The sequence below is a fragment of the Sardina pilchardus genome, chromosome 8 (assembly GCF_963854185.1).
Source record: "Sardina pilchardus chromosome 8, fSarPil1.1, whole genome shotgun sequence".
NCBI classification, from domain to species: domain Eukaryota; kingdom Metazoa; phylum Chordata; class Actinopteri; order Clupeiformes; family Clupeidae; genus Sardina; species Sardina pilchardus.
In genome coordinates this window covers 714784-778166 of record NC_085001.1, presented here as the reverse complement: position 1 = coordinate 778166, position 63383 = coordinate 714784, and the positions used below count along the sequence as shown (strand labels likewise).

Genomic DNA, 63383 nt, shown 5'->3' with positions numbered 1-63383 from the left:
CTGAGATCATGATAATGTTGATATATTCCCACTACACTACCCTGAGATCATGATAATGTTGATATATTCCCACTACACTACCCTGAGATCATGATAATGTTGTTATATTCCCACTAAGCTACCCTGATATCATGATAATGTTGTTATATTCCCGCTACGCTACCCTGAGATCATGATAATGTTGTTATATTCCCACTACACTACCCTGATATCATGATAATGTTGTTATATTCCCGCTACGCTACCCTGAGATCATGATAATGTTGTTATATTCCCGCTACGCTACCCTGAGATCATGATAATGTTGTTATATTCCCGCTACACTACCCTGAGATCATGATAATGTTGTTATATTCCCACTACACTACCCTGAGATCATACTTGTCAGATGTTATATAAAGAGAGCACTATATTACTGCAGTAGTCCTTTGGTGTGCTAGCCATTAGCACGAGGCTAGCATGAGGAAGCATAGTGAGTGCTGATAGGCTGATCAGGTGCCCGCTCCCTGCTAGTGATATGAAGATATTTATGTTTGCATGCGATCTGCACATCTCCCGCCACAGAGGAGAGCTGATCTCTGCTGCTCTATTTAATCCATTTGTATTTATCAAGCGTCAGGTTCAGATCTAAACACTTGTGTACAGAACATCCCACTGTATTTATCAAGCGTCAGGTTCAGATCTAAACACTTGTGTACAGAACAGCCACTGTATTTATCAAGCGTCAGGTTCAGATCTAAACACTTGTGTACAGAACAGCCACTGTATTTATCAAGCGTCAGGTTCAGATCTAAACACTTGTGTACAGAACAGCCACTGTATCAAGCGTCAGCTTCAGATCTAAACACTTGTGTACAGAACAGCACTGTATTTATCAAGCGTCAGGTTCAGATCTAAACACTTGTGTACAGAACAGCACTGTGAGCTGGCCTGCTACTGCGTACCTTTCCTGACTTTTCTCCAGGACCAACTGCCACTCCCAGGAGGAGTGAGCACCCCCTAGTGACAATTTTGTGTCATTACCTCCCAGTCAGGGACCATAGAGATTGATAGTATGTACTGTACATAATCTATAGAATATGTAAAATGGTTGTAAATATAATTGGAAAGATGTGTTTCACTTCCTAAAATGCTGAGCAGTCACTTTACCTGTGTATAAGTTTATGTAACACTTCTGTCAGATGATAAATACTTGATCTATATATGATGTAAGCTGTTTGCGGATACTAAAGACTTTGTATCTTCTTCTTGTCTCCTAAATAAATGATTTAAATATCAAGTCTGTTAAGTCACGTGGTTATGTTATTTTGGATTTGCCACAGCAGATCGTTGGTTTCAATAAAGACTGCAGGACAGGGAAAAATGGGAAACATATCTTTCCATTCCATTTAAATTGTTATTCAATTAAAAGCTAAATATTTTACTGCAATATCATTTTAACAAAGTGTTTTGACTAAAATGAAAAAAAAAATACAAAACAGTTCACTCTTGCATAGTATGTGAACATTTCACTGGTACATTTTATTCTGTTGAGTAAAAGCAAACAACGTATTTCCTGTCTCACACTCCAAACACACACAGCGTGAGTGTGTATTTGTTCTGCATCAGTGAGAAGTCATTTGTCAGTCACAAACACAACTGAGCAAACTTACTGGAACTTTTCAACCTGCAATACCCCTAGTGACCAGCAGATGGCAGAGGTGAGCACAACAGCTGCAGAGGAGCAGAGAGGGAGCCGTGAGGTCACAATGGGTTGCTAAACAACACGACTTCCAGGAAATGTACCCTGATGTGCATTCAAATTTGGAAAACAGTGGCGAACGTTCGTGGTGAACAAGTTTTCTTTGATCAGTTACATTTGAATGATTTGGTGTTCACATTCTATTCTAACTGTAATTGCATCGTTGTCTGTTTGTTGTCTGTTTGCCAAAACTCAAGACTGACGGGAAACTGTTTGTAAACGTTGGCCTGTGTTTGCCCATTTGCATGCACCTCTGGACTGATAAACAGCCAGGGGGTTCCCCAGCCCTGCCCTGAATCTGGCGCCTGGCCCTGGGCTCCCCCTGCAGCCAGAGGCCCTGCTCACACACACACACACACACACACACACACACACACACACACACACACACACACACACACACACACACACACACACATACACACATACACACACACACACACACATACACACACACACACACACACACACACACACACACACATACACACACACATACACACACACACACACACACACACACACACACACACACACACACACATACACACACACACACACACACACACACCCTACACTCACACACACACACACACACACACACACACCGTAAGTGTATCTACATAGTCTGGGTTGAGTAACAACAGACAGTCAGAAGTGGCCCCATCTTCCTGGCTCCCAGGCTGCTGATTGGCCAGTTGGTCATGTGATGCGCTGGCTCCCAGGCTGCTGATTGGCCAGTTGGTCATGTGATGCGCTGTTTGTTGGTTGAGTTGGGCAACAGCGTAGTTCCCAGCATGCACTCTGACCCCAGACAGCGCTGGCCAATGGGACGGCTGCAGGCCCTCGGGGGGAGTGGCCAGATCAATGATTAAGCCAAAGCAAGCAAAGCAGAGAGACTGGACCAGGAGTCCAGCAGAACTTCAGCCTGCATTTGTGGATTCGGCCGTTGCCCCGTATGTGTGTGAGAGTTTTGGTGACAGTCCTGTGAGTGAGAGTGTGTGTGTGTGTGTGGCTACAGACGGAGATGGCTTCTCTGCTCCTCCTGTGTGTGTGTGTTCTCTCCGTGGGCCACGATGTTGTCGCTCAGGACAGAACGTGAGTATGGACATGAAGCTTCTGATTTATGCTCACACACATCCTTGCCTGTTACTGAAGTGGGTATAAAGAGATGGTGATGCTTTTGAGGGAGGTATGCTGAGATGGTGATGCTTTTGAGGTAGCTATGCGGCGTACCATGTAGACTACATCACTGCGACATGAAGCTTCTGATTTATGCTCAGAACAGTTCTGGGATGCTCGGGGAGGGAGGCATCACAGGTTTTGTTTACAATTGTGTAAACACTCAAGGACTCAAGGGGCAACATTTCACATTTCACACATCTGCCCAGATTTGCACAACTAGAGGCACACTATCAGCATCACACGTTTTGCAAAACAAATAAACTCATTCCATTGCTGTAGACACAGATAATGTCTCCTCTGTGCAATTCCAATATACACACCCACGAACCAATTGTTAAAACATAACTATCCGGTGTGAAGGCAATGAAATGTTTCACCGTAAACTCAACGATCGCTCCTAAACACTGCAAGAGAGTCCTCGTCAGCAACAGACATTGAATGAAAGAGGAATGGGTTAATGGTATGGGTTAATGGGTTAATGTTATGGGTTATGAGTTAATGAGAATTAGTGTTGGTATGGGTTATGGGTTGATGAGAATTGTGTATGTGCATATGTGTGTGTGTGTGTATGTGTCTGCATGTGTGTGTGTGTGTGCAGGTATCTGATCACGTCTCCTCGGCTGGTGCGGCTGGATGCCGTGGTGACGGTGGTGGTGCAGGTGTTTGACGAGCAGGACACCAGCGTGCAGCTGCACCTCAAGAAGTCCCTCGCCGCAGGGGACACACAGTACGCCACCGAGACCGTCCAGCTCAACGCAGCCAACAGCTACCAAGCCGCCGCCAACATGCGGGTGAGCTCAACACACACACACACACACACACACACACACACACACACAGCAAGATATTTTGTAGACACCAGCCACAGAAGAGGATCCAGAAGATAAGAAAAGTTCTTACCATTATCATTAAGACTGATTGATCTATTATCATTCTAATTAGCTACATAATAAATACACATTCCACATATTAGTCTTATTAGTGCACTTCAATAGTCGTCAATACCATTTACATTACCAATCACAAAACTTGTGTTGTTGTTGTTTGTTGTATTTGGCTATAGCCTACATGACAAATGCCCATTTGGACAGTTGCCCTTTTGTTTTCAGTTATTACCTCCGCCAAGGAGGTTATGTTCTCATACATACCGGCGTCTGTTTGCCTGTTTGTTTGTTTGTTTGTCTGTCTGTTTGTTAGCAAGATAACTCAAAAATTTTCAGCGAATGTCAGGCATGACCCAAGGAAGAAACGATTCAATTTTGGGAGTGATACGTAATTCCGTCGGGATTCCGGAGCCATTTATGTGTTTCGCTTAGTGGTGTAATGGCATGGTATGGCCACGTGGTGGCGATCTGAATAGTTTAGGTTCAAATGTATGACAACCTAGGAAGAACAATACAGGCGGAGGTCTGCGCTCTCTGAGTGCTTTTCTAGTTATTGTAATGCATTCACTTTAAAACTCATCAAGATCCTTTACAAGTACCACCTGCAGAATAACAAACCTAGAGATCAACATTATCATCTCTAAGATTAGCATGCTAATCGTTTACATACAAAACTAGTGAGCTTCCTAATCCTCACCACATTTAGTGTGCTGATAATTTACATACAAAGCTAGAGAGCAATATTATCATCTCTAAGATTAGCGTGCTAATCGTTTACATACAGATCTAGAGAGCTACATTATCATCTATAAGATAAGCATTCTAACCGTTATCATCATTATCAACTCTAAGATTAGCATGCTAATCGTTTACACACAGAGCTAGAGAGCAAAATCTCTAAGATTAGCATTAGCATGCTAATCAGAATGCTGGTGTCAGAGGAAGCTTTTAGAGGCTATTATTACATACAATTCAATAACAATAGTACATTCTAGTCATAAAAACAGAGGAAGCTTTTAGAGGCTATTATTACATACAATTCAATAACAATAGTACATTCTAGTCATAAAAAAACAGTTCAGTTTGAACAATACAAGTGACCAACAAAATACTTTGAGGTTTATCATCACAATCCAAGATCTCTGCCAAAATGTAATGAAGATATCAAAGCTTTTTTGTCATTTGGGCCTTTTAGGCCTTTCAGACATCTTGTCTGCTACACCTTGACATCTATTCAGTAGGTCACATTCCGAAATTTGCACAAAGTCATAAAAGCATAAAAGCATAATAGAAGAGCATTGTTGGCGAAGTCTCAGGCCAGGGTCCTGAAGTGCTTTGCGAAATCTTACCAGGCAGGAGTCGGGCAGGATTGCTCCCTGCACCCCTTTATTCTTTAGGCTACCTATGGAAGACGGGAGGCGTAAGGGGAGGTGGGGAGGTGGTGGGTTACAAGTGGAGTAACGCCGATGCTGAAACTTCAGCAGGTAGACTGAAAATAAGTGACCTGACTGATTGGAGAAGGAGGCGTGGCAAATTCTAAAAACTAGAAGATTCAAAGTTTCTAATGGTGTCACATACAGTATATATTTCTAGTACAAAAACTCATAGAGATTCAAATGTGTGTTTGGAACAGTTTTTCAAATGCCCAGGAGGGATGTTAGATTCCAGGGTGTTAACCGTGTGTGCTGTTTCCCTCAGATCTTCTCCGGGGTGTTAACCGTGTGTGCTGTTTCCCTCAGATCTTCTCCAGGGTGTTAACCGTGTGTGCTGTTTCCCTCAGATCTTCTCCAGGGTGTTAACCGTGTGTGCTCTCCCTCAGGTCCTCTCCGGGGATCTCCCGGCGGATGCCACCCACGTGTACCTCCACGTTGTGGGCAGCGGCATCAACCAACACGAGAGGATCCCCGTCTCCCGCGACAACGGATTCCTCTTCATCCAGACGGACAAGCCTCTATACACACCTGAGCAATCGGGTATGCACACACACACACACACACACACACACACACATGCTGCATACACACAAAGCCAACTATTTGATTTAAAATGAAAATAGCAAACAAAATATACCATATTATTTAGCATTTAATCCTATTGAGCATAGATGAATACATCTCATGGTAAATACTTGAAAATACTTGATTTTTTTAATAATCATTAATTAATTAATCATTTGTCAATTAATTAATTAATCACATGTCAACTTTCTCTGTGTGTGTGTGTGTGTGTGTGTGTGTGTGTGTGTGTGTGTGTGTGTGCAGTGAAAGTGAGGGTCTTCTCCCTGAGTGAAGAGTTGAAACCAGCCAGGAGAAATGTCACTCTCACATTTCGGGCAAGTAACGCATCATACCCAGTGGATGTGCTGTCTGTATACGGTACAGTGTGGTGTCTAGTCTATATATCTCTATACCTCCTCAACACTACGGTACAGTGTGGTGTCTAGTCTATATATCTATATCTAGACCTCCTCAACACTACGGTACAGTGTGGTGTCTAGTCTATATATATCTATACCTCCTCAGCACTACGGTACAGTGTGGTGTCTAGTCTATATATATCTATACCTCCTCAGCATTACGGTACAGTGTGGTGTCTAGTCTATATATATCTATACCTCCTCAGCACTACGGTACAGTGTGGTGTCTAGTCTATATATATCTATACCTCCGCTTCGCGTCGGGCCGTATCACCGTCTAGAACGTGCATTAACTTTGAATAACCGCACGGCGTGTCGTCCATTATCCCTTACATATCTATACCTCCTCAGCACTACGGTACAGTGTGGTGTAAGTCTGAGGGTTTGGGGTTCTCTTGTTCCTTTAGGACCCTGAGTCTGGGGTTCTCTTGTTCCTTTAGGACCCTGAGTCTGAGGGTTTGGGGTTCTCTTGTTCCTTTAGGACCCTGAGTCTGAGGGTTTGGGGTTCTCTTGTTCCTTTAGGACCCTGAGTCTGAGGGTTTGGGGTTCTCTTGTTCCTTTAGGACCCTGAGTCGGTGAAGGTGGACATTGTGGACCTGGAGGATGTGAGTGGGATCATATCGATGCAGCGCCCTTTCAAAATACCCCTCAAACCAAAGTGAGGACACACACACACACACACACACACACACACTGTTGAAAAAAAAACAGCCTGACCAGCTTGAGGTGGTTTGTTGGTTGACCAGCTTGTTGACCAGCTTGTTAACCAGCTTGTTTGACCACCCTATGATGGTTGACCAGCTAGACCAGCAAAACTCTCGCGAAAACATACCTTCAGCTGGTTTACCCAGCTTACGATGGTAATTCAGCTGGTTTTGATTGTCAAACTGGTCATTTTAGTTGATGTTGATGGTCTACATTGCTGGTTTTTACTGGCCATGCCAGCTTATGTTGGTCATTCTAGCAAACCAGCATGACCATCTTAAGCCGCATTCACATGTATACGTCGCTACTCGCCCATCGCTACTCGCTTCTCGCCGAAATTCTACTCGCTGGTAGAAAAAAAATATCTGCTGCCTGCTAGTTTACTTCCCACTGCAAACATGTCTGTTAACTGTCAATCATCTCTATTCTACATTCTGATTTGGTACTCGCTTCACTCGCATCGCTGAAAGTTAAAATTATTTTATCTCCGTACCCGCCCACATCGCATCGCCTGTCCTGGCCACATTTGGCTACAACACATTCACATTCCATTGACAGTTCTCGCTCAGAGATGGGCGAGTAGCGACGTATGTGAATGCGCCTTTATACCAGCTGAATCCCACACGACAGGCTGGTCACACCAGCTTGACCAGCTCCCTCAGATGTTCACGCCAGCATGTCCACCTGGTGGCCTAACCAGCTACACCAGCAAAGACCAGCAATAGCTGGAAGAAAACCAGCAAAGACCAGCTAAAACCAGCTAAAACCAGCTACCAGCATGAGCTGGTTTCTTGCTGTTTTTTTCAGCAGGGAGGTTAGGTGTGTGGAAGATTCAGTCCTGTGTTCTCTTGCGTAACTGTGTGTCTTCATAGGTTAGGTGTGTGGAAGATTGAGGCATCCTACACAGATGACTTCAGCACACTTGCCAACACTCAGTTTGAAATCAAGGAGTATGGTAAGGCCTAACAAAAGACACACACACACACACACAGAGTCGTGCACAACTGCACAGTGTACACATACTGTATAGGTACACGCACACACACACACACACACACACACGCACACACGCGCACACACGCACACACGCACACACACATGCACACACACACAGCTAAATTGTCTGTTTCTTTCTGTCTCTCAGTTTTACCCAGCATCATAGTCACTATGCAACCAGAGCAGCGCTACATCAGCAGAGCCAACATGGACTCCTTCAAGCTGAGCGTCACAGCCAGGTGAGGCTACTTTAACAGCTCTTAATTAGCGTCTTAATTAGCGTCACAGCCAGGTGAGGCTACTTTAACAGCTCTTAATTAGCGTCTTAATTAGCGTCACAGCCAGGTGAGGCTGGTTTAGCAGCTCTTAATTAGCGTCACAGCCAGGTGAGGCTAGTTTAGCAGCTCTTAATTAGCGTCACAGCCAGGTGAGGCTAGTTTAACAGCTCTTAATTAGCGTCACAGCCAGGTGAGGCTAGTTTAACAGCTCTTAATTAGCGTCTTAATTAGCGCCACAGCCAGGTGAGGCTAGTTTACCAGCTCTTAATTAGCGTCACAGCCAGGTACGGCTAGTTTACTGTAACAGCTCTTAATTAGCATCACAGCCAGGTGAGGCTAGTTTAACAGCTCTTAATTAGCGTCACAGCCAGGTGAGGCTAGTTTAACAGCTCTTAATTAAGTGTCACAGCCAGATGAGGCTATTTTAACAGCTCTTAATTAGTGTCACAGCCAGATGAGGCTAGTTTAACAGCTCTTAATTAGCGTCTTAATTAGCATCACAGTCAGGTGAGGCTAGTTTAACAGCTCTTAATTATTATATCTCTTAAATATTACTAAAAAATAGCTTTTTTTTCCATAGTTGGACTTGTACAGTATATATGGGGACAGCCATGGCCTACTGGTTAGGGCTTGGGGCTTGTAACCAGAGGGTTGCCGTTTCAATCCCCGACCAGTCCACGGCTGAAGTGCCCTTGAGCAAGGCACTTAACCCCTCACTGCTCAGTGTGTTCACTAATTTGGTTAAATTGGGTTAAATGCAGAGAATGAATTTCCCTCACGGGATCAATAAAGGATATATACTATATGTCTGATCGCACAACTAATGGAAACTCTTTTTTGTATTGTTAATGTAAAACTAAGACAAGTTATTTTGATATGGAACTCTTTATTGTTGGAAAATTGAACGGATGATTTTGCTGGCAAAGGGTTATATAGGTGTCTAAGAAGATGCCTGTATAATTTAAATGAAATTAGTAGCAAACGTCAAGTGGTGCAAGAAATGGTTGAAAAATATGTTGTACAGTATTTATTCACATTTAAATATTAATACGAAAGCACAAACTTAAAAATAATAGTGTGTTTAAGTATGAGCTTTTAAAGAAACATTTGGTTGCCTCAACTGATATTTTTTGGGTGGTGAAATTGCAAATACAGTCTAGAAATGTATTGAAACCCCTGTGGACGTTGTGCAGCCTTTAAAGCTGCTGTTGGTAAGATGTGTTTGATCCTATTCACTGATAGTATTCTTCGACAGAACAGCATAGAGCCGCTGGTTTTAGAGAAAACCCTGCGCTTCTACCGCCACCTAGAGGCTGTTATGTTTTTTGCAAAAAGTCCATCGCGCCTGGTTATTCCAATAAGCGCGGGACTGTATGATTATTGGCAGATCTGACTGTCAATCACAGTCACTAACAAGCACAAACTGGATGGGAGGATGTTCTGTGGTAGTGGGGGAGGGGCATGAGAGATGTACACATTCAAAATGTTGACTAAGTTCCCTCAATCTGTCAGAGTTGCCAACTGCAGCCATACAACTTGTTTAGACAACTACAGAACATGCATTTTGTCCATTTCTAAAGATTGTGCATAAAGGCCTTATTTGTCAATTACCTGTGTGCGTGTGCATGTGCGCATGTGTATGCGTGTGTGTGTGTGTGTGCGCATGTGTGTGTGTGTGCCCCCAGGTATGCTCATGGAGCCCCAGTACAGCAGGCCTATGTGATGAGCAGGTTTGGCTACATCTCAGGGGAGGGCGCGGTCATCCTGCCCAAAACCAGCAGGACTGTGGAGGTAGACCATAGTCACTGCGCCCCCCCCCCCCCCCTCTCTCTCTCACACACACACACACACACACACGTGCGTGCACACACACACATACTGAATTGGACTGAATTGAATATAATGTGCCTTATTCACCTGGCAGCCATTGTGTTAGCCAAAAGGAGGCCATGGGGCACCCTGATTATCATTACAGTAATGTGTGTTGGCCACCTACTGGCCAACGCATGGAACAGCAGTGCTCTGGGTTGTGTACCTGTAGCCTCATTTTGGTGCACAACGGCCACCGCGGGAGTGAATGAGGTGAATTGGGATTGAGCTGATTGAATTGTTTGATGGTTTCTTCGCTATTGCCTATGAAGTCAGTTTCATGTGTGTGTGTGTGTGTGTGTGTGCGTGCGTGTGTGCGTGTGTGTGTGTGTGTGTGTGTGCGTGCCTGCGTGTGTGCGTGCGTGCGTGCGTGCGTGCGGGCGTGTCTCTCAGCTGACTGATGGCCAGGTGGAGCTCTATCTGAACATCCGCAAGGCCCTAGACGATGCGTCAGATGGACCCAGAGACCTGCAGCAGCTAGAGGGCACACACCTGTATGTGATGATCACGGTGGAGGAGACCACAGGTAAGATACTGTACACCTGTATGTGACGATCACAGGTAAGACACACCTGTGTTACGTCCACAAAGGGAAATAACATGGATGAGGCACGGAGTAGTTTTGAACAAGCGCTTTAAAGTTTATTGCGACCAATGTTGCAGACAAAAACAGACAAAGCACAGGTGTAAGGTAGCGACTGAGTATAAGTTCTTCAGGAGGCAAACAACTCAGGTGTTCAAAAGGCCCAAAGCCTCGTGCTTGCTACCCCGTGCCTCCCGACAGAATGGAAGCAGGCAGCCTATAAAGGGGTCAGGTGACCTGTGCACCGGTACACCATCTCCACTAATCAGCAATCAGCAACTCAATTAATCAGCATACCAATCAGCACACCTGTGAACAGACAGACACAAAACAAGAACACAGAGCAGGGAGGAAGCCACGCCCTTGGGGCGTCACACCTGTATGTGATGATCATAGGTAAGATACACCTGTATGTGATGATCACAGGTAAGATACACCTGTATGTGATGATCACAGGTAAGATACACCTGTATGTGATGATCACAGGTAAGATACACCTGTATGTGATGATCACAGGTAAGATACACCTGTGTGTGATGATCACAGGTAAGACACACCTGTATGTGATGATCACCGTGGAGGAGACCACAGGTAAAATACTGTACACCTGTATGTGATGATCACAGGTAAGATACACCTGTGTGTGATGATCACGGTGGAGGAGACCACAGGTAAAATACTGTACACCTGTATGTGATGATCACAGGTAAGACACACCTGTATGTGATGATCACGGTGGAGGAGACCACAGGTAAGATACACCTGTGTGTGATGATCACAGGTAAGATAAACCTGTATGTGATGATCACAGGTAAGCTACACCTGTTTGTGATGATCATGGTGGAGTGTATGGACAAGTGGACAGGTGAGATACACCTGTATGTTGTCGTGGTGACTCTTGAGCAGAGGTGGACATACCGCCTTATGTTATTTCTACCTGTACACTTAAAGCAACACTAAAGCACTTTTCCTCTGTCACACACACGCTATTTGTTTATCCAGCAAATAATAGACAAGGTAGAATATGTTGTATGATCTTATGAAAATATGATGTATTGCGACACCGAAGCAAGTCAAATTTGTAGTTTCTGATGTCTCATTTCATCGAACTACAGATACACTACCCCACCTCGTAAAGTTGCATAGCACGGTTAGCGGTTATAGCCGATAGAGGGCCGCGAAGTGAAAGCAGAAGTGCCGTTCACTCTGTTACGAGTTGATGAACCGCTGAAATGATTTTGGGAACATTATTTTAAGGCACGAAAAACTCTTTAGTGTTGCTTTAACACAGGTGATGTCACTAATTATCTGATCAGGGCTTTTACTTTCTGACCCGAGATGACCACCGCAGTACAGACGAAATATGCCTCTATGACATCATGAGCGCAGAGTAGGACAAGTGAGATGCACCTGTATGGGGTAGAGGACAGGTGAGATGAGTATTCATGGGTTTCATCAGGTCCCTTTGCACAGGTGTATTAATCAAGCACCATGCTGTCTGCATTGATAATCAAGGTGCTTGATTGTATACACCTGTGGAAAGGGACCTGATGAAATCCATGAATAGAGGACAGGTGATATATGTGTCCTCTATGATCAACAGTGTTGGTGAAGGGTAGCACTGTCTATTCAGCCCTCTGTGATGTGTCCTCTATGATCAACAGTGTTGGTGAGGGGTAGCACTGTCTATTCAGCCCTCTGTGATCAACAGTGTTGGTGAAGGGTAGCACTGTCTATTCAGCCCTCTGTGATCAACAGTGTTGGTGGAGGGTAGCACTGTCTATTCAGCCCTCTGTGATCAACAGTGTTGGTGGAGGGTAGCACTGTCTATTCAGCCCTCTGTGATCAACAGTGTTGGTGGAGGGTAGCACTGTCTATTCAGCCCTCTGTGACGCATGTGAGATGCACCTGTATGGGGTAGAGGACAGGTGAGATGAGTGTAGAGGACAGGTGAGATGTGTGTCCTCTATGATCAACAGTGTTGGTGAAGGGTAGCACTGTCTATTCAGCCCTCTATGATCAACAGTGTTGGTGAAGGGTAGCACTGTCTATTCAGCCCTCTGTGATGTGTCCTCTGTGATCAACAGTGTTGGTGAAGGGTAGCACTGTCTATTCAGCCCTCTGTGTTGATGAAGGGTAGCTGCTAGCACTGTCTATTCAGCCCTCTGTGATCAACAGTGTTGGTGGAGGGTAGCACTGTCTATTCAGCCCTCTGTGTTGATGAAGGGTAGCTGCTAGCACTGTCTATTCAGCCCTCTGTGATCAACAGTGTTGGTGAAGGGTAGCACTGTCTATTCAGCCCTCTGTGACGCATGTCTCCTCCTGGCCTGCAGGTGGCAGCACTGTCTATTCAGCCCTCTGTGACGCATGTCTCCTCCTGGCCTGCAGGTGGCAGCACTGTCTATTCAGCCCTCTGTGACGCATGTCTCCTCCTGGCCTGCAGGTGGCAGCACTGTCTATTCAGCCCTCTGTGACGCATGTCTCCTCCTGGCCTGCAGGTGGCAGCACTGTCTATTCAGCCCTCTGTGACGCATGTCTCCTCCTGGCCTGCAGGTGGCGTCAGACAGCAGGCTGAGTTGTCCAGCGTGAAGTTTGTGGCGTCTCCTTTCACTTTGAGCTTGATTGCAACTCCTCTCTTCATCAAACCTGCGCTCCCATACACTGTCAGGGTAAGTATGAGTGTGTGTGTGTGTGTGTTCCAGGCAGTGGTCAAGTGTGTGTGTGTGTGTGTGTGTGTTCCAGGCGGTGGTCAAGTGTGTGTGTGTGTGTGTGTGTGTGTGTGTGTGTGTGTGTGTGTGTTTGTGTGTGTGTGTTCCAGGCGGTGGTCAAGTGTGTGTGTGTGTGTGTGTGTGTGTGTTCCAGGCGGTGGTGAAGTGTGTGTGTGTGTGTGTGTGTGTGTGTGTCCAGGCGGTGGTCAAGTGTGTGTGTGTGTGTGTGTGTGTATGTGTGTGTGTCCAGGCGGTGGTCAAGTGTGTGTGTGTGTGTGTGTGTTCCAGGCGGTGGTCAAGTGTGTGTGTGTGTGTGTGTGTCCAGGCGGTGGTCAAGTGTGTGTGTGTGTGTGTGTCCAGGCGGTGGTCAAGTGTGTGTGTGTGTGTGTGTCCAGGCGGTGGTCAAGTGTGTGTGTGTGTGTGTGTGTTCCAGGCGGTGGTCAAGTGTGTGTGTGTGTGTGTGTCCAGGCGGTGGTCAAGTGTGTGTGTGTGTGTGTGTCCAGGCGGTGGTCAAGTGTGTGTGTGTGTGTGTGTCCAGGCGGTGGTCAAGTGTGTGTGTGTGTGTGTGTGTTCCAGGCGGTGGTCAAGTGTGTGTGTGTGTGTGTGTGTCCAGGCGGTGGTCAAGTGTGTGTGTGTGTGTGTGTCCAGGCGGTGGTCAAGTGTGTGTGTGTGTGTGTGTGTCCAGGCGGTGGTCAAGTGTGTGTGTGTGTGTGTGTCCAGGCGGTGGTCAAGTGTGTGTGTGTGTGTGTGTCCAGGCGGTGGTCAAGTGTGTGTGTGTGTGTGTGTCCAGGCGGTGGTCAAGTGTGTGTGTGTGTGTGTGTCCAGGCGGTGGTCAAGTGTGTGTGTGTGTGTGTGTGTCCAGGCGGTGGTCAAGTGTGTGTGTGTGTGTGTGTCCAGGCGGTGGTCAAGTGTGTGTGTGTGTGTGTGTCCAGGCGGTGGTCAAGTGTGTGTGTGTGTGTGTGTGTGTGTGTGTCCAGGCGGTGGTCAAGTGTGTGTGTGTGTGTGTGTGTGTGTCCAGGCGGTGGTCAAGTGTGTGTGTGTGTGTGTGTCCAGGCGGTGGTCAAGTGTGTGTGTGTGTGTGTGTCCAGGCGGTGGTCAAGTGTGTGTGTGTGTGTGTGTGTGTCCAGGCGGTGGTCAAGTGTGTGTGTGTGTGTGTGTGTCCAGGCGGTGGTCAAGGGCCCTTTGGGGGACCCAGTGTCCGGTGTGCCGGTGAAGATCCAGGCGTCTGTCACCGACGGCAACGGGCAGCAGGAAGTGCTGCTGTACTCCACCACGGAGCAGCACGTCACCATGGTAACCGATAGTGATGGAGTCGCCCGCTTCACCTACAACATCCCCAGCAGCTCCGTCAGGGCCCAGTTCTCCGTGAGTGGACATCTCTCTCTCTCTCTCTCTCTCTGTCTCTCTCTCTCTCTCTCTCTCTCTCTGTCTCTCTCTCTCTCTCTCTCTCTCTCTCTCCCTCTCTCTCTCTCTCTATTTATATATATACAGTGGGGATAATAAGTATTTGAACCCATGCTAAAGTTGACTAAAAAGAGGAATATAAAATCATCCTTTGGAAATTGATCTTAATTCCTTAAAGTAAAAATTCAACCTTTAAGGACACCAATTTTCTTTGCGAATGAAGGATGTTTCATGAATAGATAAATGTTCTTCCTCAAAATAGGAGAGAAGAAGTATTTGACCCCTATGTTAAATTCATTTACACATTTATTTATTTACAATACATTCTTCATTCTTCAAAATAAAAACATATGAAAAAATATTCCTGCCTCTATGGCTGGAATGGTAGCCATGTTTCGTGTGTGTCTGTGTGTGTCCTTTTCAGTGTAGTTTTGCATGCTAGCCCGTGTAATGACTTGCAGAGTTCTGGTTGTGTAGCAGTAGTTGTGTGTTTATGTGTGTGTGTGTGTGTGTGTGTGTGTGTGTGTGTGTTGTAGATGGAGACGGTGGATAAGAGTCTCTCCTCTGAGAGTCAGGCTGTGTTCCGGTTTAACGCAGACACGTACGTGTCTACTAAAGGCCGCTACCTTTACATCGACCTCCCCAGCTCCCTGTCCTCCGTGCAGGTCCACAACTACATGGGCATCAACGTCTACTTCCACTACCGAGAATACCTCACCCTGAAGACGTTCAGCTACCAGGTCAGCACCTCAGCACACCTGTCCCATCAAAACAGAAACGTTAGAAACGTTCCAATATGCCGTTAGAAACGTTCTAATATGCCGTTAGAAACGTTCTAATATGCCGTTAGAAACGTTCCAATATGCCCGAGCTATGCCCTTGTCCCTCGGTCACCATTTTCCATATTGTCTGCGTGAAAACAAGGCTTTGGTCGCACAAAGCGAGTAAAGCGTCTGTGAGGTTCTTTCTGCGGTGCGTTTCTTAGCAACAATGGAACTAAAAACTATATTGTCACCGCTGAGACACAGACATCCATCAGCAGTGGAATGCAAAAGTAAAGTGAGATGTTGGACTCAAGGGGTGTCACCATTTCATTGTGTTCTCATGAGCCTTTGCAAGAACACTGAGATAATCACACAACTAACAGTGTGTGTGTGTGTGTGTGTGTGCGGGTGCGTTTGTGTGTGTTTGTGCGTGCGTGCGTGCGTGCGTGCGTGCGTGCGTGCGTGCGTGCGTGCATGCGTGCGTGCGTGTGTTAGGTGCTGTCCAAAGGCAGGGTGGTGAAGCACGGGACCCAGCTCCGCAGGGGCACCTTGTCGGAGTTCATCAACCTGCAGGTGACCCCCGACATGGTGCCGTCCGCCCGCCTCCTCGTCTACTACGTCCAGCCAGGAGAGGGCGCCGCTGAGCTGGTGGCCGACTCCGTCTGGTTTGACGTCCAGGACACGTGCATGAATGGACTCAAGGTGAGAGCTACACTGTGTACAACACACACACACACACACACACACACACACACACACACACACACACACATCTGGACAGAGGACAAGTGCATGAATGGACTTGAGAGTGGCGCTGTGTACAACACACACACACGAATACAAGAATACTGTTTCTTGTGCTCTGCGTTATATAAAGTGAGAACATAGTGGCATAGCATGGGGTTTTTCGTTTGTTATTTAAGAGACAGAAAGTACAAGCAAACAGTAAACAACTTCATAAACCACCATTTCACCACGAATGTTGTACTTGTACTCAATGACAGTAAAGTTGAATGTAATGTAATCTGTAATACTGCCCTGGGATTCCTGGCGTGGGATTAGTGTGTCTAATCTATTGTAATCGATTCTAATGTAATCTAATCTAATCTACAATGCTGCCATGAGAAGGGTTCCTGACCTGTCCTGCAGTGTGTCTAATCTACTGTTATGTAATCTATTCTTATGTAATCTAATGTAATCGATTCTAATGTAATGTAATGTATAATGCTGCCATGAGAAGGGGATTCCTGACCTGCAGTATGTCTAATCTACTGTAATGTAATCTATTCTTATGTAATCTCATGTAATGATTCTAATGTAATGTAATGTAATGTAATGTATAATGCTGCCATGAGAAGGGGATTCCTGACCTGCAGTATGTCTAATCTACTGTAATGTAATCTATTCTTATGTAATCTCATGTAATGATTCTAATGTAATGTAATGTAATGTAATCTAATGTACAATGCTGGCATGAGAAGGGGATTCCTGACCTGTAGCGTGTAATGTAATGTAATGTAATGTAATGTACAATGCTGCCATGAGAAGGGGATTCCTGACCTGTAGCGTGTAATGTAATGTAATGTAATGTAATGTACAATGCTGCCATGAGAAGGGGATTCCTGACCTGTAGCGTGTAATGTAATGTAATGTAATGTAATGTAATGTATAATGAAGGGGATTCCTGACCTGTAGCGTGTAATGTAATGTAATGTAATGTAATCTAATGTATAATGAAGGGGATTCCTGACCTGTAGCGTGTAATGTAATGTAATGTAATGTATAATGAAGGGGATTCCTGACCTGTAGCGTGTACTCCTGTGCTGCAGGTGGCGCTGAACGCCCCCAACTCTCAGTACAAGCCCAAGGAGGAGCTGCCTCTGCAGCTGAGGAGCAGCCAGAGCTCTGTGGTGGCGCTGGCATCAGTGGACACGGCCATCTACTCCCTCAGGATCAAGCACACCGACCCCTTCACCACTGTAAGATGTGTGTGTGTGTGTGTGTGTGTGTGTGTGTGTGTGGCATCAGTGGACACGGCCATCTACTCCCTCAGGATCAAGCACACCGACCCCCTCACCACTGTAAGATGTGTGTGTGTGTGTGTGTGTGTGTGTGTGTGTGTGTGTGTCATCAGTGGACACGGCCATCTACTCCCTCAGGATCAAGCACACCGACCCCCTCACCACTGTAAGATGTGTGTGTGTGTGTGTGTGTGTGTGTGTGTGTGTGTGTGTGTGTGTGTGTGTGTGTGTGTGTGTGTGTGTGTGTGTGTGTGTGTGTGTGTGTGTGTGTGTGTGTGGCATCAGTGGACACGGCCATCTACTCCCTCAGGACCAAGCACACCGACCCCCTCACCACTGTAAGATGTGTGTGTGTGTGTGTGTGTGTGTGTGTGTGTGTGTGTGTGTGTGTGGCATCAGTGGACACGGCCATCTACTCCCTCAGGATCAAGCACACCGACCCCCTCACCACTGTAAGATGTGTGTGTGTGTGTGTGTGTGTGTGTGTGTGTGTGTGTGTGTGTGGCATCAGTGGACACGGCCATCTACTCCCTCAGGATCAAGCACACCGACCCCCTCACCACTGTAAGATGTGTGTGTGTGTGTGTGTGTGTGTGTGTGTGTGTGTGTGTGTGTGTGTGTGTGTGTGTGTGTGTGTGTGTGTGTGTGTGTGTGTGTGTGTGTGTGTGTGTGGCATCAGTGGACACGGCCATCTACTCCCTCAGGACCAAGCACACCGACCCCCTCACCACTGTAAGATGTGTGTGTGTGTGTGTGTGTGTGTGTGTGTGTGTGTGTGTGTGTGTGTGTGGCATCAGTGGACACGGCCATCTACTCCCTCAGGATCAAGCACACCGACCCCCTCACCACTGTAAGATGTGTGTGTGTGTGTGTGTGTGTGTGTGTGTGTGTGTGTGTGTGTGTGGCATCAGTGGACACGGCCATCTACTCCCTCAGGATCAAGCACACCGACCCCCTCACCACTGTAAGATGTGTGTGTGTGTGTGTGTGTGTGTGTGTGTGTGTGTGTGTGTGTGTGTGTGTGTGTGTGTGTGTGTGTGTGGCATCAGTGGACACGGCCATCTACTCCCTCAGGATCAAGCACACCGACCCCCTCACCACTGTAAGATGTGTGTGTGTGTGTGTGTGTGTGTGTGTGTGTGTGTGTGTGTGGCATCAGTGGACACGGCCATCTACTCCCTCAGGATCAAGCACACCGACCCCCTCACCACTGTAAGATGTGTGTGTGTGTGTGTGTGTGTGTGTGTGTGTGTGTGTGTGTGTGTGTGTGGCATCAGTGGACACGGCCATCTACTCCCTCAGGATCAAGCACACCGACCCCCTCACCACTGTAAGATGTGTGTGTGTGTGTGTGTGTGTGTGTGTGTGTGTGTGTGTGTGTGTGTGTGTGTGTGTGTGTGTGTGTGTGTGTGTGTGTGTGTGTGTGTGTGTGTGTGTGTGTGGCATCAGTGGACACGGCCATCTACTCCCTCAGGATCAAGCACACCGACCCCCTCACCACTGTAAGATGTGTGTGTGTGTGTGTGTGTGTGTGTGTGTGTGTGTGTGTGTGTGTGTGTGTGTGTGTGGCATCAGTGGACACGGCCATCTACTCCCTCAGGATCAAGCACACCGACCCCCTCACCACTGTAAGATGTGTGTGTGTGTGTGTGTGTGTGTGTGTGTGTGTGTGTGTGTGTGTGTACTACAAACAGATGTCTAATAGTAGTGATTTTTACACATCACTCTGATCTGTGTGTATTTGCTCGTGTGTGTATGTGTGTGTGCGCTTGTGTGTGTGTGTGTGTGTGTGTGTGTGTGTGTGTGTGTGTGTGTGCGCGCTTGTGTGTCTGTGTGTCTGTGTGTGTGTGTGTATGTGCGTGGGCTTGTGTGTCTGTGTGCATGTGCTTGTGTGTGTGTGCGTGTGCGTGTGCGTGTGCGTGTGCGTGTGCGTGTGCTTGTGTGTGTGTGTGTGTGTGTGTGTGTGTGTGTGTGTGTATGTGTGTGTGTGTGTGTGTGTGTGTGTGTGTATGTGTGTGTGTGTGTGTGTGTGTGTGTGTGTGTGTGTGTGGCAGGTGTTGCGGCATGTGGAGAGGAAGGACATGGGCTGTGGTGGAGGGGGAGGGAAGGATGCTGCTGACGTGTTCCGCAGAGCCGGCCTACTCTTCATGACCAACGCCAACGCCAAGGCCATCACTGAAGGTACACACACACACACACACACACACACACACACACACACACACACACACACACCCTCATCTTCATGACCAACGCCAAGACCATCACTGAAGGTACACACACACACACACACACACGCACACCACTCATCTTCATGACCAACGCCAAGACCATCACTATAGGCACACACACACACACACACACACACGCACACACACACAGTCATACACATACACACACACACATACACATTCATACACACACACACACACACACACACACACACACACACACACACTCATACACGTACACACACCTTCTTATTCACATTCATGCACAAACAAACACTCACCCACACACAGATGTATAAATTATATGAATTTCCCCTTGGGGATCAATAAAGTATCTATCTATCTATCTATCTATCTATCTATCTATCTATCTATCTATCTATCTATCTATCTATCTATCTATCTATCTATCTATCTATCTATCTATCTACAAACATACTGTAGGTATTATTATTATGTGTGTACAGGTGACACATGCTCTGATGTTGTAAGGCCTAAGAGGGAATTGATTTACATGTGTCTCTGTGTGTGTGTGTGTGTGTGTGTGTGTGTGTCTCTGTGTGTGTGTGTGTGTGTGTGTGTGTGTGTGTACATATCTGTTTTCAGGTGACACATGCTCTGATGTTGTAAGGCCTAAGAGGGAATTGTTTTATGTGTGTGTGTGTGTGTGTGTGTGTGTGTGTGTGTGTGTGTGTGTGTGTGTGTGTGTGTGTGTGTACATATCTGTTTTCAGGTGACATATGCTCTGATGTTGTAAGGCCTAAGAGGGAATTGTTTTATGTGTGTGTGTGTGTGTGTGTGTGTGTGTGTGTGTGTGTGTGTGTGTGTGTGTGTGTGTGTGTGTGTGTACATATCTGTTTTCAGGTGACACATGCTCTGATGTTGTAAGGCCTAAGAGGGAATTGTTTTATGTGTGTGTGTGTGTGTGTGTGTGTGTGTGTGTGTGTGTGTGTACATATCTGTTTTCAGGTGACACATGCTCTGATGTTGTAAGGCCTAAGAGGGAATTGAAAAAGGAGCATTGTGACCAAATGAGTGAGTGTCAATTGAGTTCTATTATTGATTTATTATTGAGCATGTTTCATGATGATGATGATGATGATGATGATGATGCTGTTGTTGTTAATGATGATGCTGTTGTTGTTGATGTTGATGATGATGCTGTTGTTTTTGTTGATGTTGTTGTTGTTGTTGTTGATTGTGATCTTGTTGTTGTCCCGTCGTTGCCAGTCCAAAGGCTCCCTGCACTGATGCGCTACTGTGTGGAGGGCAGTAAGCAGCTGCCCACTCTAGAGTCCTGTGAGGCCAGAGTGAGCCGCATGGCGTTTGCACACCGTCCGCGCGCCAGGGAAGCCTTCCTGTGCTGCTGCAGAGTCACCCTGCAGATGATGACCCGTCCAGGAGCCGTCACTCTCGCCCGCTCAGGTCAGCGCGCTGTCCAACTACACACAATAAGCCAACTATACAATAAGCCAGCTATACACAATAAGCCAACTATACAATAAGCCAGCTATACACAATAAGCCAACTACACAATAAGCCAACTATACACAATAAGCCAACTATACACAATAAGCCAACTATACACAATAAGCCAACTACACAATAAGCCAACTATACACAATAAGCCAACTATTCACAACAAGCCAACTATACACAATAAGCCAACTATACACAATAAGCCAACTATACAATAAGCCAGCTATACACAATAAGCCAACTATACAATAAGCCAGCTATACACAATAAGCCAACTACGCAATAAGCCAACTATACACAATAAGCCAACTATACACAATAAGCCAACTATACACAATAAGCCAACTACACAATAAGCCAACTATACACAATAAGCCAACTATTCACAACAAGCCAACTATACACAATAAGCCAACTATACAATAAGCCAACTATACACAATAAGCCAATTATACAATAAGCCAACTATACACAATAAGCCAACTATACAATAAGCCAACTATACACAATAAGCGAGCTATACACAATAAGCCAACTATACAATAAGCCAACTATACACAATAAGCCAACTATACAATAAGCCAACTAGACACAATAAGCCAACACAATAAGCCAACTATACACAATAAGCCAACTATACACAATAAGCCAGCTATACACAATAAGCCAACTATACACAATAAGCCAGCTATACACAATAAGCCAGCTATACACAATAAGCCAGCTATACACAATAAGCCAACTATACACAATAAGCCAACTATACACAACAAGCCAACACAATAAGCCAACTATACACAATAAGCCAACACAATAAGCCAACTATACACAATAAGCCAACTATACACAATAAGCCAACTCACACAATAAGCCAACTATACACAACAAGCCAACACAATAAGCCAACTATACACAATAAGCCAACTATACACAATAAGCCAACACAATAAGCCAACTATACACAATAAGCCAACTATACACAATAAGCCAACACAATAAGCCAACTATACACAATAAGCCAACACAATAAGCCAACTATACACAATAAGCCAACTATACACAATAAGCCAACTATACACAATAAGCGAGCTATACACAATAAGCCAACTATACACAACAAGCCAACTATACACAATAAGCCAACTATGCACAATAAGCCAACTATACACAATAAGCCAACTATACACAACAAGGCAACTATACACAACAAGCCAACTATACACAATAAGCGAGCTATACACAATAAGCCAACTATACACAATAAGCCAACTACACAATAAGCCAACTATACACAATAAGCCAGCTATACACAATAAGCCAACTACACAATAAGCCAACTATACACAATAAGCCAACTATACACAATAAGCGAGCTATACACAATAAGCCAACTATACACAATAAGCCAGCTATACACAATAAGCCAGCTATACACAATAAGCCAACTATACACAGTAAGCCAACTATACACAATAAGCTCTACTTGTAGTAATACTGTAGTTTATTTAAACTATACACAATGGCCCTCATTTATTTATAACAGAGCGCAGAAATCATCTTATGACGGGGCTCACGTGTGATTCATCAAACTTTCGTATCACTCCAATTCCAGCGTAAGAATAAACGTGTGTTGATAAATGTGGCGGCTGGAAACAAGCATAATTTTAATATCACGCCCCTATATTATGCTCGTTTTAATTGCCTCGCCCTTACAATTTACGACATGAAGGTGCATTATATGTTCAAAAGAAATCATTAGTGATCTCGAGCCACAGTGACGTCCAGCTGAACCTTGTTAATTTTGACAGCAGAAGCTGTCATCAAGGAAGGCAGGAAACTAGAGCGATTTAAGCGCAACAGACTTTATTTTCGCAGAGAGAACGCATCATACTATAAATACATTCATTACAAAACCATACGACACAGAAATTTGCCCTTGGAAAATAATTCAAAATATATATATAAACTTTATTACAGGCTCAGGGCCCACATTGGACACATTACAATACACTCATCAACAATACAATAATAAATAAAAAAAAATAAAAAAAAAAAAAAATAAAAAAAATACACATACAATACAAATACACATACAATAAAATTATATAATTCATGAATGTTGCGTTTGCCAAAGAGAAAGTAATCATCTCCTATATGGCTATCCTAAGCCATGAAATGTGTCAATATAATATGCTACATTACAGCAAACAGGCTGCTCATGTACAGGAAAGGTGTTGTGTCTGAGAGAGTCCATCAAGTCAACTCTTCACTTTGTAATCCACCGGCGATTTATTGCTGAACGATGATATGGCGCCTGAAAAACTTGCGTACGCGAGTTCAGACTAGACGTGAGATTTGAGCGTATAGCACCGATCACGTTCACATTGATAAATGCCATACTTTGCGTGGAAACAAGCGTACGCCTGTTGTACGCCTGTTTTTGATCATACGCACGTTTCATAAATGAGGGCCAATATGTTCTATTTAAAGTAATAAATTATATTCAATTATACACAATATGTTCTCCTTATACTAATACTGCAGTTTTTTTTTTGTAATTGCCTCCACAGTTGTAAAGTGAAGTACGCGAAACACATAGATAACATCATATTTCTGTGTGCGTGTCTCCCTGTGTGTGTGTGTGTGTGTGTGCGTGCGTGCGTGCGTGCGTGCGTGCGCGTGCGTGTGTGCGTGTGTGTGTGTGTGTGTGTGCGTGTGTGTGCGTGCGTGCGTGTCTCCCTGTGTGTGTGTGTGTATGTGTGTGTGTGTGTGTGTGTGTGTGTGTGTGTGCGCGCGTGCGTGTCTCCCTGTGTGTGTGTGTGTGTGTGTGTGTGTGTGTGTGTGTGTGTGTGTGTGTATGTGTATGTGTATGTGTGTGCGCGGGCGCGCGTGTGCATGCGTGCGTGCTTGCGTGTCTCCCTGTGTGTGTGTGTGTGTGTGTGTTTTGCAGAGGTGGAAGCCCTGTTTGAAGATGTGCTGCCCATGCAGATCCGGAGCTATTTCCCTGAGAGCTGGCTTTGGGAGGAGCACCTGGTCCCAGAGGGGTAAAGACCCAAGACTCCTCCCCTTACTGACCAAGACTCCTCCCCTTACTGACCAAGACCCCTCCCTTACTGACCAAGACTCCTCCCCTTACTGACCAAGACCCCTCCCCTTACTGACCAAGACCCCTCCCCTTACTGACCAAGACCCCTCCCTTACTGACCAAGACCACGCCCCGCATATACCAAGACCCCTCCCCTTACTGACCAAGACCCCTCCCCTTACTGACCAAGACCACGCCCTTACTGACCAAGACCCCTCCCCTTACTGACCAAGACCCCTCCTCTTACTGACCAAGACCACGCCCCGTATATACCAAGACCTTCCCCTTATAGACCAAGACCCCTCCCCTCGCCGACCAAGCCCCTCCCCTTATATACCCCTTATTGCATTGATATCCCAAGACTCCTCCCCTTATTGTGTTGATATCCCAGGACTCCTCCCCTTATTGCATTGATATCCCAAGACTCCTCCCCTTATTGTATTGACACCCCACGACCCCTCCTCTTATTTACTGACATTGTGGCCGATATTGCAAAGCACTGAGTTCATTTTTCCAGACTGGAACAGGTCTTATCGGTCGACGTTGATGGCTCCTCCATTTTAGGTTTTATTTTGAACCTTTTTCTTGTCAAGAAATTACAGAGGCAATTGGATGAGAGTGAAATCTAGTGGACAAACGAATTAGCTGCTTATCAAATTAAAGGAGGACTACGGTATGAAAATTAAAGGAGGACTACAGTATGCAAACTAGAAAATGTAATTCCATGGAAGAAATTACCATTGCATGTAAATGCAAAAAGGTTGCTGTGTAAAACATTGTATTAGGCCTATAGTTAAAAAGACAACACAGGCTACGGTATGACACAGAAGAAAAGATAGCCTGAATAACAATAACCCAATTACAATTCCACTGAAATTACTTGGAAAAGGTAATTTATGAAAATGCATCAAAATTGTTGATCGTAGCCTATTTTGGAAAATAACTCTTCATTTGTTAAAATAAAAGACTGAAAAAGTTGCCAACTTCAAACGAGTTGCAAGCAATGACACTTGTTTAGTAGCCTACTGAAGTTCACCTACAGTGAAACGACTGGTAGGATAGCTTACACAGACTACATATCTACACTTTCATGCAGGTAAAAAGTTAACTAACTATATTGTGTGGCTGAATAACATCGGGAGCACTTAGACTCAGCGCCAGCTGCTTGTGCCCTGGATACACTGTAAATAATGTGATATAGCCCAGATGAGGTCATTTGGTTATCGTGATATAGTTGTGAAATGGTTATTGTGTTGTTGTGTTATACCTGAGATGAGGTTATTGTGTTGTTGTGATATAGTTGTGATGAAGTTATTGCTCTGTTTTGATTTACTTGTGATATGGTTATTGTGTTATTGTGATATAGTTGTGATGAGGTTATTGTGTTGTTGTGATATTTCATTGACGCTAGTCAGCTATTCTATCTGTGTGGCGAACTATTTATTTTGTTAGCGGAAGCCACGAATCGGTAGCCAAGTCATTGCTAAAGACACATTGTGTTACAGTACGTTTCTTTTCTCGTTTTGGCAAGTAACCTTATAATAAGCGGGATGTATAGAACGCAGGTCATTAGCGGGAAAATAAGTAGGCTACCTTCGGGGAAACACTGATATGTTCTGATGAGGTTGTGATAACGTTATGATGTCATGTGGATCTGTTTCGACCTCACTCTGACCGTCACTACGGTCTAAAAAGGAATGATCACCTTCGTTCTGCCTATCACCGAGACCATATGTCAAAATAGTCATGTCCATGACCTCCGGAAGCAGAACGACTTGCGTTAATAAATAGCAGAGAATGCTCCCGGATCAGTCTCCTATCCCTGAACGCCTCAGAATGGTCCGAGCGACAAGGATAGTGACGGTCATCCCTCGGTCTCACAGATCCATAGTTACATTCGTAACCTACGTTCTGATCCTCCTGCAGCTCCAGAGCTACAGTCCTCAGACGTACGCTCCCCGACTCCCTCACCACCTGGGAGATGAGAGCAGTGGGTCTGTCTAACGACGGTACGATCTTAACACATACATACACGCACACACGCACGCATGCACGCACGCACGCACGCACGCACGCACGCACGCACGCACGCACACGCACACATGTGCTGTATGTCACAATACTAACCACCTGGGAGATGAGAGCAGTGGGTCTGTCTAACGACGGTACGATCTTAACACATACACATACACACGCACGCACACACGCACGCACGCACGCACGCAAGCACACGCACACATGTGCTGTATGTCACAATACTAACCACCTGGGAGATGAGAGCAGTGGGTCTGTCTAACGACGGTACGATCTTAACACATACACATACACACGCACGCACACACGCAAGCGCGCACGCACGCACGCACACTGACACGCACGCACACGCGTGTTGTATGATACAACACTGATGAGCACATGTGCTGTATGTCACAATACTAACGAGCAGGTGTGCTGTATGACACAACACTAACGAGCACGCATGCTGTATGACACAACACTAACGAGCAGGTGTGCTGTATGACACAACACTAACGAGCAGGTGTGCTGTATGACAACACTAACGAGCACGCGTGCTGTATGACACAACACTAACGAGCAGGTGTGCTGTATGACAACACTAACGAGCAGGTGTGCTGTATGACACAACACTAACGAGCAGGTGTGCTGTATGACAACACTAACGAGCACGCGTGCTGTATGACACAACACTAACGAGCAGGTGTGCTGTATGACAACACTAACGAGCAGGTGTGCTGCATGACACAACACTAACGAGCAGGTATGCTGTATGACAACACTAACGAGCAGGTGTGCTGTATGACACAACACTAAGGAGCAGGTGTGCTGTATGACAACACTAACGAGCAGGTGTGCTGTATGACACAACACTAACGAGCAGGTGTGCTGTATGACACAACACTAACGAGCAGGTGTGCTGTATGACAACACTAACGAGCACGCGTGCTGTATGACACAACACTAACGAGCAGGTGTGCTGTATGACAACACTAACGAGCAGGTGTGCTGCATGACACAACACTAACGAGCAGGTGTGCTGTATGACACAACACTAACGAGCAGGTGTGCTGTATGATACAACACTAACGAGCAGGTGTGCTGCATGACACAACACTAACGAGCAGGTGTGCTGTATGACACAACACTAAGGAGCAGGTGTGCTGTATGATACAACACTAACGAGCAGGTGTGCTGTATGACAACACTAACGAGCAGGTGTGCTGTATGACACAACACTAACGAGCAGGTGTGCTGTATGACACAACACTAACGAGCAGGTGTGCTGTATGACACAACACTAACGAGCACGCATGCTGTATGACACAACACTAACGAGCAGGTGTGCTGTATGACATGACACTAACGAGCAGGTGTGCTGTTTGACAACACTAAGGAGCAGGTGTGTGTGTGGGTCCCCGCTGCAGGCATGTGTGTGTCAGAGCCGCTGCGTGTGTCGGTGAGCCAGGACGTGAGTGTGGAAGTGCCACTGCCCTACAGCATGGTGCGTGGGGAACAGGTCCAGCTCAAGGGCTCCATCTACAACCACAACCCTCAGGAGTCACGGGTATGTGTGTGTGCGTGTGTGTGTGTGAGTGTGTGTGCGTGAGTGTGAGTGTGTGTGTGCGCGGGGAGCAGGTCCAACTCAAGGGCTCCATCTACAACCACAACCACCAGGAGTCACGGGTAGTGTGTGTGTGTGTGTGTGTGTGTGTGTCCTGCAGTTCTCGCTGACTCTGGAGGCCTCAGAAGGGATCTGTGTGTTCCGAGGACAGAACTCCGAGGAGAAGAATAAGGGCGTTCTGGACAAACATTCCGTCCACTTCGTCCACTTCTACATCATGGCCCTGGAGCCCGGCACACACACCCTCAACTTCACACTCGTCACCCAGTGGGGCCGAGAGAAGCTGGTGAAGAGTCTACGAGTGACCGTACGACACACACTTTATCTCCTCCTCTAATGTCGCTCTCCCGACATCACACACACCCCATGTCCTTCTTTACCATCGCTCTCCCACATCACACACACCTCATCTCCTCCTCTAACATCCCTCTCCCCACATCACACACACCCCATGTCCCTCTCCCACATCACACACACCTCATCTCCTCCTCTAATGTCCCTCTCCCACATCACACACACCTCATGTCCTTCTTTACCATCGCTCTCCCACATCACACACACCTCATCTCCTCCTCTAACGTCCCTCTAGAGTTAGAGAACAAGATACATGAACATACATGCCCATCTCTCCTGCTCTCTGCACACAATGACATCGTCTGTTACAGTAGCGTAATTCACTGGGAGTGGGTCAGCTACCGGTTAGCTCTAGGCTTGCTAAAGGCTAGCAGGTGTTATGAGCTAGTATTAGGTTAGCTACTGAGCCGGTATTAGGTTAGCTACCCGTTAGCTCTAGGCTTGCTAAAGGCTAGCTGGTGTTATGAGCTAGTATTAGGTTAGCTACTGAGCCGGTATTAGGTTAGCTACCCGTTAGCTCTAGGCTTGCTAAAGGCTAGCTGGTGTTATGAGCCGGTATTAGGTCAGCTACCCGTTAGCTCTAGGCTTGCTAAAGGCTAGCTGGTGTTATGAGCCGGTATTAGGTCAGCTACCCGTTAGCTCTAGGTTTGCTAAAGGCTAGCTGGTGTGATGAGCCGGTATTAGGTGTTATGAGCTGGTATTAGGTCAGCTACCCGTTAGCTCTAGGCTTGCTAAAGGCTAGCTGGTGTTATGAGCTGGTATTAGGTCAGCTACCCGTTAGCTCTAGGCTTGCTAAAGGCTAGCTGATATTAAAAGCTGTTAGCTGCTATTATATATTTTGTTGTTCACACTCCATCTCCCGTGTTGTTTTTGTGAAACAGCCTGAAGGGATCCTGACGGAGGAGAACACGGGGGCCACCATCGACCCCCAGGGCATCTACGGTGAGACTGCAGAGAAGACCTCACAGAGAATCACAGAAACCTCACACAGAATCACACAAACCTCACATACGCTCACACAAAATCACACAAACCTCACACGAAATCACACTATCCTCACATACGCTCACACGAAATCACACAAACCTCACATGAAATCACACAAACCTCACATGAAATCACACAAACCTCACACACGCTCACACTAAATCACACAAACCCCACATGAAATCATACAAACCTCACACACGCTCACACTAAATCACACAAACCTCACATGAAATCACACAAACCTCACATACGCTCACACGAAATCACACAAACCTCACACGAAATCACACAAACCTCACATACGCTCACACGAAATCACACAAACCTCACACACGCTCACACTAAATCACACAAACCTCACATGAAATCACACAAGCCTCACATACGCTCTCACAAAATCACACACACACCTCTTATATGCTCACACAAAATTAATATGAAATCACACATATTTCTAATTAGCTCACACAAACATTGATGAAATCACTGCTTTTACATAAAACCACACAAGCGTCAGATGAAATCACATTAGCTACCCAAACCAAACTCCATCACGTACGCTGTCAGGTCTTTTGTGTAGCATGGAGCCTCGCTCTGTGGTGTCAGTACTATGGGGTCATCCCTATGGTCCCCGCTTTTCCCAAAAATGGTCCTATGTTCCCCTGTCACAATTTTTTGGTAAAGCGGGGAACATAGGACCCTTTCTAAAATTTAAGGAAAAAAGGGTCCTATGTTCCCCAGTCCCATACAAAGTGGGCACATATGACCCGGGGAACATTGGACCTGGGGAACATAGGTACGCTCCCAGTACTATTGCGTAGCATGGAGATTAAACTCCATCAGGTATGCTGTCAGTACTATTGCGTAGCATTGAGATTAAACTCCATCAGGTATGCTGTCGGTACTATTGTGTAGCATGGAGACTAAACTCCATCAGGTATGCTGTCAGTACTATTGTAGCATTGAGACTAAACTCCATCACGTATGCTGTCAGTACTATTGTGTAGCATGGAGACTAAACTCCATCAGGCATGCTGTCAGTAGTATTGTAGCATGGAGACTAAACGCCATCACGTATGCTGTCAGTACTATTGTGTAGCATGGAGACTCGCTCTGTGGTCTTATGTTCTTATCCTCGCATGTGTCAAATCCAAGTCTCATTTGTCTCTCTGTTTGATTGTTTGTTTGATTGTTTGTTTGTGTTTTTGTTTGTTTTCTGCATAACATTTAATTCAGTCCAGTACACCAGAGTTGACAGGTAAAAAGCAGTGGTGACATCTTTTTGGATTTCGTTCCCCCAGGAAGTTCATCTTTTTGGATTTCTTTCCCACAGGAAGTTCCAAAAGAAAAGTGGAGCTGAGGAACTCCCTTCCTCCAAAGGTGGTGCCAAACTCCCCCGTGGAGCGCCGCCTCACCGTCACCGGTAATAAACGCCATGTTTTAAACCTTTAACAGGAACAGAAGCTTAAGAAACGCCATGTTTTAAACCTTTAACAGGAACAAAAGCTTAATAAACGCCATGTTTTAAACCTTTAACAGGAACAGAAGCTTACTAAACGCCATGTTTTAAACCTTTAACAGGAACAGAAGCTTAATAAACGCCATGTTTTAAACCTTTAACAGGAACAAAAGCTTCATAAACGCCATGTTTTAAACCTTTAATAGGAACAAAAGCTTAATAAACGCCATGTTTAAAACCTTTAACAGGAACAGAAGCTTAATAAACGCCATGTTTAAAACCTTTAACAGGAACAAAAGCTTCATAAACGCCATGTTTTTAACCTTTAACAGGAACAAAAGCTTCATAAACGCCATGTTTTAAACCTTTAACAGGAACAAAAGCTTAATAAACACCATGTTTTAACACCATGTTCGACCCAACACCTCACACCTAGTTTAGTCATGTTCGACCCAACACCCCACACCTAGTTTAGTCATGTTCGACCCAACACTCTAACCTAGTTTAGTCATGTTCGACCCAACACCTCACACCTAGTTTAGTCATGTTCGACCCAACACCCCACACCTAGTTTAGTCATGTTCGACCCAACACCCTAACCTAGTTTAGTCATGTTCGACCCAACACCCCACACCTAGTTTAGTCATGTTCGACCCAACACCCCACACCTAGTTTAGTCATGTTAGACCCAACACCCCACACCTAGTTTAGTCATGTTCGACCCAACACCCCACACCTAGTTTAGTCATGTTAGACCCAACACCCCACACCTAGTTTAGTTAGTACAGTAGTTTAGTCATGTTCGACCCAACACCCCACACCTAGTTTAGTCATGTTCGACCCAACACCCCAGACCTAGTTTAGTCATGTTCGACCCAACACCCCACACCTAGTTTAGTCATGTTAGACCCTACACCCCACACCTAGTTTAGTTAGTACAGTAGTGTTGTAGTCATGTTAGACCCAACACCCCACACCTAGTTTAGTCATGTTAGACCCTACACCCCACACCTAGTTTAGTTAGTACAGTAGTTTAGTCATGTTCGACCCAACACCCCACACCTAGTTTAGTCATGTTAGACCCAACACCCTAACCTAGTTTAGTCATGTTCGACCCTACACCCCAGACCTAGTTTAGTTAGTACAGTAGTTTTGTAGTCATGTTAGACCCAACACCCCACACCTAGTTTAGTTAGTACAGTAGTTTTGTAGTTATGTTAGACCCAACACCCCACCCCTAGTTTAGTTAGTACAGTAGTGTTGTAGTCATGTTAGACCCAACACCCCACACCTAGTTTAGTTAGTACAGTAGTTTTGTAGTTATGTTAGACCCAACACCCCACCCCTAGTTTAGTTAGTACAGTAGTGTTGTAGTCATGTTAGACCCAACACCCCACACCTAGTTTAGTTAGTACAGTAGTTTTGTAGTCATGTTAGACCCAACACCCCACACCTAGTTTAGTTAGTACAGTAGTGTTGTAGTCATGTTAGACCCAACACCCCACACCTAGTTTAGTTAGTACAGTAGTTTTGTAGTCATGTTAGACCCAACACCCCACACCTAGTTTAGTTAGTACAGTAGTGTTGTAGTCATGTTAGACCCAACACCCCACACCTAGTTTAGTCATGTTCGACCCTACACCCCACACCTAGTTTAGTTAGTACAGTAGTGTTGTAGTCATGTTCGACCCAACACCTCACACCTGGTTTAGTTAGTACAGTAGTTTTGTAGTCATGTTCGACCCAACACCCCACACCTAGTTTAGTTAGTACAGTAGTTTTGTAGTCATGTTCGACCCAACACCTCACACCTAGTTTAGTTAGTACAGTAGTTTTGTAGTCATGTTAGACCCAACACCCCACACCTAGTTTAGTTAGTACAGTAGTTTTGTAGTCATGTTAGACCCAACACCCCACACCTAGTTTAGTTAGTACAGTAGTGTTGTAGTCATGTTCGACCCAACACCCCACACCTAGTTTAGTTAGTACAGTAGTTTTGTAGTCATGTTCGACCCTACACCCCACACCTAGTTTAGTCATGTTCGACCCAACACCCCACACCTAGTTTAGTTAGTACAGTAGTGTTGTAGTCATGTTAGACCCTACACCCCACACCTAGTTTAGTCATGTTCGACCCAACACCCCACCCCTAGTTTAGTCATGTTCGACCCAACACCCCACACCTAGTTTAGTCATGTTCGACCCTACACCCCACACCTAGTTTAGTCATGTTAGACCCAACACCCCACACCTAGTTTAGTCATGTTAGACCCAACACCCTAACCTAGTTTAGTCATGTTCGACCCAACACCCCACACCTAGTTTAGTCATGTTCGACCCAACACCCCACACCTAGTTTAGTCATGTTAGACCCAACACCCCACACCTAGTTTAGTCATGTTAGACCCAACACCCCACACCTAGTTTAGTCATGTTAGACCCAACACCCTAACCTAGTTTAGTCATGTTCGACCCAACACCCCACACCTAGTTTGGTTAGTACAGTAGTTTTGTAGTCTGACAGCAACAGAAAGAAGAATGTAGAAATCGTTGAGTATTTTGTGCAAGAAACCCCGGAAATTCTCCCATATTTTCAGTACTCACTGCTGACAGCTATGTGCCAAAATTTATTTAAGAGTCATTGCACGAGAAAACCAGGAAAACAAAAAATCCCTCAGGGCAAATGACTCTTAAATTGAACTGAACTGAGCTAAACGTAACTGCTGCAGCTGAACTGTCTGGATTCACTCCACCTGAATGGAATGGAATGGAGTGAAACTGACTGCATTTGTGTGTGAAGGTGAGCTGCTGGGAGATGTGCTGGCCATCATGAACGACCCCGAGGGGCTTCAGCGGCTGGTGCACCTCCCCCGGGGGTCCGCGGAGAAGGAGCTGATGGGCCTGCTGCCCCTCTACTACGTCTACCACTACATGGAGATGGGCCGCCACTGGGCCAGCCTCGGCCCGCAGGCCGCCCACATCAAGGCCGACCTCAAGCACAGGATGAAGGAGGGTGAGCCTGCCTAGCCAACACCACTGTGGTAACCAGTAACCAGCCAACACCACTGTGGTAACCAGTAACCAGCCAACACGGCTTTGATAGCCAGTAACCAGCCAACGCGTCTGTGGTAACCAGTAACCAGCCAACACGGCTTTGATAGCCAGTAACCAGCCAACGCGTCTGTGGTAACGATAACTATAACGATATATTGTTCTCGCAAGTCTGGGAGATTCAGGGGAGTTAGTGGAGAAGTGGTAAAACCAATACATGGCTGTACTTTCTGAAGCTGGAGCTTCTACATCTCTGCTGAAACATTTTCATATTGTGTGTGTTGTGTTTGTCCAGGCCTCATCAGCATCATGTCCTTTAGGACGAGAGTGACCGATGCCTTCAGCATGTGGAAGAACAGAGAAGCAAGCACATGGTAACCATGTGGCAGCACGAATAATAACCATGTGGCTAGTGCTGCCAACAGCACGAATAATAACCATGTGGCTAGTGCTGCCAACAGCACGAATAATAACCATGTGGCTAGTGCTGCCAACAGCACGAATAATAACCATGTGGCTAGTGCTGCCAACAGCACGAATAATAACCATGTGGCTAGTGCTGCCAACAGCACGAATAATAATCATGTGGCTAGTGCTGCCAACAACACGAATAATAACCATGTGGCTAGTGCTGCCAACAGCAGGAATAATAACCATGTGGCTAGTGCTGCCAACAGCACGAATAATAACCATGTGGCTAGTGCTGCCAACAGCACGAATAATAAACATGTGGCTAGTGCTGCCAACAGCACGAATAATAACCATGTGGATAGTGCTGCCAACAGCACTTCATGATAACCATGTGGCTAGTGCTGCCAACAGCACGAATAATAACCATGTGGCTAGTGCTGCCAACAGCACGAATAATAACCATGTGGCTAGTGCTGCCAACAGCACTTCATGATAACCATGTGGCTAGTGCTGCCAACAGCACGAATAATAACCATGTGGCTAGTGCTGCCAACAGCACGAATAATAACCATGTGGCTAGTGCTGCCAACAGCACGAATAACAACCATGTGGCTAGCGCTGCCAACAGCACGAATAATAGACATGTGGCTAGTGCTGCCAACAGCACTTTATGATAACCATGTGGCTAGTGCTGCCAACAGCACGAATAATAACCATGTGGCTAGTGCTGCCAACAGCACGAATAATAACCATGTGGCTAGTGCTGCCAACAGCACGAATAACAACCATGTGGCTAGTGCTGCCAACAGCACGAATAATAACCATGTGGCTAGTGCTGCCAACAGCACGAATAATAACCATGTGGCTAGTGTTGCCAACAGCACGAATAATAACCATGTGGCTAGTGCTGCCAACAGCACGAATAATAAACATGTGGCTAGTGCTGCCAACAGCACGAATAATAACCATGTGGCTAGTGCTGCCAACAGCACGAATAACAACCATGTGGCTAGTGCTGCCAACAGCACGAATAACAACCATGTGGCTAGTGCTGCCAACAGCACTTCATGATAATCATGTGGCTAGTGCTGCCAACAGCACGAATAATAACCATGTGGCTAGTGCTGCCAACAGCACGAATAATAACCATGTGGCTAGTGCTGCCAACAGCACGAATAATAACCATGTGGCTAGTGCTGCCAACAGCACGAATAATAACCATGTGGCTAGTGCTGCCAACAGCACGAATAATAACCATGTGGCTAGTGCTGCCAACAGCACGAATAATAATCATGTGGCTAGTGCTGCCAACAACACGAATAATAACCATGTGGCTAGTGCTGCCAACAGCAGGAATAATAACCATGTGGCTAGTGCTGCCAACAGCACGAATAATAACCATGTGGCTAGTGCTGCCAACAGCACGAATAATAAACATGTGGCTAGTGCTGCCAACAGCACGAATAATAACCATGTGGATAGTGCTGCCAACAGCACTTCATGATAACCATGTGGCTAGTGCTGCCAACAGCACGAATAATAACCATGTGGCTAGTGCTGCCAACAGCACGAATAATAACCATGTGGCTAGTGCTGCCAACAGCACTTCATGATAACCATGTGGCTAGTGCTGCCAACAGCACGAATAATAACCATGTGGCTAGTGCTGCCAACAGCACGAATAACAACCATGTGGCTAGCGCTGCCAACAGCACGAATAATAGACATGTGGCTAGTGCTGCCAACAGCACTTTATGATAACCATGTGGCTAGTGCTGCCAACAGCACGAATAATAACCATGTGGCTAGTGCTGCCAACAGCACGAATAATAACCATGTGGCTAGTGCTGCCAACAGCACGAATAACAACCATGTGGCTAGTGCTGCCAACAGCACGAATAATAACCATGTGGCTAGTGCTGCCAACAGCACGAATAATAACCATGTGGCTAGTGTTGCCAACAGCACGAATAATAACCATGTGGCTAGTGCTGCCAACAGCACGAATAATAACCATGTGGATAGTGCTGCCAACAGCACGAATAATAACCATGTGGCTAGTGCTGCCAACAGCACGAATAACAACCATGTGGCTAGCGCTGCCAACAGCACGAATAATAGACATGTGGCTAGTGCTGCCAACAGCACTTTATGATAACCATGTGGCTAGTGCTGCCAACAGCACGAATAATAACCATGTGGCTAGTGCTGCCAACAGCACGAATAATAACCATGTGGCTAGTGCTGCCAACAGCACGAATAACAACCATGTGGCTAGTGCTGCCAACAGCACGAATAATAACCATGTGGCTAGTGCTGCCAACAGCACGAATAATAACCATGTGGCTAGTGTTGCCAACAGCACGAATAATAACCATGTGGCTAGTGCTGCCAACAGCACGAATAATAAACATGTGGCTAGTGCTGCCAACAGCACGAATAATAACCATGTGGCTAGTGCTGCCAACAGCACGAATAACAACCATGTGGCTAGTGCTGCCAACAGCACGAATAACAACCATGTGGCTAGTGCTGCCAACAGCACTTCATGATAATCATGTGGCTAGTGCTGCCAACAGCACGAATAATAATCATGTGGCTAGTGCTGCCAACAGCACGAATAACAACCATGTGGCTAGTGCTGCCAACAGCACGAATAATAACCATGCTTTAATCCAAATCGACTCTCATCTATGTAAACTGATGCTTTAATCCAAATTGATTCTCATCTATGTAAACAGATGCTTTAATCCAAATCGACTCTCATCTATGTAAACTGATGCTTTAATCCAAATTGATTCTCATCTATGTAAACTGATGCTTTAATCCAAATCGAGTCTCATCTATGTAAACTGATGCTTTAATCCAAATCGAGTCTCATCTATGAACCCTGTTTCCCAGGCTGACCGCTCTCATCTATGTACCCTGTTTTCAGGCTGACCGCTCTCATGGTCAAGACTCTGGCAGAGGTCAACAAGTACACTGCTGTGGACGGCAAAGACGTGTCCAAGTGCATCTACTGGCTGATCAACAGCTGTCAGAAAGGAGACGGGTCGTTCCTAGAGACATCCAACTACAAGCCCACTAAACTCATGGTAATTGCCACAGGTCATGTGTTGTTGTCATGGTAATTGCCACAGGTCGTGTGTTGTTGTCATGGTAATTGCCACAGGTCGTGTGTTGTTGTCATGGTAATCGCCACAGGTCGTGTGTTGTTGTCATGGTAATCGCCACAGGTCGTGTGTTGTTGTCATGGTAATCGCCACAGGTCGTGTGTTGTTGTCATGGTAATTGCCACAGGTCATGTGTTGTTTATTTTTTCAAGGGAGCCCATGGTAGTGCAAATAACACTGTGTGAAGTTGTTCAAGTCTAAATCAGCCGCTGTGGTGTTTGGTTCTCTCTTATTCTCCATGTATTTGTCCTCGTGGTGTTGAGGTTTCTGTGTGTTGCAGTGCTGCACACGCAGCATGTCTTTGACCGGTGTGTGTGTGTGTGTGTGTGTGTGTGTGTGTGTGTACGTGTGTGTGTGTGTGTGTGTGTGTGTGTGTGTGTGTGTGTGTGTGTGTGTGTGTGTGTGTGTGTGTGCGTGCGTGCGTGCGTGCGTGCGTGCGTGCGTGCGTGCGTGCGTGCGTGTGTGTGTGTGTGTGTGTTGCAGGGTGCTGGAGCTGACACCACAGAACAGGCTGCTTACCTCACGTCCTTCGTCGTCATCGGAATCAAGAACGCCATGGAGGAGGTGCCAGAATGTAACCTCGAGGTAGCCATGGAAACTGAAAACATTTCATATTTTAATTTTTGTTTTTTTATTGGGTTTTCCCTGGTCAGGGAATCACATCATATACATTCATGTAGAGAGGGAAAAAAACAACAATACTTTAAATAACAAAAAATGTTTTAATGGTTGAAATAGTGGAATTGGATCTCATCAGCCATCTCACCAGTAAATACAATAAATAGATACATGTATACAAGCACATTCTTACATGCCTATAGTAATGCGCACACAATCACATGCAATACTTACAGCTGAAAACATCTCATGATTATGAAAAAAAAAAAATCAGCATCAACCCATAAATGCCCATATCATCAGATGCCCATCTGGATAACTGAGTAATAACCAAGCAAATCCATACAATAGCCATACAATCAGTATCACCACTGATGTTGTCAATGAGAGATTAGTTTGCCAGCGCAGACAGTGTATCCCTTTATCAAGCGCTGAACTGTTCCTGTTGTTGTGTCCAGACAGTGTATTTCTCTCTCCAGCACTGAACTGGTCCTGTTGTTGTGTCCTGTTCTGAGCAGTTGTACAGGGAGTCTCTGCGGAAGGCGGAGCGCTTCCTGTTTGAGCGTGTGCGCGCCGGGCAGCTCAAGAGTGTGTACGTGCGGGCGGTGACGGCCTACGCCCTCAGCCTCCTGGACAGCAGCAGCATCCCCTCCGTCATGCTCTACGACCAGCTGCAGAGAGACGCCAGTGTCAAAGGTCAGCCCTGCAGCAGCCAGGCCACGGCCATCTTGTGTTTATTCCAGCCAGGCCACGGCCATCTTGTGTTTATTCCAGCCAGGCCACGGCCATCTTGTGTTTATTCCAGCTAGGCCACGGCCATCTTGTGTTTATTCCAGCCCTGCAGCAGCCAGGCCACGGCCATCTTGTGTTTATTCCAGACCTGCAGCAGCTAGGCCACGGCCATCTTGTTTTTATTCCAGACCTGCAGCAGCTAGGCCACGGCCATCTTGTGTTTATTCCAGACCTGCAGCAGCTAGGCCACGGCCATCTTGTTTTTATTCCAGACCTGCAGCAGCCAGGCCACGGCCATCTTGTGTTTATTCCAGCCAGGCCACGGCCATCTTGTTTTTATTCCTGCCTTTATTGGGAAGACAAGCACCATCTTGTGTTTATTCCAGCTAGGCCACGGCCATCTTGTGTTTATTCCAGCCTTTATTGGGAAGACAAGCACCATCTCGTGTTTATTCTAGCCTTTATTGGGAAGACAAGCGCCATCTTGTGTTTATTCCAGCTAGGCCACGGCCATCTTGTGTTTATTCCAGCCTTTATTGGGAAGACAAGCACCATCTTGTGTTTATTCCAGCTAGGCCACGGCCATCTTGTGTTTATTCTAGCCTTTATTGGGAAGACAAGCGCCATCTTGTGTTTATTCTAGTCTTTATTGGGAAGACAAGCACCATATTGTGTTTATTCTAGCCTTTATTGGGAAGACAAGCGCCATCTTGTGTTTATTCTAGTCTTTATTGGGAAGACAAGCACCATCTTGTGTTTATTCTAGTCTTTATTGGGGAGACAAGCACCATCTTGTGTTTATTCTAGCCTTTATTGGGAAGACAAGCGCCATCTTGTGTTTATTCTAGTCTTTATTGGGAAGACAAGCGCCATCTTGTGTTTATTCTAGCCTTTATTGGGTGTGTTTATGTGTGTGTGGTGTGTGTCCTGTCTCTGTGTGTGTTGACGTGTGTGTTGACGTGTGTGTGTGTGGTGTGCGTGTGTCCTGCAGGTAACCCTCCTGTGGTGCGCTTCTGGCAGGAGGCGTCTGCGCCGGTGAACCCCCTGAGGCCCCACAAGACGTCGGCCCAGACGGTGGAGACGACGGTGTACGTGCTGCTCACCGCGCTGCTGAAGGGCCACGCCGCGCAGGCCAAGCCCGTCCTCACCTGGCTCACCCAGGACCAGCGCCACGGGGGCGGATTCTACTCCACGCAGGTAGGCAGCCAGCCAATCACAACCCACCGCCACACTCAACTGACCAGTTAGAGGCTACGGGGGCGGGATCTACTCCACACAGAACAAGCAGAAAATAACAACTCCTAAAGCTGTACTATCATGTCCACGACCATGGCAACCATGGCAACCACGACCATGGCAACCTGACAGGCACAACAAGAAAGTGGACATTCCCACTCCCCCTCCGGACAATTGCATTCCTACCCGTATAGTCTATTTATTTGCATTCCTACCCGTATTGTCTATTTATTTGCAAAGGGATAAACTGTATTTATTATTATACTGTACATAGCCTTATACTACTGTCCTTCATTGTGTTCTTACATATACATACTCTGTATGTTTATTCTTTATATGCTATTTGTTGTTGAGTGTTGCCAGAGTCAAACTCCTTGTTTGTAAACGCAAACCTGCCAATGAAGCTGATTCTGATTATGGTAGCAAGCCACTGCCGGCCAATCGGAATCTATCGCCACACTCAGGTGACCATTTAGAGGCAGGTTACCAATCACTGTCAGGCAGGAAGTCCACACTAACTGTGTTGGTGACAGGACACTAACTCTGTGTTGTTTATAGGACACTAACTCTGTGTTGGTGACAGGACACTAACTATGTGTTGGTGACAGGACACTATGCACTAACTCTGTGTTGTTGACAGGACACTATGCACTAACTCTGTGTTGTTGACAGGACACTATGCACTAACTCTGTGTTGTTGACAGTGCACTAACTCTGTGTTGTTGACAGTGCACTAACTCTGTGTTGTTGACAGGACACTATGCACTAACTCTGTGTTGTTGACAGTGCACTAACTCTGTGTTGTTGACAGTGCACTAACTCTGTGTTGTTGACAGGACACTATGCACTAACTCTGTGTTGTTGACAGGACACTAACTCTGTGTTGTTTATAGGACACTATGCACTAACTCTGTGTTGTTGACAGACAGGACACTATGCACTAACTCTGTGTTGTTGACGGACAGGACACTATGCACTAACTCTGTGTTGTTGACAGGACACTATGCACTAACTCTGTGTTGTTGACAGGACACTATGCACTAACTCTGTGTTGTTGACAGGACACTAACTCTGTGTTGTTGACAGGACACTATGCACTAACTCTGTGTTGTTGACAGACAGGACACTATGCACTAACTCTGTGTTGTTGACGGACAGGACACTATGCACTAACTCTGTGTTGGTGACAGGACACTATGCACTAACTCTGTGTTGTTGACAGGACACTAACTCTGTGTTGTTGACAGGACACTAACTCTGTGGTGTTGACAGGACACTAACTCTGTGTTGTTGACAGGACACTATGCACTAACTCTGTGGTGTTGACAGGACACTAACTCTGTGGTGTTGACAGGACACTAACTCTGTGTTGTTGACAGGACACTATGCACTAACTCTGTGTTGTTGACAGGACACTATGCACTAACTCTGTGGTGTTGACAGGACACTAACTCTGTGTTGTTGACAGGACACTATGCACTAACTCTGTGTTGTTGACAGGACACTATGCACTAACTCTGTGGTGTTGACAGGACACTAACTCTGTGTTGTTGACAGGACACTATGCACTAACTCTGTGTTGTTGACAGGACACTATGCACTAACTCTGTGTTGTTGACAGACAGGACACTACAGTATGCACTAACTCTGTGTTGTTGACAGGACACTATGCACTAACTCTGTGTTGGTGACAGGACACTAACTCTGTGTTGTTGACAGGACACTATGCACTAACTCTGTATTGTTGACAGGACACTATTCTCACCCTGGAGGCCTTGGCCAAGTACAGCATCATGACCAAAGATGCTGTTCTGAACATGGGCATCAAGGCCGCGTACAGGACCAAAGGAGACCTGGATTTCATCATGCTCACAGACAGCAGGCCTCTGGGCAAGCCCATCCTAGTGAGTAAACTCTACCTCTCATTTAGCAGACTCTTCAGGCTAAAGCCCATCCTAGTGAGTAAACTCTTAATTTAGCAGACTCTTCAGGCTTTAACAAACTCTTCATTTAGCAGACTCTTCAGGCTAAAGCCCATCCTAGTGAGTAAACTCTACCTCTCATTTAGCAGACTCTTCAGGCTTTAACAAACTCTTCATTTAGCAGACTCTTTAATCTAAAGCCACAATGTCATTATTATGTCATTCAAATGTTTATCACACATCACATATTTAAAACATTCAGCCATAAAAGTGATTTTTTCTTATACCACAACCTTAAAGTTCTTTGTCATATATCACTTAGAAGTTTAAAGCATAATTCCAGATTGATTTCAATCCAGGGTCTATTTCACCATGATAACGAGTTGAACACACCCTCGAGAGTGAGATTACGGAAGGAGTAACGAGTTGAACACACCCTCGAGAGTGAGATTACGGAAGGAGTGCCGAGTTTGACCGGCTTCAGTGCCTCCAGCCTAAAGGCTAACAGTGGAGGTGCTGAGGGCAGGCTGCATGTGTGTGTGTGTGTGTGTGTGTGTGTGTGTGTGTGTGTGTGTGTGTGTGTATTGGTTTGTGTACAGGTGTCTGGTGGGGACTCATGTCTGTGTGTAAACTAACACTAATCATGTCTGTTCAGGTGACAAAAAATGATGACATCATCCTCTCCACAGGACTCAGCACTGGAGTATCTGTGGCCAACGTGAGTGCCGCCATTTAGATATACCGCAGATACAACACACCAATCAGTGAATAGAGTGCCGCCATTTAAATACACCACAGATACAACACACCATCAGTGTATAGAACACACATCACAGAACACACCAATCAGTGAATAGAGTGCCCGCCATTTAAATACACCGCAGATACAACACACCAATCAGTGAATAGAGTGCCGCCATTTAAATACACTGCAGACACAACACACCAATCAGTCTATAGAACACACCATAGAACCCACCAATCAGTGTATAGAAAACACCATAGAACGCACCAATCAGTGTATTGAACACACCATAGAACACACCAATCAGTGTATAGAACACACCATAGAACACACCAGAGCCATATAAAGAGAGAGTTGCGACAACCCGGGTACAGAAAATTCGGTTGGTGACAGTGTATAGAACACACCATAGAACACACCAATCAGCGTATAGAACACACCATAGAACGCACCAATCAGTGTATTGAACACACCATAGAACACACCAATCAGCATATAGAGCACACCAATCAGTAGATAGAACACACCAGTCAGTGGTTAGAACACACCATAGAACACACCAATCAGCATATAGAACACACCAATCAGTAGATAGAACACACCATAGAACACACCAATCAGTGGTTAGAACACACCATAGAACGCACCAATCAGTGTATAGAACACACCATAGAACACACCAATCAGCGCATAGAACACACCATGGAACACACCAATCAGTTGTTAGAACACACCATAGAACACACCATAGAACACACCAATCAGTAGATAGAACACACCATAGAACACACCAATCAGTAGGTAGAACATATCATAGAACACATCAATCAGTAGATAGAACACACCATAGAACACACCAATCAGTGGTTAGAACACACCAATCAGTACATAGAACACACCATAGAACACATCAATCAGTAGATAGAACACACCATAGAACACATCAATCAGTAGATAGAACATACCATAGAACACACCAATCAGTGGTTAGAACACGCCAATCAGTCCATAGCACACACCATAGAACACACCAATCAGTAGATAGAACACACCATAGAACACACCAATCAGCGCATAGAACACACCAATCAGTAGATAGGACACACCATAGAACACACCAATCAGCGTATAGAACACACCATAGAACGCACCATTTAGCGTATAGAACACACCATAGAACGCCCCAATTAGCGTATAGAATACACCATAGAACACACCAATCAGTGGTTAGAACACACCATAGAACACACCAATCAGTGGTTAGAACACACCATAGAACACACCAATCAAAAAACGGCACCGGAAACAAGCCCCTTGAAACGCCATGTTGAAGCCTGAAAAAATCGTTCAATTTTGGCATTTTTCACTAGCCTAGCATTCCCATTGAAATGAATGGGGGCGGGACTTGTTCACTTTCTCCAGTTCTTATAATACCTCCATGGTTCTAACATATACTGCACACATGTTCTAGTTGACCGTGTCTCTCACAGTTCTAACATGTTCTACTTGAATGTGTCTCTCACAGTTCTAACATATACTGTACAGCACGCATGATCTACTTGACTTGTCTTCTGCTCTGCTTCTCTACAGCTGAAAACAGTCTATTATAAGATGGCCGACGACAGTGAGGACTGCCACTTTGACATCTCCATTGACATTAAGCCACGCAAGCCAGCCTCCACTAGTAGGTCTCCTGATGTGCTCTGTGTCCTTGTGCTGGTATGAGATAGATACTGTATATAGATAGATAGATAAATAGAAAGATAGATAGATAGATGGATACTTTATTGATCCCCAAGGGGAAATTCAAGATACATTGTAGCCCACACTAACCCCTGCGCCCATGTGTGTGTGTGTGTGTGTGTGTGTGTGTGTGTGTTGGTATGAGATACACTTTAGCCCACGCTAACCCCTGCGCCCTTGTGTGTGTGTGTGTGTGTGTGTGTGTGTGTGTGTGTGTGTGTTGGTATGAGATACACTTTAGCCCACGCTAACCCCTGCGCCCTTGTGTGTGTGTGTGTGTGTGTGTGTGTGTGTGTGTCTGTGTGTGTGTGTGTGTGTGTGTGTGTGTGTGTGTGTGTGTGTGTGTATGAGATACACTTTAGCCCACACTAACCCCTGCACCCTTGTGCGTGTGTGTGTGTGTGTGTGTGTGTGTGTGTCTGTTTGTGTGTGTGTGTGTGTGTGTGTGTGTGTGTGTGTGTGTGTGTGTGTGTTGGTATGAGATACACTTTAGCCCACACTAACCCCTGCACCCTTGTGCGTGTGTGTGTGTGTGTGTGTGTGTGTGTGTGTGTGTGTGTCTATGTGTCTGTGTGTGTGTGTGTGTGTGTGTATGAGATACACTTTAGCCCACACTAACCCCTGCGCCCGTGTGTGTGTGTGTGTGTGTGTGTGTGTGTGTGTGTGTGTGTGTGTGTCTGTGTGTGTGTGTGTGTGTATGTGTGTGTATGTGAGATACGCTGTAGCCCACACTAACCCCTGCGCCCTTGTGTGTGTGTGTGTGTGTGTGTGTGTGTGTCTGTGTGTGTGTGAGATACGCTGTAGCCCACACTAACCCCTGCGCCCTTGTGTGGGTGGGTGTGTGTGTGTGTGTGTGTGTGTGTGTGTGTGTGTGTATGAGATACGCTGTAGCCCATACTAACCCCTGCACTTCTGATCACAGACTACATGGAGCAGTCACCACGCATCATCGCCTGCGCCAGGTGAGTCCCTCTTCCTCTTCCTCACCTGTCAACAGGTCATCAGAGCTCCTCATCCTCACCTGGTCAACAGGTCATTAGAGCTCTGGGCCCTCACCTGGTCAACAGGTCATTAGTGTTCCTCATCCTCACCTGGTCAACAGGTCATCAGAGCTCTGGGCCCTCACCTGGTCAACAGGTCATCAGAGCTCTGGGCCCTCACCTGGTCAACAGGTCATCAGAGCTCTGGGCATAGGGCAGGGGACGGCATCAGAGGTGTCGGATGTTAGTGAGCTCACAGATGTAGGGAGCTGATGGATGAGTTGTGTCGGATGTTAGTGAGCTCACAGATGTAGGGAGCTGATGGATGAGTTGTGTCGGATGTTAGTGAGCTCACAGATGTAGGGAGCTGATGGATGAGTTGTGTCGGATGTTAGTGAGCTCACAGATGTAGGGAGCTGATGGATGAGTTGTGTCGGATGTTAGTGAGCTCACAGATGTAGGGAGCTGATGGATGAGTTGTGTCGGATGTTAGTGAGCTCACAGATGTAGGGAGCTGATGGATGAGTTGTGTCGGATGTTAGTGAGCTCACAGATGTAGGGAGCTGATGGATGAGTTGTGTCGGATGTTAGTGAGCTCACAGATGTAGGGAGCTGATGGATGAGTTGTGTCGGATGTTAGTGAGCTCACAGATGTAGGGAGCTGATGGATGAGTTGTAGACCCCTGAGAGGAACCGGCTGCTGCATTACATGACACCACTAGAGCAGTGGCAAGTGTCAGAGTTGGGTTAGTGGAAGTGTGGAGTGTTTCTTGGGATAGGCCCGTCCATACTAGGCCTACTTCTGTGTCTGCTGTGCGTGTGCGTGCGCATGTGCGTGGGTGTGTTTAATGCGTGTGTGTGTGTGTGTGTGTGTGGTGGACAGGTATAAACCATTGGAGAATGAGGTGTACACTGAAGCCAGTCACACTGTCATGGAGATCCAACTGCCAACGGGAATAAACCCCCTACAGGAGGACCTGGACATGGTGAGAGAGACATACCACACACACACACACACACACACACACACACACACACACTGACATAGATACACACTCACTCTCAAGCAGAAATGAATTAGATATGTATCACCTCTGTCCAAACCTTCCGTTTTAAGTAAATCCTCAAAAATCTACTTTGAATAAATACCAAATTTAGTGTGTAAGCAGCTGTCAAAATGTAACGTAACTTCAACGTAAGTTAAACGTCTGGCAACTACCTCTCCCCCACAGATGCAGAACGGCCTCGAGACGCTCATCTCCAACTATGAGATTGACGGAGACAAAGTCCTCATCCAGCTGGACTCGGTACTCGTCCATTCTTCACTGACATCACACTTTTTGCCTGATCGCAAACGTTAGACCCTTTCTGCAGAATTAAAACTCTACACACATGCACTTGAACTCACATCTGTGCCAAAATGAAGCACTGAAATCAAAACTTTGCAATCCTTTCCAAAAATGGAATTCTTGCAACAAAATGATACACTCCATTGCACCATTTCAATTACTCTTTAAAATCAGCAACAGCACACTGATGTTCAATCAGGGTGTTCAGTAATGGTTCCTCTGGTGTTCATTAATGGTTCCTCTCTTCAGTAAAGGTTCCTCTCGTGTTTAGCAATGGTTCCTCATGTCCTCAGCCTGGGTGCACTCTACAGTAATGGTTCCTCTGGTGTTTAGTAATGGTGCATCTCTTCAGTAATGGTTCCTCTGGTGTTCAGTAATAGTTCCTCTCTTCAGTAATGGTTCCTGTTGTGTTCAGTAATAGTTCCCCTCTTCAGTAATGGTTCCTGTTGTGTTCAGTAATGGTTCCTCTCGTGTTTGGTAAAGGTTCCTCTCTTCAGTAATGGTTCCTCTTCAGTAATGGTTCCTCTGGTGTTCAGTAAAGGTTCCTCTGATGTTCAGTAATGGTTCCTCTGGTGTTCAGTAAAGGTTCCTCTGGTGTTCAGTAATGGTTCCTCTGGTGTTCAGTAAAGGTCTGACTGTGACTCCTCTCAGGTGCCCTCGGCCGGACCGTACTGCGTGGGATTCCGCGTCCAGGAGCTCTTCAACACGGGCATGACCAGCGGCTCCCTGTTCAAAGTGTACGAGTATCACGACCCAGGTAGCTATGCCAACCAGGCCAATATACCCAGGTGTGCCAACCAGGCAAATATACCCAGGTAGCTATGCCAACCAGGCCAATATACCCAGGTAGCTATGCCAACCAGGCCAATATACCCAGGTAGCTATGCCAACCAGGCCAATATACCCAGGTAGCTATGCCAACCAGGCAAATATACCCAGGTAGCTATGCCAACCAGGCAAATATACCCAGGTATGCCAACCAGGCCAATATACCCAGGTATGCCAACCAGGCCAATATACCCAGGTATGCCAACCAGGCCCATATACCCAGGTGTGCCAACCAGGCCCATATACCCAGGTGTGCCAACCAGGCCCATATACCCAGGTATGCCCATGTGTGCCTGTGTTGGGGTACACGAGGGGTCAGGCTGTGGTCAGGAGGGTTATTCAGCCTGTGAAGTGGAGCGCTTAGCCAATGAGATTAAAACGGGTGGTGATGCGTTTCTCCAGGTTTACATACCTTATAAAAGGCACCTTTCCTAATCTCTGTGCCATAGATCTGATGATAACGAGCAGGATTAGCGTGGAGTTGTGCAGTATCACCTCTCCTAATCTGATGATAATGAGCAGGATTGTTGTGTAGTTGAGCAGTGTCACATCTCCTAATCTCTGATGAGCAGGATTAACATGTAGTTAATTTCTGATTAGCGTGTAGTTAATCTCTGGTGATAATGAGCAGGATTAGCGTGTAGTTAATCTCTGGTGATAATGAGCAGGATTAGCGTGTAGTTAATCTCTGGTGATAATGAGCAGGATTAGCGTGTAGTTAATCTCCGGTGATAATGTGCAGGATTAGCGTGTAGTTAATCTCTGGTGATAATGAGCAGGATTAGAGTGTAGTTGTGCAGTGACTCCCACTGTTTGCCTGTCTTTCTCCCACAGAGAGCTCCTGCTCTAAGATCTACTACTCACAGGAGCGCAAGCTACTGAGGCTGTGTGAAAAGGAACAGTGCCACTGCATGGCAGGTACACAAGCACGCACACACACATACACATACACACATACAGACACACACACAGATAAACACACACACACACATGTACATGCATACACACATGCAACATGCATTGTAGGTGTTTTCATGTCTGAAACACCTACAATATATGGTTGAGATGTAGGTGACATTATGGTGATAGACTGCGTATGTGGTCTGATGTTCTCTGTGTGTTTAGCGGAATGCTGCACCTTCAGATCCACTATGGACGCCAGCATCAGTGCTGACTCACTCCAGAAGGACGTGTGCAAGGACCGGGTCACATATGGTAGCAAGGCACATTGAACTCCTGCATGGATGCTGTTCTTACATGTGTTGTAGTTATTAAAGTTTTCTTGTTGTTCTAATCTAAAAACTGTCCTTTTCCCTTAATCAGCATTTAAGGTCATTGTTGAGGCGAATGAAGCTGAGGGAGATTTTGTGACATACAAAGCAAAAGTCCAGGATATCTTTAAAAAAGGTAAGACTGACGATACAGAGAGACCGTAGATGTGATCTAGGCTACTATCTGCCCCTATAGTCCATATATGATCTAGGTTGGTATCTGTTATGTGCCCCTATAGTCCAGATATGATCTAGGCTGGTATCTGCCCCTAGTCCAGATGATCTAGGCTGGTATGTGCCCCTAGTCTAGATGATATAGGCTGGTATCTGCCACTTGTTCAGATTTGATCTAGACTGGTATTTGCCCCTATAGTCCAGATGATCTAGGCTGGTATCTGCCCCTAGTCTAGATGATCTAGGCTGGTATTTGCCCCTTGTCCAGATGATCTAGGCTGTTATGTGCCCCTATAGTCCAGATATGATCTAGGCTGGTATGTGCCCCTAGTCCAGATGATATAGGCTGGTATGTGCCCCTAGTCCAGATGATATAGGCTGGTATGCGCTCTTCTCTCAGGGACGGAGGACGTGAAGATCGGCTCCGAGGTGGAGTTGGTGAAGAAGGCCACATGCAGCTCCACCCTGATGGAGGCGGGGCATCAGTACCTGGTGATGGGGGCGGAGATCATGCAGATACGGCAGCAGCGCTCCTACAGGTACCTACCTATATTAACACCACAGAGTGCACTATATATTAACACCACAGAGTGCACTATATATTAACACCACAGAGTGCACTATATATTAACACCACAGAGTGCACTACATATTAGCACCACAGAGTGCACTATATTAGCACCACAGAGTGCACTATATATTAACACCACAGAGTGCACTATATATTAGCACCACAGAGTGCACTATATATTAACACCACAGAGTGCACTATATATTAGCACCACAGAGTGCACTACATATTAACACCACAGAGTGCACTATTAGCACCACAGAGTGCACTATATTAACACCACAGAGTGCACTACATATTAGCACCACAGAGTGCACTATATATTAACACCACAGAGTGCACTATATATTAACACCACAGAGTGCACTACATATTAACACCACAGAGGGCACTATATATTAGCAGCACAGAGTGCACTATATATTAACACCACAGAGTGCACTACATATTAGCACCACAGAGTGCACTATATATTAGCAGCACAGAGTGCACTATATATTAACACCACAGAGTGCACTATATATTAACACCACAGAGTGCACTATTAACACCACAGAGTGCACTATATATTAACACCACAGAGTGCACTACATATTAGCACCACAGAGTGCACTATATATTAGCAGCACAGAGTGCACTATATATTAACACCACAGAGTGCACTATATATTAACACCACAGAGTGCACTATTAACACCACAGAGTGCACTATATATTAGCACCACAGAGTGCACTATATGTTAGCACCACAGAGTGCACTATATATTAACACCACAGAGTGCACTATATATTAACACCACAGAGTGCACTATTAACACCACAGAGTGCACTACATATTAGCACCACAGAGTGCACTACATATTAACACCACAGAGTGCACTATTAACACCACAGAGTGCACTACATATTAGCACCACAGAGTGCACTACATATTAACACCACAGAGTGCACTATTAACACCACAGAGTGCACTACATATTAGCACCACAGAGTGCACTACATATTAACACCACAGAGTGCACTATTAACACCACAGAGTGCACTACATATTAACACCACAGAGTGCACTATTAGCACCACAGAGTGCACTATATATTAGCACCACAGAGTGCACTATTAGCACCACAGAGTGCACTATATATTAACACCACAGAGTGCACTATTAACACCACAGAGTGCACTATATATTAACACCACAGAGTGCACTATATATTAGCACCACAGAGTGCACTATATATTAACACCACAGAGTGCACTATATATTAACACCACAGTGTGCACTATATATATTAGCACCACAGAGTGCAATATATTAACACCACAGAGTGCACTATATATTAACACCACAGAGTGCACTATATATTAGCACCACAGAGTGCACTACATATTAACACCACAGAGTGCACTATATATTAGCACCACAGAGTGCACTATTACAGCACCACAGAGTGCACTATATATTAGCACCACAGAGTGCACTATTACAGCACCACAGAGTGCACTATATATTAGCAGGGCTGCCAAGTCTCACGCTTTGAGCGTGACAGTCACGCAATTTGACCCATTCTCACACCACACGCCATACTTGACATTTCTCACGCAAAATATTTCCCCATTCAGTGCGCTATATATATTTTTTTTTTCATGATGATAAACTTTGGTCATTGCCTTGTCGTAGTTTGAGCTCTGATTGACTGACAGCAATAACCAATCCATCAGTCCTTTGTGCCTAAATCCAGAGCCCCTTTAGGGAGAGCCGGTCCACTTCCTATTAACTCCATTGTACCGGATTGTTCATGCAATCTGTTGAAATTCCGCTAGGGGCGTTGCCGAGCAAGTGATAAATGAATTGTGGTCTATGGGGCTAAGCGGCTAGAACTCGTTTTTTTCACAGTTGACAACTTCATTTCTTAATGTACATTGTCGTAGTAGCTACCTGAGTATAGGTTTTCCACTGGAAATGAAATAAAAAGTCACTCATGTCCTTTCTGCTTTTCATAGGATGGGCCGTTTTCCCTGTAACATGCTAGCATTTACCTCATGGATGCTCGCGACAATCGCGACCGATTACGACCGTCGTGAAGCTGAACCTTCTTTCAGGTCTATGGCCGTAAAGTGGTTCGCTTGTGTCACGTGACATGAAAACTTTGAAAGGGTTTTTAGGAATAACAACACATATAGAAAATTGCATTGGTCAGCTAATTGTCAAGTCAAGTTATCCTGCATCGCATGCATTAATGCAATTTCAGGAGAAAAAATTATATAAAGACAAATGTGGTACTGGGGGGTTCAGCTCCATTGCCACGCATTCATTCATCACTTGCTCGCGATCGCCCTCTAGTTGCAGTACCATGCGGAAGTATTTCGCTAGTGGTCCTTCTCCCCTTATTACACATTCTCTGCTAAATCTCACCAACCACTGAAGGCATCACGCAATATAAACCAATCAGAAGCAACGTAAGGCGGGTCTTGGTGCCTCTAACTTGTCTTTCAAACACAACAGCGCCGACTCCGACAATTAGATTTAAAACGTTCTCCTTACTAGATTTTGTTCACAGTTGATTCGCTGTTTCTCCTTGATTTTCCAAGTTAACATTAAGGCTGCTAAGTCCATCATTGCCCTATACTTGTTGCAGAGCTGTGTAACATTTATTTGCCTCTTTCTTGATAAGTTCACACTTGAAAAATCGACTCTAATCGGAGCTGCCAAATGTCACGCTTTTGAGTGTGACAGTCAAAAAAATTTTCGTCGGCAGACGAACTCTCACGCTTGCCATTTTCTGAAACTTGGCAGCCCTGTATTAGCACCACAGAGTGCACTACATATTAACACCACAGAGTGCACTATATATTAACACCACAGAGTGCACTACATATTAACACCACAGAGTGCACTACATATTAACACCACAGAGTGCACTATTAACACCACAGAGTGCACTATATATTAACACCACAGAGTGCACTATTAGCACCACAGAGTGCACTACATATTAACACCACAGAGTGCACTACATATTAACACCACAGAGTGCACTATATATTAGCACCACAGAGTGCACTATATGTTAACACCACAGAGTGCGCTACATATTAACACCACAGAGTGCAATATATTAACACCACAGAGTGCACTATATATTAGCACCACAGAGTGCACTATATGTTAGCACCACAGAGTGCACTATATTAACACCACAGAGTGCACTATATATTAACACCACAGAGTGCAATATATTAACACCACAGAGTGCACTATATATTAGCACCACAGAGTGCGCTATATATTAACACCACAGAGTGCACTATATATTAGCACCACAGAGTGCACTATATATTAGCACCACAGAGTGCACTATATATTAACACCACAGAGTGCACTATATATTAACACCACAGAGTGCACTATATATTAGCACCACAGAGTGCACTATATATTAACACCACAGAGTGCACTATATATTAACACCACAGAGTGCACTACATATTAACACCACAGAGTGCACTACATATTAGCACCACAGAGTGCACTATATATTAACACCACAGAGTGCACTACATATTAACACCACAGAGTGCACTATATATTAGCACCACAGAGTGCACTATATATTAACACCACAGAGTGCACTATATATTAGCACCACAGAGTGCACTATATATTAACACCACAGAGTGCACTACATATTAACACCACAGAGTGCACTATATATTAGCACCACAGAGTGCACTATTACAGCACCACAGAGTGCACTATATATTAACACCACAGAGTGCACTATATATTAACACCACAGAGTGCACTATTAACACCACAGAGTGCACTATATATTAACACCACAGAGTGCACTATACAGTATATTAACACCACAGAGTGCACTATATATTAACACCACAGAGTGCACTATTAACACCACAGAGTGCACTATTACAGCAGTGCTCTTACAGGTCAGTGAACACCACAGAGTGCACTATAGACTACATTGCAGCCAGTCAACAGCACAGACCAGTCAATACCAGAGGCTACACCACCAGTTACAGATCAATCAAATACCACAGCATTTACGACAGACTTCAGATCAGTGAATACCACAGGGAACCCCGACAGGCTTCAGATCAGTGGACACCACAGGGAACCCCCACACAGGTTACCTTACAGGGAAAATCATAGTGACCAGATGTCCTGAAACTAAAAGTGTGACACTTTGCGTGTGACTGTAGTGCACACCTGTTTAACGCAAACAAACAGCAAGTCAAACATTGACAATTATGCATTTAGTCCAAAAACTTAGAGGACTCTAAACACAATTAAATATTTTCAAGTAAGTGCATCATTTCTTCACACTTTCAGTCAGAAAATAGGGCCTGCACTATTCCGAAAATACGCATGCATAGTCCGTCATTTATGTCCTGAGCATTCCTCACCTATTCATCAGACATGCGTGAAAACATTTAACTCACAAGGGGAATTGATATAGCCATCGGTTATTGTGAGAATATGTTAAGTGTTTCAGTAATGACGTTATGTAGCTAGAGATATGACCATCCCACCACAGCACTGGTGGAGGAGCAGAAAGGCAGCTGTTGAATGGTAGAGAGGGTGCAGGCTCATGAGCGGCTGGACTTGTGTGCAGGTATAAGTTCCCACTGGACTCCCAGGCCCAGGTGGACATATGGCCGGACAGAGCCAGCTGTAAGGAGGCCTGCGAAAACTACCTCAGAGAGTTGGACGGCTTCACGGATAACATCCTCATCGATGGTTGCTGAGGGAACCAGTCACCTGACCAGCACAGAGCCAATGGGAGGACAGGAGGGTTGCTAAGGAGAGTGCTCACATGTGCTTGGAGACGTGCCTATGATATGCAATGTAGTGCAGTTACTGTTAGCCTGGAGACACCAATAAATAAACACATTTACAGAAACATGTTCACAGAATTGAACTTCACAAAAATAAGCGCTTGCTTTATGACCAAATGTTCAGAACTCCTTGTGTGTGGGATTAAAGAATGAGAAGTAATGGAATTCTATTGCTCAAGAACCAGCACAAATAATACAAAAAAAAGATTAAAAAGTATATTGTGTGTGTGTGTGTGGGGGGGGGGGGGGGGGGTGGAGCACTCTTTGCCAGATTGTCACGTCTTTCAGATGATCATGCTCTTTTGGATGCCATTCGGAATTCTTTGAACCGTGGTGCTACCAGCCTCATCTCCTCCAGTTCTGAACTGAACCAAGGATGCCTCATCAACAATGGGTGTTGCATAAAAAAAACAACAGTTAATGAGATGCATAACTGGGAGAATGATATGACCAGCTGTCCCATAAAACAGCAGAAACCAGCTTTTAAAATGCTAGTCAACATCTGCAGTGTAGCTTGATGCTAGTTGAATAGTTTTGTTTACTCATGGCAACAGTTGATATGGACGGAAAACTCATGCTTTTAGCCTTCTCTCCTCTGAATCGTACAGTGACACGCCCACTGCCTGTTTTTGCCACTCTGGATTTTGACTGACCTCTGCCGTATTTAGATTTTTGAGTTTGCCCTCCTTGTTAAGTCAGCCTGGCTGCCTATTCCTGAATTTGTCAAAACATGTAAAACCTAGCCTGGAGACCAGACTCTCTTCTTTGCAGAGAGTCTGGCCTAGATCCATTGGCAAACATTTATTTCCTGGTTTGTGGATGCTTGTCTGAAGTTTGAATTCATTGGAGTTCAATCACTAACGTTTGGTAATGACGTATGATAACCACGGGGGACACAATGATACCGATAGGCTTGAAACTTAAATGTAATCGCTCTTGGGAACGCCATCTACTAGCACGACCCCAGGCAGTTGGGTGGATCTGCCCAAGGTTTCTTCCTGAACAAGGGAGTTTTTCCTTGCCCCTGTTGCTCCTGGGTGTCCCTTGGTGCTCCCCAACCCCTCTTTGTATAGTATCTATTTATTTATTTTTCTTTCTAATCTATTTCTGGACACTTGAGCACAATGAATCTCATTACTTATAAATTCTATTTTATGAGTACATGACAATAAACTTGAACTTGAACTCTGTTCACTGATTGGGCGGAGATTCACTTGCCGGAGTAAACAAAGCTGAATCAAGCTATACCAGACGGAGCGGAAGTACATAGTCAGGCGGAGCCCGGCTAATTGAAACCCACTTATTGGCCTACACTCTCTGCTTCCTGAGTCTGCTCTTGGTTCCACCAGAGCCCATTTATGGAGAGCCGGTCCACTCGCTATTAACTCCATTGTACCTGCAGTTCTAGTTGCAGTTCCACTAGGGGCGATCACGAGCAAGTGATCAAACAATGGGGGTCTATGGGGCTAGACGGCTAAATTGGTCTGTTTCACCTGATTGTTATTACAGTTTTTCTCAAATGCTAAAACACAAAAGCCAATCCCCTAAACCAAATGACCAGTTGTCTAAACACATTTACTAAATCTAGCCTCAATTTTTCAATACCATAAACACATTTCACATGAAGACACAATTCACAAAACACAATCCTCCGTTCTCATAAATCTAAGCACATTTTTCCTTGCTAAAACACATGTTGCAAAACATATTCTCAAATGAAAGCTCATGTGATGCAAAATGTTTGCCACAGTCAGCAATAACTGAACACAATGAACACACCTGGCGTCATTCATTACACACAACGACTCAAAAATTAAGACACTTGTTGCTAATGCGCACAGTGACTGTGGTGTGTGTGTGTGTGTGGTGTGAATGAAGAAAATAAAAGAACTTCACACCCTGATCACATTTTCTGTTGTGTACTGTTGTGTGCAATAGATTCTGTTTTTTTAGCATTGAGTTGTGTTACAGTAGTGTACTTTTTCTGAATTTTCTGTACTAATTCATATGAAACTCACAACTCTAAATGAAGAGCTCTTCTCCAAAATGCTATAAATACATTTTATAGACATTACTGTACTGTAACAAATCATGTTACTGTTACAGTAATTGTGTGTTTCAGGTAATAAAAATGCAGTTGTTTTGTTTTTATTGAGTAAAGATAAATTACTGTAACTACTGTAAACATAACCCAATACAGTTTCACTGAGATTACTTGAAAAACAAAATTTACGTAAAAAATATATTTATGAAAATTCATTAGTAAAATGGTGGATATAGCGTTTTGGAAGAGAACTCCTCAAATGCCTAATCCTCTGCAGAGATCTAAGAAGATCCGTTACTCTAAAGTTTTTAAAATTGGCATGCATTGGCAGTTATGAAACAAAGAACCTTCTCACAAATTGAGCATTGTGTTTTCAATTGTTTTGCTGTAGTGTGTAATGATGTTTATAGTGTTTACATTTTTGAAAGCTTCGAGCTGCTCTTTTGGTGTGAAAGTTTGAGTTTTGAAGTGAGAAGGTGTGGTTGTGCTTATGTAGCTTTAGAAAAGGGTATTGTGTTTAGACATTGGGGAACATGGAGGAAACGTTTGTGAAATGTGTTTTAGCATTTGAGAAAAACTGTAAAAAATCGAAGATTGGATTTTAGTTTCTGCAAGCTCAAAATGGGTTATAGGTCGAAAGTTGAATGAACAATTGCTTATGGCCCTTTGGTTTCTCACAGGCTTGGTCGTTGTTGCCTAGCACCCTGCTAATGAATGACGTCATTGACACGTTTGAAAGGCTTTTTTAGAGCAATTAAGGGACTTAAAAAATCTAATACTCAGCCGTGTGTATTTTCCTTGACCCCCCTTTCACATGCAATATTCCGATTTCTACATAAAAGATTATATCCAGAGAAAAGTGGATTTTAGGAGAAACTCCATTCACCTCCATTCATTCTCCACTTGCTCGCGATCGCCCTCTAGTTGCAGTACCATGCGGAAGTATTCAGCGAGTGGTCGTTCTCCCCTTATTAGACATTCTCTGGTTCCACAGTATCTCACCTGGCCTGACCGGCCCTGACACATTCATACATTGGCCGTGTGCAAAAGTGCGAAACAAATTCACATTTCCGAGTGCAAATTTAAAATGTCCGAGCACAAAATACAAAATAACAATCCTGTGAACACTTTTACAAGTCTCGAATTTACTAATGTACAAAGTGCAGAATCTGACGGAAAGGGTTAGTACAATACACAGGAAGTGGCCTTACTTCTTGCATTTGTGCTGACACACCCGCGCCTGTACCCAGTACAGTATGTACGTGTTGACAGGAAGTGACATCAGAGAGCCATTGCAAAAAACACAGTGTGAGCATGCGTAAATGGTGCAGCACAATGGGGGTGAGGGTTTGGAAATTATGTTTCATTAGATTATTTCCTGAAATGTTGCTATGTGATGGTAATACTGTCTTGGAATACAAACAATGTTGATAGGCTTTCAGTACCCCTCAAATTATTATATTTGCAAGCAGATATGAATATTTTAAGCAGAATATTCAGAATATTAGATATTTTAACACATTATTATTGAGTTTGTTTGGTAGTCTCATCTGTGGCTGAGAGTAGAGCGTCTAGAGAAGATGACTATGTTGGTAGTTGTTGCACTCAATCGGCTCTAGTGAGGGCACTGAGAGTAGGACACAGTCAGAACAGATCTATGATAGATAGATAGATAGATAGATCTATGTTGGTAAAAAGGAGAATCATAAATGATAAGACAAGTGTTCTTTTTGAGCAAGCACTCTCACAGACATCAAGTTATTTGTCAGACTCAGTAGAAGACTTATTGGATCACTTTAATGCAAAAATGGCAAACATTATAGATGGCATTGCTCCCTTAAAATCCAAGAAAATTAAGGACAAACAGAAAGAACCATGGAAGCAAAATCCAGAGGTTAAACTCCTAAAAAGATAGTGTAGGAAGACTGAAAGAAAATGGCGTAAATACAAACTTTAGATCCACTATGACATCCAAAAAGACATGCTCCGCACATATAACTCTGAAATATGCAAAGCAAGACAATCTTTCTTTTCTAACATCATCAGTAGGAGTTCAAATAACACTCGTGTTTTATTTTCCACTGTCGATAAGTTAACAAATCCTCCCCCACAATTAGCACACAAACTTCTCTCAACTAATAAATGCAATGAGTTTTCATCTTTTTTTAAAGGTAAAATTGACAAAATTCGACTCAACATATCTACTACAATACAAATTCAACACCTGGAACTTCCAGCTACAAATAGAGGGAAGCTTAACTTGATGTCAGAGTTCAACTTGATAGACCATGAAACACTTGAAAAAACAGTACAGAATCTCAGCTCCACCACATGTGGCTTAGACACTCTGCCTACACATTTCTGTTTTTCACCTTATAGCCTCGGATGTCCTTCACATTGTAAATACATAACTGCTGTCTGGCACTTTTCCTATGTCACTAAAAACATCTGTTGTAAAGCCACTGCTCAAGAAGAATAACCTGGATGCCTCCATGTTAAACAATTACAGGCCCATATCCAATCTACCGTTTATTGGCAAAATTATTGAAAAAGTAGTCTTTAATCAACTAACCACCTTCCTAACATCAAATGGGTATTTTGATTACTTTCAGTCTGGTTTTCGGGCAAATCATAGCACTGAAACAGCTCTCATTAAGGTTTTCAATGATATACGTCTCAACACAGATTCTGGTAAAACATCAGTCCTAGTGCTACTGGACCTTAGCGCTAGCCTGGCTAACGCCTACCACTTCTCAAATGAGACGTGGTCTGGCAACCAGACGTTCATTTTCTCGTATTTGAAAAAATGCCCAGATCCGTTCATTGGGCGCCACGGATGTCTATCAAATACCCAACTCGTTCGTATGCAACGCTAAGGGCTGCCGTAAATCCTTTGGCGTCGAATGTAGACGCAAGAAGGCAACGGAAACTTCTCGGATGTTCTGTGATTGGTTCGCCAACATCAGGCGAACATTTGGGCGTTAGTTTCCAGACTGGCTTAGCAGCGGGATTGAAATGACCGCGCAAGGCAGTATGGGAAAACCCAGGCTACCTTAGCGCAGCATTTGACACTGTTGATCACAATATTTTACTACACAGACTAGAACACTGGGTTGGATTTACAGGCATAGTTCTAAACTGGCTCAAATCATATCTACAAGAGAGGAGCTTCTTTGTTGCCATCGGCAACTGTACCTCAACACCAACATCCTTGACCTGTGGTGTACCCCAGGGGTCGATCTTGGGGCCACTATTATTCAACCTCTATATGCTCCCACTTGGACAAATCATCCAAAATAATTTGATTTCATATCATAGCTATGCAGATGACACACAAATTCACTTAGCTCTGTCACCAAAAGACTATGGTCCCCTTGAATCTCTATGTCAGTGTATAGAACAAATCAACACTTGGATGGCTCAAAATTTTCTTCAGCTGAACAAATTTCTGATAAGACATGAAATGACAAGACCTGGCAAGAATCTCAGTGGAAGTGAAAGTACAAAGAGAAGTGCAAATAGGGAACCTTGTGGACATCTACTGACAGTCTAGATTGTCATCTGTTCATGAAAATGTTTATTATGAGCAGCAGAGAGAAAAGGGAACCTGCAGATGTTTAGATATGAGTGGAAGCCCTTGTGTCCACTGAGCTGGAGCGTGACAGGAAGCGACTGGTGGTGCGAGCGTCCTCTCCCATGGCGTTCTCCATTTTGGACAGCAGAGAGCTCCTGAACTTCCTCCGGAAGTCGTTGCCCATGAAGACGTAGAGCACGGGGTTGAGGCAGCTGTTGGCTAGTGCGAGCAGCGTGCCAAACTGCAGCCCGTGCACAAGGTGCTGCTGGACGTGGGCCCCGTGGTGGAGCTCCAGCAGGATGAAGACATGGTAGGGCAGCCAGCAGATGAAGAAGGTGACGATGAGCGCCGTCATGACCTTCAGGGGCTTGGACGACCTCTTGATCAGGCTGCCCATGAGTCTGAGGGTGATTACGGAGTAGCAGACGATGATGACGACGAAAGGCACAACGAAGCCAGAGACAAAGCGGCTGACGGCGATGGCGGCGTGGCTGTGTGGGTCGGCCCCGTAGTTGTTGAAGCAGTGGCTCTTGCCCATATGGTGCTTGACATTCCGGAATATGATGGAGGGAATGCTGAGAACCACCGAGAGCAGCCAGGCCAGAAGGACGGCGACGGACGCGGTTCGGACGGTCCGGTGGTTCTGGGCCCACACGGGGAACACCACGGCAACGCAGCGGTCCACACTGATGAAGAGCAGCAGGAAGATGCTGCTGAACATGTTGACGAACATCATGAAGGAGGTGAACTTGCACAGGAAGAGGCCAAACACCCAGTCCTGCAGAGCCAGGTGAGCGATGTTGAAGGGGTGGATTGCGCAGACAAGGAAGTCAGACACTGCCAGGCTCAGGTACCAGGTGGTGTTGATGGTTTTCTTCATCTTGAGGCCGGCGATCCAAATCACTATTCCGTTTCCAAGGACACCAAAGACAAAAATAACGCCATTGATCACCACAAGGGTGATACAAGCTGCCTCTGTGAAGCAGGTCGATTGGGATTTCATGGAATGCTCTTCCCCCGCTGTTTGATTGTCAGTAGAGTAATTGTCATAGTCGGGATAGTCTAATTCTGCATTGTAATCAAACTCAATATCCATTTTGGCATAGCCTACAAAGATATTAAGAAATAATTATTTGGGGAAGATACACTTGTTAGGGTACGTTCAGACATTCAGTTCTTTTTCTGACATGAGAAGTTGTGCAGAACACTTTAAAAAAAACACAAAAACCTTTTGTTCCAAAAATAAACTGAAAGTGTTTTTTTGGGTAGCCGTTTGTGATCGTTAGATGTCAAAAAAACATGCCCACAGTAGCGTTTTAAAGGAAGCCGAGGTCTTTTTAGAAAGTAGTCTACTCGACAGGATTAGAATGTAAATCTACTCCATAGGATTGGAATAACTACTCCATAGAATTATAATGTAAATCTACTCCATAGGATTAGAATGTAAAACTACTTCATAGGATTATGATGTAAATCGGACGCTGGCAGCTTTAGAAAAGAAGCCTAGTCTGAACACGGCCTTAGATAAGACACTTCAACACTTTAATCTAAACTGGACTGGGCGCTGAGTTCTCCAGAATGAATACTTAAATGAAGGCCATGGAGCACATCAGTACATTCGAAATATTTTAAAATTGTGGCGCCATTGTTTGAAAAAATTGGCAAGCCCCAAAGATCTCACACAGAGGTAATAGTGTGTGTATTTGCAAAGTGATCATTCTACTGTCCATTACAGTCATGCTGAGATGTTCAGTATCTAATGTGCCCACTGCCGGAACACTGCAGTGGTCTTTTAACACTAAACTAAACCCTTTTAACCTGGTACACACACTGAACACTTTTAACATGGTACACACACTGAACACTTTTAACACTGCACTAGACACTTTTAACACTTTACACTTAACACTTTTAACACGGTACACTGAACACTTTTAACACTGTTTAAATCTAACACTGACCTTTTCCTAATGCTTAGCAGAGATTGAATTCCTTGATATGGATAATGAATATCATTATTGTACAATATTATGTGTGAATAGATGAAACAGAAGTGAATAGAACTATTTGAAAAGTGGTCTCTTACCTTCGCCACAGACCTCTTTGCTGTGGGCACAACCCTGCTGTTCACAGCGTTTCTAATGTGGACATCCTGTTTGTTTTTAGTAACCCATGACACTTGTGATCTCAGCTGCACATTCTACTCTCACTGTGGCTACTTCCCCATTTAACCCCTGATCTGGCACGCTCTCCTCTCACCGCCACCCCCAGTCCTCTTAGTCTAACCTCTTCTCTCCACTCAGCCCCCCCAGTCCTCTTAGTCTAACCTCTTCTCTCCACTCATCGCCCTCCTCTTAGTCTAACTCAGCACCCTCCTCTTAGTCTAACCTCTTCTCTCCACTCAGCACCCCAGTCCACTTAGTCTAACCTCTTCTCTCACCCCTCCAGTCCACTTAGTCTAACCTCTTCTCTCCACTCAGCACCCCCCAGTCCTCTTAGTCTAACCTCTTCTCTCCACTCAGCACCCTCCTCTTAGTCTAACCTCTTCTCTCCACTCACCCCCCCAGTCCTCTTAGTCTAACCTCTTCTTAGTACAATGCTGTTTCAGTCAGGACCACTTTGAAATAGTCAAGTAAATAGTTTTATTTACTAATGCATGAAATACATTTTTGGCGGTATGCTCTGTTCTGGGGGCCCCCTGCCCTTCCATGTTCGAACATGGAAAGCCCACGGCAGGGAGAGCAGCAATAAACCCCCCATGGGGTACAGAACAGAACAAACATCAATGACACAACATTGATAAGTCAGAAGTATGAGGGGGTTAAGGGGAGGAGGTGGGTGGCAAAGTTGCTGAAAAGCAGATGGCAGCAGATTGGCGAAGGCCGTTTAAATAAGCACTCTGAATGATTGCTGCCTATGACAGCAGGGCCTGGCCAATCAGCTGGCCAATCAGCTGGCCAATCAGCTGAGCGGTTAGATTGACGGTCAGCTGGGCCATCCAGGGAAGCTGGCGCGACTCCGTGAGCTGCCTGAACTAACGCTGCGCTGCATGAAGGCCCGATCAGATTACAGGCGGCATGCGCTATGAAACCCATTCATTTCAATGGGTTGAGAGCGCAAAAGCGGCATTTTGCCGCTTTGCCGCTGTTGCGCGTACCGCGGTCAAAGTTGAAATAATTGAACTTTGACCGCGGCGCGCTGTAAGTGAATGGTCTTTTGCGCGGAGCCCAGCAGTAACCATAGAAATAGGAGCGGTAACAGCAACAATAATCGTACAACGTTAACTCAACCAAGAGCAACCTAGCGGTGAGC

At 45.2% G+C, this 63383-nt stretch overlaps 2 protein-coding genes across 6 annotated transcripts; one reads left to right on the top strand and one right to left on the bottom strand.

Annotated features, from left to right (window-relative positions):
* The first annotated feature begins 2669 nt into the window (after positions 1 to 2669).
* Positions 2670 to 54683, top strand: c5 (complement component 5). Of its 4 annotated transcripts, XM_062542266.1 has the most exons (42): positions 2670 to 2839; positions 3525 to 3717; positions 5630 to 5783; positions 6072 to 6142; positions 6790 to 6884; positions 7804 to 7886; positions 8076 to 8166; positions 9891 to 9996; positions 10468 to 10600; positions 13211 to 13326; positions 14530 to 14730; positions 15306 to 15509; positions 16029 to 16235; positions 17363 to 17512; positions 19609 to 19735; positions 20755 to 20820; positions 21016 to 21210; positions 24215 to 24308; positions 26276 to 26358; positions 27793 to 27884; positions 28004 to 28051; positions 28090 to 28296; positions 29225 to 29285; positions 30667 to 30756; positions 33593 to 33805; positions 34139 to 34217; positions 37190 to 37349; positions 37911 to 38012; positions 38564 to 38741; positions 39769 to 39974; positions 41765 to 41917; positions 42591 to 42653; positions 44271 to 44364; positions 45346 to 45385; positions 46287 to 46389; positions 46636 to 46710; positions 47404 to 47509; positions 48415 to 48498; positions 48706 to 48795; positions 48904 to 48987; positions 49426 to 49564; positions 54231 to 54683. In XM_062542266.1, the coding sequence occupies exons 1-42, from the start codon at positions 2769 to 2771 to the stop codon at positions 54361 to 54363; spliced, it is 5040 nt and encodes a 1679-aa protein (XP_062398250.1). In that variant the 5' UTR covers positions 2670 to 2768; the 3' UTR covers positions 54364 to 54683. The 4 variants fall into 4 exon arrangements, with proteins under 4 accessions (XP_062398250.1, XP_062398251.1, XP_062398252.1 ...); XM_062542267.1 differs by lacking the exon at positions 28004 to 28051 and having other exon boundaries at positions 27793 to 27932; XM_062542268.1 differs by lacking the exons at positions 2670 to 2839; positions 3525 to 3717; positions 5630 to 5783; ... (4 more) ...; positions 9891 to 9996; positions 10468 to 10600 and adding an exon at positions 11209 to 11248.
* Positions 54684 to 58275: 3592 nt separating this feature from the next.
* Positions 58276 to 62304, bottom strand: LOC134088347 (chemerin-like receptor 1). Of its 2 annotated transcripts, XR_009939962.1 has the most exons (3): positions 62158 to 62304; positions 59550 to 61178; positions 58276 to 59217 (listed from the first exon to the last, which is right to left on the bottom strand). XR_009939962.1 is itself a non-coding variant. In XM_062542265.1 (2 exons), exon 2 carries the CDS (start codon positions 61165 to 61167, stop codon positions 60115 to 60117), a length of 1053 nt encoding a protein of 350 aa, XP_062398249.1. In that variant the 5' UTR covers positions 61168 to 61178; positions 62158 to 62304; the 3' UTR covers positions 58276 to 60114. The 2 variants fall into 2 exon arrangements, 1 of the variants encoding a protein (XP_062398249.1); XM_062542265.1 differs by having other exon boundaries at positions 58276 to 61178.
* Between the last annotated feature and the right edge of the window lie 1079 nt (positions 62305 to 63383).

Bases quoted from the DNA above. Each gene is read 5' to 3' on its own strand.
- c5 (XM_062542266.1), top strand. From the start codon at position 2,769: ATGGCTTCTCTGCTCCTCCTGTGTGTGTGTGTTCTCTCCGTGGGCCAC. The intron at 6,885-7,803 runs GTGAGGACACAC...GTGTCTTCATAG, and splicing joins AAAATACCCCTCAAACCAAA to GTTAGGTGTGTGGAAGATTG. The intron at 42,654-44,270 runs GTGAGTGCCGCC...GCTTCTCTACAG, and splicing joins CTGGAGTATCTGTGGCCAAC to CTGAAAACAGTCTATTATAA.
- LOC134088347 (XM_062542265.1), bottom strand. From the start codon at position 61,167: ATGGATATTGAGTTTGATTACAATGCAGAATTAGACTATCCCGACTAT.